Raw genomic sequence first — 60948 nt, forward strand, 5'->3', positions numbered from 1 at the left:
GTTATATGTGTCCTGTCATTAAACCATAGCTATTACCATACCTATAGCTATTATCACAGATATGGTCAAAATTCTTGGTAAAATTCAGATGCCTCATGATTTCTTAAATCTATATTAACAGATAAAATAGAGACAGGGGAGAGGGATGCATGGGCAGAGCACAGAGGATTTCTAGGGCAGTATGGTACCATAATGGTGGGTGCCTGTCATTAGACATTTGTCCAAACCCAGAGAATGTGCAACGCCAAGAGTGAACTGTAATGCCAGCTATGGGCTCTGGGTGGTGATGATGTGCATGAGCCAATGTAGGTTCATCCATTGTAAAAATGTGCCATCTGGTGGGAATGTTGATAGTGGGGGAAGCTGCACTTGTGTGGGAGCAGAGATACGTGGAAAATCTCTATACCATCCTCTCAATTTTGCTATAACTCTCAAACTGCTCCTAAAAAGAGAGTCTTATTTTTTTTAAAAAGCAACATCACTATGAGAGGGAACTAAATCCCAGAATATCTCACTTTTGGCAATGATGTGGTATGAAAGTGCAAAGGGAAAAAGTGAAAATGTTTTACAGTGTGAATAATCTATAGCTATCTATAAAATTATCTAATAAAGTGTTTCTTTCTACAGGAAAAAAGAAATAGGGTAGAACTCTCTAGTTTGAAAGAATTACTTCAGCCAAATTTCTTCAAAGTCAATCAGAACCTCTTTTTAATGTCCACCTTTTCTTTCTCTAGACAATTTTTGTGTTTGCAAGATGACTGTCTCTGTAAGCATTGCTGGCTGTCCCCTGCCACACATGGCCTGGACTGCCAAGCCCACTCATACAAACGGACAGACAAGCCAGCAGCAGGCTGTCTGTAGTACTGCAGGGCCACGCCTGAAGGTTCATACTATAACGGTACTTAATTGATGTTATCTAAAAAGCCATGGAATAAAAGGGCAGTGTACTTTAATCCACCAGAGCCTGTATTTTTTACTGGACATCATTTCTGAGTCTGTGGATAGTGAGGAAAATTGGTACAGTGAGCATATACTGGATGGGTAATAAAAATTAATCAATCAGCTCATGTTAATTATGTAAGAACCATTATTCTTTCATAGTTTCCATCATTTCAAGTTCTGTGTCTCTACAGTAGGCAGCCTTTTAGAAAGAGTTTATTTCATTGAGTTTGCTGGAATGCCTTTGGCCTGTTTCTGTTTACTTCATGGCCAGGTGGGCTTTGTGTTTTTTTCTTCTTTTTTCCTCCTTTTTTCTTACTTTATCTTGAATAGACCCTATGCTTTTTTTCTTTCTTATTAAATTTACCTTTTAATAAAAGACCAGCTATTTACACAAGATGCAAATGATACCAGGCCACAGTTTTCCCCTGGTTCAAAATGAAGCTCCTTGTGGCTCAGCTCTGTGCATGTACACATACGTGTGTGAGCGTTTGTGTGTGCACACGAGTTGTGTGTGCATTACTTCTCCCCAACTAACAGAAAATGACAGTTGTGGGCTGCGCAGAGTCTGAAGTCTTTGACCCCCTTGCTTCACTACAAAGGTCACTTGTCAAAGTCACGTCTAAAGTGCTAGCGTCATGTCTGACATGGGGTGAATTCTCAGAGAGTGCAGTTACTGCTTTTTCTCTGTGCAATATCTCCTGCTCCTGGGTGCTGCCAGGGGGAACCTCTGCAGCCTCTTTACAGCAGATGCTGCTCTTCCTAACAGAGACCGCGTCTTCAGTCCTGATTGCTGTTATCAGCATCACGTGAGAAAACTCATGGGCTGCTGGCTCCCTGGGGCCTCGATAGGGGGCACCTGCTCTCTGGCCATCAGCACCCCCATAGGTCTCCCTGCGTTTGGCACCCACGCACACGCTCCCTGGCTCACCGCTGCTCTGTGAGCTTCAGGGAAGATCGAGTTTGCCATCTGGATTTGTTCTTCTTTTTCTCTGGGGATGACATTGTGAAGGAGAAAAAAACACAGATGTCTCTGCTCGGCTAGTTTAAAGTGGAGGCAGCGTCTCGTTTTGTTTTTTGTTTTCAACAGACAAAAAAAGACCAGTTATTATAGAACATTAATTTATTCATATATCATGCAACAAAACTTGATTTTGTGTTTATGTCAGTAACGTCGCTCAGTGTTAGGCATATGAAAATAAAGACTCCACAGAATCAAAAGCAGGAATGTGAGTAAATAGTCTAGCTTCAGGGATCTGGCCGAGTTCACAGAGAGAGGCCAGCAAAGAGAAGTGAACATCTTGGTTCAAATTGTGAAAAAAGAAGCAATCAAATTTCCAATTATAATGAGGATGATTGAATAAATTATGATCCCAAAGAAAAAAAAGCAGGAACTTGAACAGATAGTTGCCTACCCTGTTCAAAGCAGCATTTTTCACAATAGCAAAAATGTGGAAACAGTTCGAGTTGTCTATTCCAGATGGATGAGTAAACAAAATGTATAAACACATGATGGAATATTATTCAGTCTTAAAAAGAAGAAGGGAACTGTAACATATGTTACAACACCGATGAACCTGGAGGACATTATGCTGAGCGAAATAAGCCCGCACAAAAGGACAAATATTATATGATCCCACTCACGTGAGGTCCCCAGAGGACTCACACCCGCAGAGAGCGTGGAATGACAGCTGCCACTGCCAGGAGCTGGGAGCTGGGGAGAACGAGGAGCTGTTGTTTACTGGGCGCAGAGTTTCAGTTCGAGAGGGTGCAAATGTTCTGGAAGTGGACGGTGGTGATGGCACACTGAAATATGCTGAAGATGGTAAATTTTATGTTATGGGTATTACCAGTGTTGAAATAAGTAAATGAAAATAAGTAAATAAGATGCAGTCGCAGCTCACTGGGAGGAGGCTTCTGCTCCCGAGCTGCTTGTGTAGTTTGGAGATGCCCCTCGCCCTCCGGGGCCCCAGGCGCTCCATCACGGAAACAAAGGGAGGAGCCGCATCCCCAGGCTCTCTGACATTGTGTGATGTCATGACCTTCCTTATACTGCACCCGGAGAAAGGCTGTAAATATAACAAAGTTGTTACTATGAAACCCAGGATTCCCCACAGGCAGGTCCCCAGCAAGTGTGGACAGACCTGTGGACACAGATGCCAACGGAGAGGGAAGGTGAAGGGGTTTGGAAATCTATGTGGCAAGAGGGCCAGAGGCATCATCACTGCCTGGCTGCCCAGGGACCAGCCCCCTGGCCCCAGGGACCTCAGCAGTCACAGGGCCCTGCCATCTACGTTTTGAACAAGGGGGCCCACATCTTGATGTTGCCAGCTCTGGGCAGGCCTGGCAGCACACAGTGGTGAGGGCCACGTTAGAGTTCCATTTTCAGAGAAATCTAGCCCTTTGCTTTGCTGTGAGGACCGCTGAGCAGGGCTGTGAAATACCCCAAGGGCAGCGCCCCGGGAACCCATAAACATGTCAGCAGGAGACAGCTGAAACCCTGCTTTATGATGCTAGAACCCGCAGCCCAGGCCCGGAATGAAGGATGAGTCTGGGAGTTGGTTTAAAATGACCAAACTCAGCCTAATTTACATCACTTTTTGGCCTACAGTCTTGGCTCTTCATTAGATTTTGATTCTGTCGCACTTACCCCTCCCCAAAAGGCTCTTCTCTCTGATCACAAACAGGCTTTTACAAGCATTTTTGAGAAGAAAAAGGAGGAAAGGAGAGAGGTTAGGGTGGCCCACATTGGTTTGGCTCTGCTTGAGATGGCCATGACTCACTGAAATTTAAAATATAGTTAATCATCTGGAAAGTGAAGAAAATAAAAAGCACAGCACTGATTCAGTATCCCTCAGATGTCAACTCGGGGCCATGCGTGCTCTGGGGAGCCCCTTCATAACACGAGAGTTGTGACGTGCAGGACTGAAAGGTTGGGGCAGCAGAGACACCCCCCAGCCCAGCCATCTCCCACCTCCCAGACACGAGGCCCACCAGAGTTCAGATCCTCCTCTGTCTGTTTCCCACTCTACCTTGAACAAGCTGAATGGATGTGAGGTGTCTAAGATTCTCACAGCCTCAGTTTCCCCAGTTGTAAAGTGGGAATCACTCACAGATACCACCCTATGTGCAGGTTGAATGGAGTAACACAGAAAAGAACCCAGAAAGACCATACATGCCATACTCGACAAGACACGTGAGGGGCACTAGAGTTTTTCATTAAGATAAAGCATAGTTGTCATCCAGGAGGCACATGTTCACAGAATTCCTGCATCAAACTTCTCAACTAGCCTTCAAGACTTACAATCTGGCCTCAACTTACCTTCTCAACCTCTTCTCCTACACCTTGGCCATCGCAGAATATTCACCTCTGTGGAGACCTGTGCCTTTTCATGCCACTCTCTATGCCTAGAACTCCCTCCCTCTGACTTCCCCATTACCTTCTAACACCTCAAAGGCCTGCACATTTGCTTTGTGTGGCCGCAAACTTAGTGACTTAAATCAAGGCCTCTTGACTAGCTCTTGTTCTCAAGCCAGAAGTCCAGGTGGGCTTGGCTGGTTCTTTGCTTAGGGACTCCCACAGCCAAAGTCAAAGTATCAGCTGGGCTTTGGAAAGAATCCATTCTCAAACACAGTGGTTGCGGATTGTGATGGTTAATTTCATCTGTGAACTTCGCCGGGCCACAGTGTCAGGTATCTGGTCAAACATTGTTCCGAGTGTTTCTGTGAAGGTGTTTTGGGATGAGTTTAACATTTAAATTGGTGGACTACAAATAAAGCATATTATTATCCCTAATGGGGTTGGACCTAGTCCAATCAGCCGAAGGCTTGAAGAGAACAGAGAGACCTTCCTCAGCAAAAGGGAAGCCTGCACCAGATGCTTTTAGACTCAAACTGCACCATCGACTATCCTGGGTCTGTGGCCTGCCGGCCCACCCTGAGATTTTGGACTTACCATACTCCAGAACTGCACAAGCCAATTCTTTATCCAAACCCCTTCTATACACATGCACACATCTTGTTGGCTGTTGCTCTGTAGAACTCTGCCCAGAGAGCTTCCTTGCCCTTCCACCATATGAGGTTACAGCAAGAAGACACCGTCCATGAATCAGAAAGCAGGCTTCCACCAGGCACCTAGTCTGCTGGCACCTTGATCTTGGACTTCCAACTTCCGAAACCATGAGAATAAATGCCTACTGTTTATAAGCCCCTAGTTTGTAGTGCTCTATTATAGCAGCCCAAACCAACTAAGACATGGGTTACACGTGTATTAAAAGGCCATGAATAAGAATGTCATGACTCTATGACAGAAAGCAATGGCAGGGGTGGAGGGGATGCTCTCAACAGTTCTGCAAATTCATGGAACTCAAAGACACTATTAATTGGCGGCATGGTACACAAATAGGCATTTAAACATTTATTATTTTTTTTATCTTATTGAAGAAATAGTGTTCCCAGTTTTATTCTAATATGCCAGAGTCATATCTAGGTGTCTTTGGACCATAGTGTGGGGCTCCAGAGTATGTTTTAATAAAGGTTTAACCACTGCACAAATTTGTGGGGCCGGGGTGTGTACCACTCTTCAAAAGCAAAGCTAAGGATATTTTTTTCTTTAGTGTTTAAGGCAAGCATTAACTACAAGTTAATGGGACCCAAAATATCTCTATTCTATGTTATTAAAGGTAATCTTCTCTAATTAACACAATCAGAGGAAAATAATATATTTTGGAGGCAAAAAAAGTGGCATATCTTAGATCAAAAGTTTTTTCCCTGGTGACTCTGTTTGATTATTTTTTAAAAACATGTGTCATTGCCCTAGCTGGTATGGCTCAGTGGATTGAGTGCCGGCTTGCAAATCAAAGGGTCACTGGTTCAATTCCCAGTCAGGGCACATGCCTGGGTTGTAGGCCAGGTCCTTAGTTGGGGGTACGCCAGAGGCAACCACACACTAATGTTTCTCTCCCTTGTTTTCTCCGTCCTTTCCCTGCCCCCCAAGAAAAAAAAAACAGGCATCATAGAAGTTTCTAGAATATAGCCATTTGATTTTTTGCTTTATTTACCTTATGTAATACTTATTGTAACTGTTAAACCATGAAACAATTGGGGCTTCTTTTTATAATGTTTATAATATTGGCAATCCAGAGGGGGGATGCGCTATGTAGACTGAGTATTTTCTTAGTGTTTTATGAATGGAATTATTTACAGAATGGTAACTACTTGTCTATGTAAAGCTTCATTGAGAACAGAGCTCTGCACCCACCATGGTGCTCACATATATGTGTGCCTTGGAGGACGGGAATCCTGGATGTAGAGGTCACTTCGCATGTCACGTGGAAGATCTGTTGAGTGAGGCCTCTGCATCATCTCCACAGCCATTCAGAGAGCCTGAACTGCCCTTGCTGGACCTCATTTCTGTGAAGGATAGTGGGTATGAAGAACACCCTTGTTGAAATAAATGTCATCATGTACTTGGTGTGGGCCCCACCTGCAGAGCACCCAGTAGATAACAATATCAAGACCACAGCTGAATGAAAGCTCACATTGCCATGGATGGATGTCTCAGAGTAGCCACAAGAGAACAGAGCTTGGTCAAAGTGGTACAGTGGGGTCAGGAGTGCCTGTGGGCCTGGGCGTGGCCAGATGGGTACCTCAGAGGAGGATAGGATGTTTGAAGGGTGCGGTCACCTAGGGGATAAACAAATTGATTAGTAAATTCATGGAGGTTGTCTTATAACCTACTAGCACTTTAGGGCAACGGTATTATTTCTAAAAGAAAATGTTCAGGACCTCAAGGAACCTTTAGGTTTAACCTTGTATTCAACCAGGTCGACACATTGCAGAGGCCTCATTCATGGCTTTATTGTGTTTTGCTGACCGACCTGGCTTGATGGGGCCATATGGAAGGCTTTTTCAGAACATAGAGACCCGATCTTAACTTGAGAATTTAGTCCCAGTAACTGGGGCACTATGAACACTGAAGAGATGAAAACTAATTTAGCGAAGGCCTATTTTGCACTGGAAATGTTGGACACACCACAGTGCACCTGCAGGACAGTGCTAGGGCCAGCCTGCACACCACCAGAGACCTCACGATGCTGCTGCTTCTCTATGCACACTTACTGAACTTGTGAAAAAGGCAAGGTCTGGGCAAAATTATAATGGGGGAACCTTGCCTTCAGAAGCTATGCTTAACCTTGACTGTGAAGCCTGGCAGTGTTTTCTGTTGCAGGCTGACTTAACAGCTACGTTTTATGAACCCTGAAGCTGAATGGTGCCTGCAGGGCAAACAAAGTCAACCATGTGGTGGATGTAAAGCATCATAAGGCCGAAGTGTAAGACAGAGCAATGTACCTTCTTGCTCTCACACAAGACCAGGTGTTGCTGTCTGGAGAATTGCAGGTGCTCCTGCACCACCCCAACCCAGGACAGGTAGAGCAGACCTGCAGGAGTGAGTGGCCAAGGGGAGAGTGGGAATTCCACACCAGCCTGGGAAGATAAGTGATGGGAAAGCATTTGAATGAAAGCTCTGACTTGGCCAGAGTATAAATTGGGTAAAGGAGGGAACTTTGGATTTAAAAGGCAATTGAAGGAATGCCTTCTTTGCCGTAGGTGAAAATGGTGAAATTCGTTATCACAGATATCCTGCAAGCTAAAAAGACAAATGTTCTGGAAGTGTGTTTGTGTAAGATAATGAAAGGTTGCTCCACAGCAGTCTGTTATATTGCAGTGGGGATTTGGGGATGGAAGGAGAAAGGAATCCCTGAGGACACTGGGCTGGGTCCTCCATTGATCTGTTGCCATGGTACTCCTCATGCTCCTTCAGATCACAGCAAACCCCTTTCAATGGAGCCATGTCACGAGATGTGGCCAACGTGTTCAAAGCAAAAAGCACAGTGTGTGACCTGCATACTCCCACATACTGCACGGGACGTGAAGAACCGGCTTCCAGAGCCATGTCTGATTCGTATGGCAGTCACATCGATGTGGCTTCCTGATTGATTTGGAATTTATTAAACACTTCTTCTTTCAATACCCTCATTTAGCTTCAGCTTGGATATGCCTGTTGTCTTTCAAAGGAGTTCTAACATGCCCTCTACCATTTTCATAATATTTTTATTAGACATGCTCCCAGATTCGAAAGCACTGAAGAGCTGATCAACATCTGTCTTTGGGAGGAATGCCTGAGGACCTCCCTGCACTGGGATTTCCAGGGAAGGGGTCCACTGGGAGAATATGCTCATCCGCTTTAGCTGTGGAAGTGCCCTGGTCCTTGGGACAGCTTCTTCACACCCTCTCCAGCAGGGCAGCAAGGTTTCCAGGCCAGGGGAATAGTTCTAACGGAACACCTGTTAGAACACCGTGCTGGGACTTCAGCAACCAGAGGCTAACACGCCTCTCAGCTGCTGCCCTTCTAGTCGTCTTCGCTAGGTTATCCTGGTGAGTCATTAGAGCACTGATTTTTTATAACAGAAACTGTGATTAAAGCTGTTTGACCCTCTTCTTAGAAAAAGGTAGATTTAGACACATGCAAAAATAAATTGCAGCTAATTGTATGAAGTTCAAAGTCCACTGAAACTTGAATAATTTTTGAGATTTCCACATAGAAATAAATTGAGTAAATAAGTTTCAAACCCCTACAAAACTTTAGGAAAATGTTTTGCTAAATAGTACTTTGTGGACTAACAGTGGATTACAATAGATTGTTAGCTGCTTGCTACCCACTAATTAACCCTCATTTCCACCATTGCCTGGGAGGTCTTAGAACCACCCGCTGTCAAGAACTATGGCGGTGGGCATGCACGGTTATCGGAATATTGACCGTGGCTGCTGGAGTGTGCGCACTCTGCTGATGCATTTATTGCTTGTGGGAGCAGGCTGGCATCTCAGCGAAAGTGCCGAGAAGGCCACCAGCTACTGCACAGTTCCCGTCTGAGTGTACAGGAATCCTGGACAATTTTGTTTTACTTTCTGATGCCAGATCTTCTCCGTGACCACAGAGTTTTAGGCCTTCTGTGTCTGTCCTTAAGGTACCCTCAGGTTGGGGAGACAAAAGATTAAGGATCATTAACTAGCTGAGGTTCGAGACATTTTCTAACCAAAGAAGGAAGCTATAAATAAAATTCTAGTACATTACTCACTTATGTAATTGGATCTTTATAATGATAGGACTGTGCATGTTTTTAAGAAAAGTATTTAAGACTGCGGCTTCAGTTAACAAAACATTTGTTTTTAATAAAACTCAACAAACTACACCTATTTCAGCATCTCCCTAAATTATTATTTCGTGTTTTGCTGCCTTTGGTTCCTTCATGCTCTTTTCGTGGACTGGAGGGACAGGCAAAGTAATCTATTAGCAGAGAGAGAATTGGACAGGTGATTAGCCGACTTCTTGGAGGTTTTGTCAACAGACTGGCCTGGTCTTTGAGGATGGCCTTCTTCAGGTTGTGCTTATTTCTTTCAGTTATGCTACGTTGATCATGCCCGATTTTCACCCCTGTGGCTACAACGCTCGGGGTTTGTACTGATGTCAGAGGTCCCCAGATGTCCCACTGTCATCACCTGAGGGGAACATTCTCATTCTCATACCTAACTTGGGGCACCGAAGAATGAAATTTTCCCAAAAGGAAGAAATCTAGGATATATTCAGCTCTTTTGTCTTTTTGTTTCGCTAACATTTTAGTGGCTATTCCATGAACTGAAGTCTACACAGATGGCAGGAATTCAAGAAAGAAAGAAAACAACCTTCTGAGAAGCAGGTAAACATAGTCTTTGGGAACAGAGAGCGTGGCTGAACCAAAGCTCCGAACATGTGACACCCTCTCCCACCAGGGACGCGCTGCTCCGGCCGGTATCCAGAGCGTCGCTGGGATTGTTTACCTGAACTGTCTGAAGACCAAAGCATAACTGCGCTTCAGATATCATGGCAAACATTTTCAAAAATGATATGTAGGCTCCCCTGTGCTTCCATACCAGATATTTTATCCACACATTGGCTTGAAAGCTTGTCATCCCACAGCCGAGTCAGGTCTACGCTAAGGCATGTGTTCAGGCACCTGTGCAGCACAGGGAAGGCAACGCACGGCACAGTCACCGCTCTGGTGTTGTCTGCATGGGAGGTCGCCTGTGGTTCTTGGTGTGGGACAGGATCGCCGTGGCTGGCTGTGCCAGGGCAGCTAGCTGGTGCCATCACCGCTGGGATGTAGTAATCAGCATGACTTGGAAGTTCATTGTCATTGATGTTTTTTGCAGGAGTCTCAGTCCTTGAGACTTTTTCTAAGTAAATGACAACTTTCTCTGAACTCCCAAAGCATTTCACACATATCTCTAATATGTTCTCAGTGAGATTCTCAATTATCATCTCATTTTACAAAGCACTACCCCCATCCCCACCCCCACCCCCCACACTGGGATGCAAGCTGCTGCAGACCAGGAACTAGCTTATTTATGCCTGTATGTTCTACAAGTGTTTCTGTTCTAATCTCCTCATATAAGGACACCAGTGCTACGGGATCAGGGCCCTTCCTAACCCCTCATTTTACCTTAGTTGCTTTCAAAGGCCCCATCTCTAAATACAGCCACATTGGGGGTTAGGGCTTCAACATATGAACGGGGTGTTGCAATTCAGCCCATAACAGTTTCTTCGCTTGTATCCCTCCCAAATCCATGCACTGAATCTCAGAACTGCACATTGATGGTGTCAGGAGGTGGGGTCTTTGGGAGCTGATGAGGTTCTTAAGGTGGGGCTGCCCCCATAATGGGGTCAGTGCCCTTATAAAAAGAGACACCCATCTCTCTTCTCTTCCAGGTGAGGACACAGCGAGAAGGCTGCCATTGGCAAGCCGAGAAATGGGTCCTCAAGAGTCTGACCCTGCTGGCACCTTGATCCTGGACTAGATTGCAGCCTCCAGAGCTGCTGGAAATAAATATCCGTTGTTTAAGTCCAGCCTGGGAGTGTTTTGTCAGAGCAGCCTAAGCCGGCTAAGACTATAACCACTCATAAGTAATGATTTCCATGATGAAACCAGTGCTTCTCAGAGCCCAGCTCGGCCTTCAGCACATTTCTTCTGAAGAACTGGTTAGTCCACTCCCAGGGAGCCGAAAGTCAACTGTGCTTTAGCTCATGCTTATGTGCCAAAGAATAAATACGGAAATGAAATAGCAGATGAAGAGACAAGAAAAACAAAGAAAACTGCATAGGCGCAGACAACAGCATGGTGGTTAGCAGAGGGAAGGGCTGTGGGGAGGGTAGAAAAGGGTGGAGGGGGTAAGATACATGGTGAGGGAAGAAGGTTTGACTTGGAGAGGTGGGCACCCAATACAGTATACAGACCATGTATCACAGAAATGTACACTTGAAACCTATATGACTTATTAACCAGTGTCACCACATGAACTTAATTTTTAAATAATAATAAAAAGAAAATAAAGTTTGAATTATAGGGATAGCCAACAAATACCCAATTGGCTGGATTTTCACTTTATCAGATAAACATTTGGCTGCACATGCACAGGCGGTGAGGGGAGAACTGCAGCCCCGAGTATCCTGGAGAACTGCAAACACCTGGGGACAACTTTGTGTGTCCTCCAACCAGCACTCAGTTTAAAGTCTGTGCCACATAATCAAACGATTGACTGGCCAGTCCTGGTGACAGAAGAATGGGCTCATTCCTAAGGCCCTTCTGTCCTCAGTTCCTATCTCCAGTGACCCCAAACACAGACCTTTCTCCCTAATAAGCCTCCTCGTTAGTCAGTGTGACACAACTCTATCACCAAAGAGGAGAACGCCTCTTAAATCACTTCGCTTTTGAGAAGGGGAAATTCTGAGCCACAGTTGCCCCAAGGGTTAACAAAGGGTTAACCTTTGTTTTGAGGAAGGAGCCAGAACAAGCAGTCTTTTAGACCACAAAAGTCCCTTCTGAGATTTTCTCTGGTACCTACCTGCCTTCACACCAGCCAGTGACCAGTTAACTGGGCCTCTGCTGCCACCTAGTGTCCTTTTGCTGGAAGGTCTAGGCAGGCGTGTCCAAATTTTTGACATCTCTGGGCCACACTGGAAAAAGAGTTGTCTTGGGCCACACATTAAATACATTGTGACACGTAATCACAAAAAAATCTCATAATGTTTTAAGTAAACTTAAAAATGAAACTTAAATGTGTGGCCGCAGGTTGGGAACCCCTAGTAAAGACACCTGTTGAGGCTGCAAGACCTGGGCTTGGGCTGCAAGACCTGGTCAGAGCTGCTCGATTCTCCAGAGAAACATGCTGGGGTGTCCCCAGAAGGCATGGACTAAAACAGACCCCTGTGCCTTCAACCCCTGGTTCTCCCTTCTCCCATACTTTTCTTTTTTAGTGAAACCCACATGAAATGAACAACAAAAACAGGCAGAACAGGGCAGGGATATCTCCAGGTTGGCTGAGGATGGCATTGCAGGTCAGTGGAGTCCTGAACAAAGTGAAAAAGTAAGGCACAGCTGTCTGGGGAAAGATTATCCTGGGCCAAGGGAACAGCAAGCTTAAAGCCCTGGGTGGTGGGGGTGGGGGGAGTGCTTGGCGATGATGTTGATTGACCTATACAGGTATTTTGAAGATTCTATTCTTTCACCAAGAATTCAGAACTCTGATGATGGCTTTCAGGTGTCCATAAGATGACCCAAATCAACAGCTAATCTGATAAAGATGTGAGGCCCCAGAAAATAAGCTCCACCACAGGCGAAGGCATGTTCTCAACCTCTCCACTCTCATTTCTCTTTACTTCCCTCCATGTTTTGCGGGACATGGAGCAGTCAGGGTGATGAGAGGGAGCACTGCACATACACACCTTGGTCAGACTGCACCCAGGGAATGGAGGCAGACACGCTCGCCCCCGAGATGCTGGTGAAGCTGATTCCATGAATATCCTAAGAAGGTGTCACCCAACAATTTGGTTCCCCGTTACGTTACCCAGGATGCACCAGGGACCTTGGAAACACAAGGGAGTGGAGGACAAGGAGAGGTGGCATTGTTCAAAATCACAACAAGAAAGTAGTCAGAAAATCAACTAATGGATTTTTATTTTGAATCTCCAGGAGTTTGGGTTGCCATTAAAAGAAATTGGCTTAAAATGGTAAAACTGTAAAAACCATGAATGGAGGTTGCTCAGGCCCAGCTCAGTGCAAGAGAGTAAAGAATGTCAGAGCAGCTTGACTGAGGGAGCCTGAGGCTGTCCTCTTCACCCAAGTAAAGAATGGAATGCTTTCTTTACAGTCCTCCGAAACAGTGCCAGAAGAATGAGTCTACTGACTTGGCTTGAGTTGTTTGTTGATTCCTTTCGCAATTCCTGCAGCAGGAGGGGCGGCCTGCTCTGGCCAGCCAGGCCTAGGGCGTGGGGATGGACAACTTCCATCTGCATCGTAACAGGTGTGCATCCTGAGAGGGACTGAAGCAGGTTCTTCCTGCAGACCTCAGGTCTAGGCTTTTCCATTGTGAAACACAACATTTATTTACTATTGGAGAAGATCAAATAGCAAAGCCCAACACAAGTTCCTGGCTGTTCGCAAGCTCCCTGTCACTTTTATCTGCAGGGACCACTGCTTTGTTTCACTCCCCCTTTTTAAAAGGCCAACCAAGCAGCATGACATAGTTGTAAATCTGAATTGCTATCACAAAAGCAGTTTCTGTAAAAATAAATAAACCACGTAAAGGACAGATTTACTCAAAAGCAGAATCTTTGCCAAGGACGTTGTGGACGTCAAAGGGAAAAGCACCATCTAGTGGCTGCATCCATTGTGGCTGAAAATCAAATCAGAGGATTTGGGAATTCAGCTCTGTGCTGGGGAGGGGGGGGGGGGGGGGGGGGGGGGGGGGGGGGGGGGATCATTGTTATCAGTGAAAGGAATAAAATGACTAAAGAATACACATTATTTTGCTCTTTATTTCAATCTGAGATGTAACTGAGAACAATGAGAAAATTCACTGATGTGATAGTTATACAGAAACTATTTTCATGTCATTTCATTGTGTCTATGATAAAGTAAACGCAGTCCCTGGCTTACTACCAGAGGCTGAAATTTCCATTATGACTGGGCAGGTCTCCAACAACTACATTTAACTGATTCTAATAGGTGTGTTTCTCATTCACATTTATTTGACCCAAAAATGCCACCACTGGTTTGACTTTGACGGCCAATAAAGTGAAAAGGTCTCAGTAATATAATATTAAAAGGAGAGGGCAATTTCCCAAAATTTATCTACCATGTGATACAATTTTAAGTGATATCATCATAAAAAATAAAGTTAAAATCAACCAAAATAAGAAAGATACACATTTCAAAATGTCATATAGATGTAATAAATCTATTAAATTTACATTGCACTTGTAATTTTACAAAAAGTAAAGCAAGGGAATCGTTTTCTTGGGCTAGGCTGTGAGGGAATATTGTAAGGGAAGAATTATTATTGTCAGGATTTTAAAATAATACAAAATAAATATGAATGTATGACATGTATTTGTACAACAGAAATCTATCCTTCAAGTCCATTTCTCAGCAGAATTTGTGTTGTGTCTGATGTTAAAACAGATGAAAGCTGCTTCAGGAGAGATTGTGGAGGTCATGTCCTGCTAGGTGTTTCAAAGATAAAAGTGGTGCTTGTTTATATGTTGGGGCTCTCCCCCAGCCTAATCACAGCTGCCCAATGAATTCTTAGAATAACAGAATGTTAAAACAGAAAGGGACCTTTCTGCATGATTCTCTTTATTTTGCAGAAAAGGAACTGAAACCCAGAGAGGGCATGTGCACTAGCCAAAGCCACACAGGATTTGAACCAGGAGCCCAGTGCTTGTAGAAGCATTCTGTGCTGCCCCCTACCAACCACAGTTCAATGTCGGAATTCTGTCCATGACCTTGTTTTGCGTGGCCTTGTGACTTGTGACACTTAGAAAGTGACCGCCAAAAATCTGGGAGAGAAGAGTTACCCGTGAAACAGCAAATGGCACAAACACTATTCACAAAATGGCTTTACTTCTTTAGGGAAGGAAATGGAATTTATGGTTCACAAACAGAGGGGAACTTTTCTGTATGAAAAGTTTTGTTAAAATATTTCAAATTTCACATCTATTGGTGTTAGATTTTTTTAAAAGATTTTATTTATTTATTTTTAGAGAGGGAAGGGAGGGAGAAAGAGAGAGAGAGAGAAACATCAATGTGCAGTTGCTAGGGTTCATGGCCTGCAACCCAGGCATGTGCCCTGACTGGGAATCGAACCTGCGACACTTTGGTTCTCAGCCCGCGCTCAATCCACTGAGCTATGCCAGTCAGGGCTGGTGTTAGATTTTTATATGAACTATTGTTTTCAAACTTATCCCATGGTATGTGTAAATATTCATCATTGAAACATACAAAGAATTCCTTCAGAAAAGAGAGCAAACAGCCTGGTATAAACAATATTAGTGGAAAATAAAATGAAGTGATACCGAACATAAGGAACCAGGTAACATATGATCACCATCCATATAGACCTGCCATCTACGACTTTATAAAATGGGCTAAACATGTTGTGATTGAAGGCATACATAAATTTCATAATAGAGAATGAATTAATTGCCTTTTGATTTGCAATGATTTGCATTGCCTTTATTTAAAAAAAATGAGGATAGCTCCTTATGTCCTTGACTGACTCAGTGTTGACCTTTGACAAAGTCTCCTGCTGGATCATCACTGAGCATGTGTGAGAGGCAATAAAGAAATAGAATCTCAGAGATGTATTTTAAAAGTCATAGCAGGGCCAGAGTATATGGAAGCCAACTGTGTCAGAGTTCAAGGAGGGACTCTGGGCCTCCACTCTGTATTAACAGAATTCAGCTCCTCTGTGTATTCTAACATGCTTTTTCTTACTTCCTACTGGCTTACTCTTCAGTTTTCAGTGTAGTTATTGAGAAAGGGCTTCTGTGAGGCTGAGTTAATAACTGCCAATTAATAACCTTTGGGGAGAGTCATTAGCATGAAATCCTGTCACCGGCCTGAGGTGAGCCTGTGAAGAGACAGCCATTGACTCAGGGGCCCATTTCTGTATCAGAGACCAGACCTATTGGTTGAAAATAAGTCAAAATTTTGAAACCCAGTCTCACTTCACATAACTGATTGATCATGGACAAGCAATGAAATCCTAATCAGGCTTTCCCATGAAATAAATTGATCTATAAACCTACCACATACTGATTTAAAGGCTGCCTTTATAATGTAATCAAGAAATGGTTAGAATTCATTTAGAAGATCCTAAAGCAACTGATTCATTTGCAATTAGTTGGTCCAAATCACTTATAATGGCAACCAGGATAGCTCAACAGGTTCGCCAATAACACATACTTCCTCTGAATATTAGATTTCATATTCTTCTTTATAATATTCTAAGAATTTGGATATTCAAATGTCTTTTAAAAGTCAGACTCTGTGTTTAAATAGTTTATATACAATTTATACTGAAAAAGAGAAAAACTTGAGGTGAATCAAGGCAGTGTCTAGATTATCTAACACAGATGAGTAAACAAATACACAACAGTGATCGTGGTGACTCACACAGTGGTTAGTGGAGATGCGTACACAGGGTTGCAGATGTATCCCAGTGGGAAACAATGTATTGAATCCTGGTGATTTTCTAAATACACCCTTCTGTGAGCTAACGTCATAACTAGTGTCAGAGAGTAGTTTCAGCCTTGGTAAAGGCACTCATGGAGTGGAAACCCTCTAGGGAAGCTAAAACATTAGAAGACAGGATGATTACAAAAGACTCTGACAAGGTAACAAATAAAACATTATTACAAGGGCTATTTGTGGGGCGCTGTGGCTAGTGTTTCAGATCCATAGTCCTCCTTCCATTTTAGCAAAACGTGGTGAGATGAGTTCTATGATGGTGAGCCCTATTTTATTTTACAAAGGAGAGTAGTTTTGTGTAATGGGGTTTAAAGGGTTAACTAGATCCTGAAAAGGCTATAGTAACCTATTTCTTTGGGTAATTGAAAATACTTCTAAAATATAAATTTCAAATTCAAATCTTTCCAAAGGAAGAAAACTTTTTATCATTTATCAAAATTATGAAGAAACAACCAATTATAAGCAGTTGTGTTCCATTTATATGAATTTAAATTTTTTTCAATCTTCACCTGAGGATATATTTTTTCATCACTTTTTTTAGAGAGAGAGGATGAGAGAGAAACATCCATGCAAGGGAGAAGCATCGATTGGCAGCCTCCTGTATGTGCCCAAATGGGGGATTGCACACATGTGATGACCCCCAATCAGGTATGTGCCCTGACCAGGAATCGAACCTGCAATCTCTTGGCTACCGAACAATGTGCCAACCAACTAAACCACACTGCCCAGGGTGTTTATATGTATTTATATGTATATATATATGTTTATGTGTGTGTATACATATATATGTATGTGTACATACATATACATAGTGATTTCTTTACTAAGTGGTAGAGCCAGTGAGAAATCTGTTTGGAATAAATTAGATTATTAGAAGGACAATTATCACCATAATGGTAGTAACTGGTAATATGGACTTTAAAGCTTTTTTTTATTTATTTTTTTAAAGATTTTATTTATTTATTTTTAGAGAGGAAAGGGAGAGGGAAAGAGAGAGAAACATCAATGTGTGGTTGCTGGGGGTCATGGCCTGCAACCCAGGCATGTACCTTGACTGGGAATCGAACCTGCAACACTTTGGTTCACAGCCCGCGCTCAATCCACTGAGCTATGCCAGCCAGGGCTGGCTTTAAAGCTTTTAAAGTACCATTTATTCAGTTTTTGCTATCTAAAAGACACTATGCTAATTTTCTATCAATATTATTGATAAGGGAGTAATTTTAATGATTAGTATGTTGAGAGGTTATTGAAATAAATCTGCTTTAATAATATGTTCTATGAGTTCTAAAAATAATCAACTGAGAAGTAACAAAAATAGCTTTCCCCATGGAGATTTATGCCATATGAGGATGCTGTTGCTTCTGGTTTGTGTCAACTAATGACATCTCACTAATGAATATTTATTTCACCGCGAGAAACAATAATGCATAATAATGCCGTACAATGTCATCATGGGTATTTTTTCCTTTCTTCTGTCCTCTAATCTGTACCCATTTATTTTTCCTCTAACTGACAGGTATTTGTTTTAAAGCCCCAAAAAGTGATGTCTGAAAAAACCAGTTGTATATTCATTTCTTTTTGTTGCTGTCATGTTAAAATTTCTCCTCATACAAATAAACTAGAATATTGTAGAATTTTTTGCCAAAAACACCAACTGGCAATAAAACTTCACATTTATTCTGTGAAATAGTGATTTTGACCAGTAAATGAAACTCAAGAAAGAAGCCTAGGGAAAAAGCTAGAAAATATATGTATATGAGAGAATGCAATAGACAATAAACCTGACAAATTTTTAAGAGATTGTATTTATTTACTTTTAGATAGAGGGGGAAGGGAAGGAGAAAAAGAGGGAGAGAAGCATCAATGTGTGGTTGCCTCTCCTGTGCCCCCAAATGGGGACCTGGCCCACAGCCCAGGCATGTGCCCTGACTGGGAATTGAACTGGCCACCTTTCAGTTTACAGGCTGGCACTCAGTCCACTGAGACACAACAGCCAGGGCTGACAATTTTGTGCTAAATATCAACAACAGATTAGCAAGACATTAATTTTATTAAGTAAATATTTTATTTTTAAAGACTCTACTGGGATTCCATAATGCAGGAAGATTTAATTTAACATTATGGTAGACAGCATAATGATCCCCCAAATATGTCCACATCTCAATCCCTGGAACCTAGGATTATGTTATGTTACAAGACACAGACTAATTAAGGCAGCAGATGGAATTAAGGCTGCCAATCAGGTGCCTTTAAATTAGGGGATTATCTTGAATTATCTGGGTGGGGCTATTGTATTTATAAGGATCATTAAATAGGGAAGCAGGAGGTCCAGAAATATGGCCTCAGCAGAAAGCCAGCCGGATGGAGGAGGAAGGAAAGACAGATAAAGGGGACACTGGCCAAGGAATGCGTGCAGCCTCTGGAAGCTGGAAAAGGAGAGAGAACAGAATCTCCCAAAGCTTCCAGAGGAACTGCACTCCTGCTGACTGCCTTAATTCTAGCCCAGTGAGCCCTGTAAAGGGCTTTTGACCTCCAGAACGGTAAGAAAATGAACCTGTGTTATTTAAAGCAATGACATTGACGGTAACTTTTTCTAGCATCAGCAGGAAATGACTACAGACGTGGAGCACTATTACTAATTCACGGTTTGGAGGGCCGTCTCCTTTGACTCCTTCTCCAGGAAGTCTTCGCTGAGCCACCCTTTTGGGGCAGGATCTTTGCCGCAGTGCTCCCCTAGAGCACTGCACTAGATGGCTCGGTATTTTCCATTTAGTTTTCTATAACCTGTGCTGTAGCAAGGGTTCCATAAACGTCGGGACTGTGTCTTTATCTCTGCCTGAAGAGATTAACTTCCAAACTTTTAGGCAAAACCGAGCAGCAGCAAAAAGTGTAGCCAGCCCTGGAAGCTCAATACTTATTTATCCAAGAAAAGGATGATTCTGAACACATTGCAGTCCTACCTTGGAAACCAATGACAAAAGAATAAACTATTACGATTGTTAGAAAATGACTCGTCACGTGAATGCTGTGTTCCATGACTACAGAGCAAATACAAGGTCAAATGCAATAGCTGTGTGTTGTAACCACCTGAAGGAGCGGTGGGTTAGTGATACCAACTATTGAGTCATTCACAAGGAAGCTGCAGCGTTTGAGTTGCTGTTAAAAATGTTTGAACCACACAAAATGTTTAGAATTTGAGTAATGGCTGGCCTTAGAAAAGAAATATTTGAAGCAAATAAATATTGTCCTTGGATGTTTCCAGGTTTTGTTTTTCCTCTTCATTTTATCACTTCCAGATGGTGATGACACCCTTTGCCCATATCCTGTGATACTTGCTATCCTTTTCCTGTTAATAATTTTCCTTACAACGTTATTCAGTTCACTGCTCAACATAAATTTACAACATAAGTATTTGCATTTCAAGCATTTTGCTCACTTTGGAGCAGAACTCTGTCTCCTACTAGAGTATTTCAGGCATCAGCAAATACATGCCACAGGTGATATGTGGGTGCAGGTCCCTTCTCTGCTTCGACTCCAACCCTCAAGTTGTGCCATGAGTGGTGGTAGGGGGGGGTCCAAGTTAATGAGTTATTCTGAGGTCATTTTAACCTTGAGGATTTTCTACTACAGGAAGCAGAAACAAATTCAAGTCATATGCAAAAAGCACAAGTCAGGAAAGTAAAACTTTCAAGCCCATAGAAGAAACATAACTTCACTATGGCTCGGGGTAGGAGCAGACTGATTTGAACTAGCCATTCAATTTGTTCCCCACACAATTACAAGAATTATTGACTGCCCTATGTCTGTCTAGGTGTCTGTTCTTGGCTTTCTCTGCACTCGTTTAGCCTCTTTACCTCTCTCTGTGCTAATGCACACTGTCTTATTTGTTGTAGTTTTAACACTTAATAAGTCCAAAAGTCCTGAATAATAAGACTTGTCTTCATTTCTGCTAAAATAAGTTTTCCACATTGTCCTTGTTCAAAACTGTTTTGCCTGTTTTTGACTCGTTTCTGAATCATCTGTGTTGTAGGACCACTTTGTGCTTCTAATTGGTTTGGTATTTTTGTTGGAAATGCATTGCATTTTTTTTTTAGCAGCAAATGATATCTTTATCATACTGGGTTTCCTATCTATGAACATAGAATGTCTTGCCATTTATTTAGATCTTCCTGAATGTCTCTCATTAAAGCTGCTATATTAGGTTCATAATTAAAATCTCATTTTGGTTCATTCCACTCAAATGGGAGTATATTTTCCCCACTCAAGTGAGAGCTTCAGCTTGCATCTGGTTTCCTTTCCCTTCACTAATTTGTGATGTGTGTGTGTGTGTGTGTGTGTGTGTGTATCACTATCTTTTTAATGTCTGAATAGTATTTAGTTATATGACAGTGTTATATTTTATTTTTTATCCTCACCTGAGGACATTTTTTCATTGTTCTTAGAGAGGGGGGAAGTGGGGAGAGAGTGTGAGAAACAGATGTGAGGGAGAAATACTGACTGGTTGCCTCTTGTAGGCTCCCCTATCGGGGATCAAACCCACTACCTAGACATGTGCCCTGACCAGGAATTGAACCCCACAACCTTTCAGTGTATGGGACAACAGTTTAAGCAACTGAGCCACACTGGCCCAGCTGAACATGTTATTTCTTTTTAAAGAAATCTCCTTGGTAGACTTTTAGGTTGTTCAGTATTTCTTGTAATAAAAATTGCAGTAGGAACATCTTTATACATCACTGTGCTCTTGTGAGAATGTAACTGCAGGGTAATTTTCATGAAGGGAAATTTCTGGTGAAAGAGTACATGCATTTAAACTTTGCATTAAAAAGCCACATCTTTGTATAAATAAGTACTGCAGACCAAATGGCTTAGAACAATATAACTTTTGAGGCCAGAAGTTCAAGATGAAGGTGTTTCAGATTGGTTCTGTCTGAGACTGGGGAGAATGTGTTCATGCCTCTCCTCCAGCTTCCTTTGTTGCCAGCAATCCGAGGTGTACTTAGGTGTGTAGGCAAATCACCCCCATCTTTGTCTTCATGTTCAATGTGTCCAAATAGCCTTTTCATAGATACACCAGCCATATTGAATTAGGGTCCATCCCAATGACCTCATTTTAACTCGATGACCTCTGTATAAGCCCTATTTCCAAATGAGGACCTATTTGGAGGTTGTGGGGATTAGGACTCCAACATACCTTTTAGGAGAGACATAATTCAACCCACAAGACTCCAATATTCGCTTGATTGCCCAAGTCCCAGTCACAATCTATTCTGACCAGTGCATACTTGCTAATCTTCCTGAAGCAATGAGTTCTATTATAACACAGGATATGTTTTTGTAATGTAAGATATTGCAGAGACAATTTTTTATTTCACATTGCAATTATTTGTGTTAATATAAATGGACATGATATGGGGTGGTAAAATGCTGGGTGTTCCTCAAAATGATTATAAATTTTTATTTAGTAGGTATGTGCATGCATGAGTGCGTGTTTCTGCATAGGTCAGCCAGCCATCAGTGAGATTGTATCCTGTGGGAACATACTAGTAAGTGGCAATTACTGGATTTACCAGCATCTATTCTTCAGAGAGATCAAAACAGTCTAACCTCCCACCTAGTACCTCAGTTTCCTGCACAGTCGCGGTAGGGTTAATAACACCCAGCTGTCTCCCCCAAGATTACAGAGCTGCTGTGATGAATCAGACACAATTATCACCCAAATTCTCACTAAAATGAAGGTTTATGCAAGGAGTGTGTTTGTACCTGTAGCTTCTCATCATCACTGTTGTTTGTTCTGGTTCTGTTGGGTTGTCCTCTGACTAAAGAGGCACTTGGTTAACTGCAGAACCTGCTGAACTGTGGACAAATTCTGGAAGACTTGTTGTGGCTTTCCATCAGGGGATGGACCTCTGCATTGCTGCCAGTGTTTATATGTTCAAACTGATCACACCTGGATGCTTAGCCTTCTTTCATTTTTAAAAAAATAGTTTACTTTTATTGTAATTTTTTTCCATTATTATTCATCCCTCTTATACCCTCTTCCACCTCCACTCACCCCCTCTCCCCTGGCAATCCCCACACTGTTGTCTACAAGTCCTTTTGCCTTTATGTTTAATCCCTCCAACCCCCAATCCTCTCCCCTGCACCCACTGCCAGCACCGTCAGCCTGCGCTATACGAATCTGTCTCTTTTTTCTTGTTCAGTTTGTTCATTAGACTTCACATATGAGTGAAATCATTTGGTGTTTGTCTTTCTCTGATTGGCTAATTTCACTTGGTATAAAATTCTCCACGTCCATCCATGGTGTCACAAAGGATAAAGTTTTCTTCATTTTTAAGGCTGAGTAGTATTCCATTGTATAAATGTCTCATAGTTGTTTTATCCACTCATCTACTGATGGATACTTGGGCTGCTTCCAAACCTTGGCTATTGTAAATAATGTTGCAATGAACATAAGTGTGCTTATATTCTTTCAAATTTGTGTTTCAGGTTTCTTCAGATAAATTCCCAGAAGTAGAATAGTTATGTCATAAGGTAGTTGCATTTTTAATTTTGGGAGGTAGCTCCTTACTGCTTCCCACAGTGGCTGCACCAGTCTGCATTCCCACCAACAGTACAAAAGGGTTCCCCTTTCTGCCCATCCTCACCAACACTTTCTGTTTGTTGATTTGTTGATGATAGCCATTCTAAAAGGTGTGACGTGATATCTCATTGTGGTTTTAATTTGCATTTCTCTGATGATTAGTGATGTTAAACATCTTTTCATATGTCTATTGGCCACCCGTATGTCCTCTTTGGAGAAGTGTCTATTTAGTTCCTTTGCCCATTTTGTAATTGGGTATTTTGTTTATTTGGTGTTGAATTTTATAAGTTCTTTATAAATTTTGGATATTAACCCCTTATCAGATGTATCAGTGAATATGTTCTCCCATTCTGTGGGTTATAGCATACTATAGAATATCCAAAAATTAGTTGCATTTTATGTGCCAATAATGAACTATCAGAAAGGGAAATTTAAAAAGCAATCCCATTCACAAATGCTTCAAAAAGAATAAAATACCTAGGAATAACTCTAACCAAGAATGTAAAATATCTGTACTTGGAAAAATTATAAGACACCAAAGAAATAAACTGAGGAAGATAAAAGTAGGTAGAAGCACATACTGTGCACAGGTAGGACAAATTAACATTATTAAAACACCCATACTACCCAAAGCAATCTATAGATTCAATGCAATTCCTATTAAGATACCAATATGTATTTCACAGAACTAGAACAAATATTCCAAAAATTTGTATGGAACCGCAAAAGACCCTGAATAGCAGAAATCTTGAGAAAGAACAACAAAGTTGGAGGAATCACGCTACCTAACATCAAACTATACTATAAGGTCACAGTAATCAAACCAGCATGGTACAAGCATAAAACTAGACACGTGTATCAGTGGAACAGAAGAAAGAGCCCAGAAAAAAAAACCCCACACCTATTATCAACTATAATCAGCTATAAGTTTATTAATATCTGACACAGGAGGTAAGCATATACAATGGACTAAAGATAGTTTATTCAATAAATGGTATTGGGAAAATTAGACAAATATGTGCAGAAAAATGAAACTAGACCACCTTCTTAGGCAACACACAAGAATAAAGTCAAAATGGATTAAAGATTTAAATGTTAGACTCCAAACCACAGAACCACTCCTACAAGAAAACATAGGCAGTAAAATCTTAAACATTGCTCTTAGCAATATTTTTTTCTGATATTTCTCAGGCAAGGGAAACAAAAGAAAAAATATATGGAGCTACATCAAACTAAAAAGTTTGTGCACAGCAAAGGAAACCATCAACAAAATAAATAGCCGCCTTTCTTTACAGCCTTGAAAAAGGTGTAGGAAGATTTTAGTCCATTTATAGTCGTAGGTCAGGAGAAGAAATGAGGGAGACAGGGAGAGGAGGCCAAAGCTCTGAGCTGAAGTCAGAACTGGGTGCCGCCTTCTGACAAGTGACCCCCACAGCAGTGCCCAAGTGTGGTTAATCCCTGATGCCCCTCCCAACCCACAGCACAGTGCAAGCCCACCTAGTCATTCTCTGCCTTCCTTAAGCTGTCTTTGTCTCTGCAGGGTTTGAGGAGGACTCGTGGGTATTTTGAAAATCTTAGAAATCATGTCGTGTTGTCTCATCAGAGCAATGCAGGTGGGGGGAGGAGTGGGTTAATATCCCTGACCTAAGCAACTCCAGTTCCTTTTCTACGCAACCCTTTCCCCCATCCACATAGGCCGCCCGCCCTCATAGCACAGGCCCGCCCCTCATTCACACAGGACCGCCCCTCCAGCCGCCCCGCCTCTTTCATGCCAGCCTGTTCGAGAGGGCGTCGCTCCCAAGTGCCAACCAATGAGATCGCGGGCGGCTCCGTGCGTCGGGATAAATTGGTCGTAGCGCTGGCCTAACACGCTAGTCACACGCCATGTGGCGTTGCAGCGGGCAAATACCGGCTGCTTTGCGGCGGCTGAACTGCGGGTGAGATGTGGGCTAAAGGAAAGAAGGCGAGGAGGTGGAGAAGAGGGGCTGGGCACTGGGAAGCTGGAAGGCCGCGGACGATAGCGTGGCGGCGGGGAAAGGGCGGGAGGCTTCAGGGTCAGGTTCGGGCAGGAGGTGTTGCATCACAGCTTTCTGCTCTGGGGACTCGCTCACCCTTGTACCCTCGCCTGGGACTTTTGTACCCCGAGACCCCTCTTCTGGGGCTGCTGTATTCTGAGATCCCTTGCTTGGGGCTCGAGGACTCCTAGATCCTGCCTCTTGGGGCTTCCATACCCCGAGACCTTGCGCCTGGGGCTTCTGTATCCCGGGACCCTTTGCGTGGGCTCTGGTACCCTGAAGCCCCTCTCCTGGGGCTCCCGTTTCTTGAGACTCCTCTTCTGTGGCTCTCACATCCCAAGACCCCTCTTTTGGGAACCCTAACCCCGAGACTACTTTCCCGGGGTTCTAGTGCCCTGAGACCCCTCACCGGGGGCTCCTGCACATTTAGACCTCTCTCCCGGGGCTCCCTCCTGGACTTCTAGACTCCTGGACTGGCTGGGGCTCTTGTACCCCGAAGCTTCTTGCTGTGGGGGCCATTACCCCTAGACCTCTCATCTGGGGGTCCTGGACTCTAAGAGACTGAAAACCGTTTCACGGCCTGGGTGGCAGATCCTCTTAGCCTCTCCTGATGGGAGTGCAGCCCTCTCCAATGGCCTCCCTTGCCCAGTGCCCCCCCCCCCCCCCCACCCCCAAAGGGATCTTGTCCAGGAACCAGGGTTAGGGGTCATGCAGCCAGCGAGATAAGTGGTGGAGTAAAGCAGGGCCAAGGCCCATGGAGCTATCCTGTGACCTCCTTTCTCTCTGGGAATTCAGAGTGAGATTGTCATTGATGTGGCTTTTAATACATGTGATAAAAGTAACTGATAGTTTATGGGTCTCATTAATATGTTTGCTTCCCTTTTTTGTGGGTGGAGAGTCCTTAAGAGAACTGAGGTTTCCACGAAGTACTTGAATTTAAGCTGCTATGTGTTTATAAAATTGTAGCCTCCAGGATTTGAACTTTTCAAAGTGACCGTATTTGTGGGGAAAGATTACATTTAGTTTTCAACTGTGAATGAGTATCATGCCATATGTGTTTGTAAAGTGTAACATTTTACTTATTTAAAAAGCCTAAGTTGCATGTTAATTCACAAAACCTTGTTTAATTTATGGTGTTGTTAGGCTAAGAAGGGAATGTGTGTTGGGGTACCCTCATGGTGTTGGGGCATTGTTCATCTGTGTAGCCAGTTACCAGAAAGTGGTATGGGGGAGAGCCCATGTTGCCCCTGACCGTTCATACACTAGCTGTTCATACACGTGGCTGTTTTGCTTTTCATGGTTGGGTTCTTTTTTAAAAAAAAATATGTTTTATTGATTATGCTCTCACAGTTGTCCCATGCCCCCCCCCTTTATTCCCCTCTGTCCTGCACCCTCCGACCAGTATTCCCCCATACCTTAGTTCATGTGTATGGGTCATACATATGAGTTCTTTAGCTTCTACATTTCTCATACTATTCTTACCCTCCCCGTCTATTTTCTACCTACCATCTATGCTTCTTATTCCCTGTACCTTTTCCCTGTTCTCCCCCCTCCACCTCCCTGCTGATAACCCTCTCCTGGTTGGGCTCTTGATGACAAGTAACTTCTTAAAATATCCCACAGTTCTAGAATTTGCTTAATCAGTAAGGAAAATGTTGGTTGATTATAGCAATCTCCATAGTATTGCCTGAGTGTTTCTTTTCTGTGCATATCTTTAAAAAATATTTTTGAGAGACATGTTAATGTAGAAAATTCTATAAAACATGTAATACAGCTGAGAGAAATTTTATTTAAAAATAAGTTGTATCACCATTACCCAGTTTAAGATTACCCCTAATTGGTCATAATATTCCTTACCTCTTAGATGTAATCTCTCCCCTGGGTTACAGAACTTACCTCCTTACTTTCCTTATAGTTTTACCATCTGTATACATGCCTACAATACAGTGGTATCTGTTTGAAATAATACTGTTTATCATTTGTATCCTTTATTAATTTATTCATTTATTTTTTGCTTCAGCATTGCCTTACCCACATCTTTGTTACACATAGTTGTAGTCCCTTTATTCTTATAGCAGAGTTTATTGATGGAATAGTGTCTATTGGTGGACTCTGAGGAACGGTACCAGCTTTGTGTATGTGTGCTGTTGCTCTGGTACTGGTTTCCAGGACATTTACAGGTTTCCCCTGTGGTCCCAAATTAGAACATTCCCATGAAACCATTCCTAAGCCAAAATGGCATAAAACAAAAAGCAATCTTTTTAGCAGTCCAAAACCCTCAAAATAACCTATCAAATTATACCAGTTAAGGCATAAAGCCCAAAATAACACTAACATATAGTAAAAGCCAGAAGGCACAGAATAAGTTGAGGCACAGTATAGATGCTCACAGACCCAGCGCAGAGCTCGGGTAGCTTGCTGCTGAGATGCTGAGTGTGGTTCCCCAGGAAGGAGCTTGGTGGAGCCACTCTCCCTGCTCTCTGGGTGCATGCTGCCTCTGTAATGGCTCCCGAGAAACAAATGCAGGATGCTGTTTCTGATTTTAACCTTAAAAAAAAAAATGGAAATCCCTTTGAGATTTCTTTTGGTTGGTGAAACAGATCCTAATGTAGGTCTCTCCTAAAGTGAAGTTACAAGATCCTTCTGCTAGAAGGTGGATTTTGAAAAGCATGGGATTACCTGTATGTCAGGGTGAGTGAACTGCCGTCCAAGTAATGCCAAATGCTGTTCCACAGTCACTGTTCCAGTTTTCACTCCCAGGAGCAGTGTGTGAGTTTCTGGTAATCCTCAACTTCTTAATTTTCACCACTTATTAGGTGTATAGTGGGACTTCACTGTAATATGAATTTACTGAGATACTGTGATGGAAAAAACCATTTTGACATGAGTTTTTAAAATACAGCTAAGGGAAATTGGTGTCATAATTGTATGATAGTTATTTATGAACCTGTACAAATAAAGGTTTTCAATGTTTAATCATTAGTTGATGCTATAAAGCTTAAGCTGAGTTGAAATAAAAGGTCATTCACATTGCAAAACTTTGGTAGAAATTAGTTTTCTGGAATGTCGTTGGAAGATGAGAGCTTAATTGGAATTATCGCTATTATGTGACAGTATTTTTCTTATGTTGCTGAACTACGTGAGCTGAATGTCCTGCAAACCCTCTAACTTTGATGACTTTCTGTGGCTGCAGCAGTACCAACGGCAGAGCATGGAGGCATGGAAGCACCAAAGCCTGTGAGCGGGCGCTGCAGCACAGGGTCGGAGAGAAGATCCACGGATTCACCGTGAGCCAGGTAAGGTCTGTCCTGACATCTTCAGTGAGAGACTGTGAGGACCTTTGGAGTGGATCCCTGCTCTCTTTTATCTTTGTACTCTGGGCCCTGATGTCCTTCTGCTTCATAGTAGCTGCTAAAGTGCATGGAGTTAGCAAGTGAAAGGACTTTCTCAGTACAGCTTCCCAGTCCTTCCTCGGAACTCCTTCAGATTTTAGAGTCAATCAAACTCCTTAGTGTTTCTGCACCCTGACACCTGACAGTCCACAATGAGTGTGACGCATAAAGACTCTGGATGTCCCACACCCATTCAGGTGAGGTTTTACCATCAAATGAGTTTGCTGCAAACTTAGCAAAATCTTTCTGGTTTTGAGCCATTTGGGCTTCTGAATTATGGAAAAGAGAGTGTGGTCCTACATTTACTTTAGTCTTTGTTAAAATGGATTTTAGTTTTGTTTTTGTCTTGCTTAAACTTTCACATTGTTTTTTCTTTAATGCAATTAATTGAGAAATCTGTGCTGCCCATAATTGCCTGGCTGTTGGCTTCCTGCTGTGCTTGACGTGCTGACACGTATGGAGCCAAGCAGCTCTCACTCCAGAGGACTCCTGCTGTCAGAATACAGGAATAGTGTGAGGAACTTCACGGCAGAAGTGCAGGGGGAGCAAAAGGAAGACAGGAGGAGAGGGTGGCTACTCTGTGGCAGGATAGGGGAGGTTCCTGGAGAAGGAGGTGTTATAGAGAAGGTGGCAGTGAAATTCAGGATAGTCACCACCTCTCTCCAAGGCAACGTAGCAGTGCTGGGGGCTGCTTCAAGGCAGGGGCCTAGAACAGTGGGTCAAGACAGGGTGAGCCCCAAAGGCTGTGCAAAGGGATGAGGATCTCTAATACAGTATGGTAATGAGCGCCTTATTCAGAGGAGTGGATTCTTTTATTTTTCAAGGGGTCTTCCCCAGTTTTATTGAGAAATAATTAACATCTGACACTGTATAAGTTTAAGGCATACAGCATGGTGGTTTGTTTGATTTACATGTGCTGTGAAATCATTGTAACGATAGGTTCAACTAATGCCTATCTTCTATTATTCAAGTTTTATGGAAACTAGGATAAACCGTGATCATCTTTGTTTGAGAAATAGTTACCATGAAAGTCGTGATGAGGCAGACATCTCTCTGTAGTACTGATTTTAACACATTGATCATCTTTTATAAAGTGTAATAAGTTCGGAGATGTAAGCAATCTAATAGCTGTAAATTACAGCTCAGCACTAAGGTGGATCCTGGCCAGCAGGATCTGTGTATGTTGTGGCTGCTGGAGAACAAATACACACGGACAACAGAAGTCCTGGTGAGAAAAAGGGACGGCATGGCCACTCTCTAAGAGAGAGAGGGTGAGAAGGCCCCAGCCTCTGCTACACAAGCTTTTATTGCTTCCCTGGGTACATTACACAGAAGGTAGTCCTCATTTACTATGCACAGAGTCACTGCAGGGGACTACCTTTTACAGATAACAAAAGAAAGAATGTTGCTAATTCAAAGAGAAGAATGTTGCAGACCAAGGGAAAAGTGGTTGAACTGGTCACACTCCATACTTGGGAGGTTTAGCTCAGATTTTAGGAAGTTGCAGTAAGCACTTGTTGCCTCAATTCAGGGTGAGGGAGTTTTAGCAAAAGCGGGCCTCATAGCAGGCTAGGTACAATGCAGGCCTGATTCCCCACGGGAAAACCTCTCCGCGGGTATGGTCCTGTGTGCCACTTGCTTTCCACTGGTTTTTCCATGTGAGTGCTGAGCTACATTTCCATGCCACTTGAAGTGGTTCTGTACACAGCACCCCCTTCCCCCGGTTCTAAACTCTGCCCTCCCAATAACTTGCTGTAGTCAGTGTGGACAAGCCACTTCCATGGCCTCTGAAAAGCGAATAGCAGTCTGGTGGTCACAGTGACACGGTGGGTATTGTGATTGAAGGGGAGAGGCCCTGGCAAAGTTGGGCAAGAAACCAACTCCTTCAGTACTGAGCCTGTGGAGATTTCATGAAGGCTGATGCAGAAAGAGATGGCCACCTTCAGGGAGGGTGTGTTCCTTTTCATTGTGTCACAGGTGGGCACAGGTAACCAGGTTCTTAGTGATCGGGACAAAGAATTGAACCGAACACCCAGAGTTTATAGAAGAGAACATGGGAGCAGGCCACCTCCAAGCAGAGATTGATCTCATGGGCTGGAGGGACTTTATTCTTACAGGGCAGATCCTTCCTGGCTAGTTTTAGTGGGCTTTTACTGAGTATATACAAGTAGTTGCATTACTTTAAAGCTACTGTGCATGTGGTTTTCCATGATCCTCCCCGATTGGCCACCAGGGAAGAGGGTCCCACAATGCTACGGAATTGACCCCCATTTCTCCTGGGGTCCCCCTGTACTAGGTTTACTTTTCCCTAAGCCAGAGAATTATAGCTTTCCATGTTAGAGATTGGTGAAAAGGAAAGGAATTATTTATTCAAATTATACGGACTAAAAGTAATGACTTAATGTTTTTGTCAAAATCCCAAAGTCCCTTAAAACACCCAGAAACACACACAGTCCTTCCTTCCCCTCTTTGCCCAGTCTGGGATACCTATCTTAGGGAAAGAAATAGAAGTCTGTGGCTTAGGCAGTTATCAGTTCTTCCTAGTAATTTGTGCTCAGCTGGCAGTATTACAGAACAAACAAGGGGGGCCTGGGACGATATACTATTATTGAAAGAAAGGCCCCGGGTCCGTTATGTCTGCCACCCTAGGAAAGACGTCTCTCAATGCCACAGATTTGTGAAAAGGAAAGGAAATGTTTATTTAAATGCTATACAAACTTAAAGTAGTGACCTAATTAAATTCTAAAATCCCTTAAAAAACCCACAAACAGACACAGTCCTTCCTTCCTTCCCCCTTTGCCCAGTCCAGAGTACCGTGTCTCAGGAAAGGAAATAGAAGTCCGTGGCTCAGGCAGTCCTCTGGTTCTTCCCAGTTAGTACTCCATCTCGACTGGGAGACCTCCTTGGGTTCCCGGCACCCTCAGCTGAGTCGCCGGGATCTCTGCTAAAACCAGGTGGTGGTTCCCCTTCTAAAGCTACAGGAGTCCCCACTCTGGCAAAGGCATGTGGTCCTCTCTCAGGGCTGCAGGAAGGGAGAGTCCCCACTCTGGCAAGGCCGCGTGGTTCTCTCCCTCAATGGCTGCCGTGTCTGGGTTTAAATCCCCTGCGCCAATCTTCTTCTGCAGCCCCATTTCCGACTCCTCCTACACGTGGGCACACTTGCCCTCAATCTGCTGTCTTCTCCAGCTTTTGTGGTCGCCATCGTGGGTCTGGGCAGGTGTCACCCCATGTCGTGGAGCCAGTCTTCTCCCAGCTCCCACACAGGTGCTGTAACTCAGGGGACCTGCCTCCCAGGTCCCATTTGGGGGGGAGGTCCCTTTCCATCCCCCTGGCCTTGAGCATGGCCATATCTATTTAGCATATCTAAGTGACCAGCCAAAGGCTACAGGTATGCTAAATGACCATGCCATGGATTAGCTGCAAAGCTGCCCTGCATGTTCTTGCTCTGTGTGCCCCTTCCCCCAACTCACACCTGTGGGGGAAAGGGTGAAGACACCTTAAAATCTCCTGGATACCTTGAGTTCTGGACCCCATTTCAAATGCCTATTTGGGGTCCCCCTTCTTGGCTGCACCCTGTAACATTAATGCCACCCTAGGAAGCTTGTGTACAGGTCCAACCTTGATCACCTGGGCACGTGCCTCAGCAGTTTAAGCAGACAGTTAGAAGGGAGATAAAATCGGCTGCCTCTGAGATCTGAGTAGGAAGTGGAGGGATGATGACATATTTGTGGTCAGCTTATCCCAGATTACTTCTGACCCCCTGACTTTAACTTGGCTTCCCGGCCACCGGGTATATTCTACTCTTGGACCCAGTCCCTGTGCCAGTCATTCTGACATCCCGAGGGAAGCCCTCATTCCTCGGGGGCTCTGGTGCCACAGAATGGGTGTGAAGGAGCTACAGGAGAGGAGCTCTTGCTCCGAGCCTCAGTGTTCTCATCTTTAACAGGGGCGAGGACACCTCCTCACTGGGTAACCATGAACTGTTTAGAAAATGTCTGGCAAATAGTAAGCATTCTGAAAAGGGAAGGAGTGTATTATTGTCAGCATAGCTCTTATTTTCCTCGTTTGTAAGATTCAGGTTTGGACAAGGTGGTTCCTGATGTGCCTTCAGCACCCACGTGCCAATGTTCCGAAATCGCCCTACTTTAAGGCAGACCAGCCAAGTCCCTCAGTGGATTTAACGTAACCATTCTGAATGCCTTTCCCATTGAGTTTAGCCTCATGCTCCTGTTGTTGATTCAGGTAACATCTGTCCCTGAACTGTTCCTGACTGCTGTGAAGCTCAGCCATGACAACACAGGAGCAAAATATTTGCACCTGGCTCGAGAAGACACGAATAACCTGTTCAGGTGAGCAGACACCATGCAAGCACATCCTTGCATGTTTCTCCTTAGAGCGAGGGTGTCAAACTCATTTTCACCAGGGGCCACATCAGCCTCATGGTTGCCTTCAAAGGGCCGAAAGCAATGTCAATTCCTTAACAGTTAAGGAGTAATTACATTTACACAGTCCTAAAATTATTTCGGCCCTTTGAAGGAACTGCGAGGCTGATGTGGCCCCTGGTGACAATGAGTTTCACACCCCTGCCTTAGAGCATTGCCATAGTTTAAAGTAATGGTACTGACACTGCCCTGAAAAGACAAGGAAAAGATTAAGTGAGTTTAAGTTCTCAGGGACATAAAGTTTACAGTTGCAGTCAGTGATTCTACACACTGCAGTTGACAAACATTTCCATGAGGGATACTGTGTTAAAATGATGAATTCCGAGGTGGCGGCACAGTCGGCGGCTGTCGGACGGTGTGCGCTCACATGCCCTGCCCTGTCGTGGCTCTCTTCTGCCCGCAGCGTGCAGTTTCGCACCACCCCCACGGACAGCACCGGGGTCCCACACGTCCTCGAGCACACGGTCCTGTGTGGCTCACAGAAATACCCATGCAGAGACCCCTTCTTCAAAATGCTGAACAGGTCGCTGTCCACCTTTATGAACGCCTTCACAGGTAAGACCAACATTCTGGCCCGAAACTGTGGTTGGGTCCATTTCTAAGATGAGGGGGGGAGTCAGGCCCTGGAGGTGACAATAGATATTGTGCTCAGTTCTAGCTGAAGCGTGTCAGAAATTTAATCCTTTAGGAGAGCAGTATTGTGATTGGATTATAAAAATGGGAATTTTAGGAAAAAGGCATCTGAGGTTTTTCTGGAAAAGGTTAGAACAGGGTTTTTTTTTTTTTTTTTTGTGGAACGTAGCTGTAAACTTCAGCCTTTGTGGCGTTATGTCATGTTGATGGCTGTGGTGTTGAGTTTTCATTTTGGGGAACAGAGTGAATAGGCTGATGGTGTGCACAGAAGTGCTGTTACAAGTGCAGTTAAAGAGCAAGTTCAGTGGGCGTCCTCACAGACAAGCTGCCGTTCTAGGCCTGTGAGGTGGTATTTGGTGCTGGACCATGGTTCCCATGAAAATCTGATGTATTACAACCCTCCCTTTCGTTTGCACTTAGCTAGTGACTATACCATGTACCCGTTTTCCACACAAAACCCCAAGGACTTCCAGAACCTCCTCTCTGTGTATTTGGATGCGGCCTTTTTCCCGTGCTTGCGAGAACTTGACTTCTGGTACGTAATGACTGATTGATTGTAGACTTCAGTATCAGGGGCACTATCATCGTGAAATTAATTGTTCACCATTTTTTAGGCAGGAGGGCTGGCGACTGGAACACGAGAATCCCCATGACCCGCAGACAGCCTTGGTCTTCAAAGGGGTTGTCTTCAATGAGATGAAAGGAGCATTTGTGAGTTTTTTCCTTCTTATGTTAAAATTATCGTACTCTGTAAAAAACATTGCAATATAAGTAGGTTTGGAAGGTGGTTGACATTCTGTTATGTCGCTTAATATTCTCATTGTGTGGGATTTATTAAATTATGTGGGAGCCCAGCTCCCATTCATTCTAGACCCCACTCTTGCAGAGCAGTTCTGTGTGCTGGGGACCCTGAGTGTGGTCTGCCGGGGGTCTGTGAGAGAAGAACCCTTTTCACAGCAGCACTAAGACGTCCACCCTCATTCCTACTGAGCATGCAGTGGGCTTTCCCAAGGCCGTATTACATGGTGTGTGATGTCAGCACAGAAGCAGACATAGAAGCCAGCTCTCTCCTATGAAGCCATATGTTAAAGAGAATTGTAAAATATCTAAAAGTGTCGATTTTCTCAATAACTTTTTTTTATGAAAAGTATTTTTAAGAACATACTGGTTAACATGTAATGATGGCTTAAGTTAGTGAATGAATAAGTTTTACGAGTTTTCAGTTTTCATTTCTAATATAGAAAAGTTATACACACACTCCCCTACGTGATCAAGAAATGCACATCACCAGAGGCTCTTTGGGAGCTCGTGAATGTTTGTTTGGGAGCATGAGGGGTCAGAGGCCAGACAGTTTGAGAGCCCCTGTCCTGGGCCTTGTCCTCCCAGCCCCCTGACTTTGGAGCCCTTCCCCCTTGCCGGCCGCTCCTGCAGCTGGCAGCTGTTTCTCATCTGCAGTCCTCGGTTTGGGCATTGTTTCCTCTGAGCACCTTAAAATTCAAGTTAGTGTAACCACTTTGCCTCTGGATGCCCATGGGACTGCACCTCCCACACAGCTCGTGGGCAGAGGGAGCTTAGGACATCTGTCCCTCAGCCCTGTTCGTCACCCAGTGCACATGGCAACGTGGATGAGCCTCCTCTTCTGAGAGAGCTGGTCCCTCGGTCCTGTGCACAGGTCATGAGCGGACTGAGTGCTTTGTTAAGCAATGTCAGTGTGGGTGCCCTTGTCTACCATTGGGAAAGTTTTACTCGCAAGGTGTTAGAGGTATATGCTCCCAGAATGTGATTAACTTGCTGTGTTGTAATAATGTGTGTTATGTTACGTATATGTATATTTTTTTAACTTGAAGACAGACACCGAGAGGCTATACGCACAGCACCTTCAGAACCGACTCCTTCCTGACCACACGTACGCCGTGATCTCTGGTGGTGATCCGTTGTGCATCCCAGACCTCACGTGGGAGCAGCTGAAACAGTTCCATGCTACACATTATCACCCCAGCAATGCCAGGTGAGGTTTTGTCTTTAAAGTTTGGTGGTGGCTTGGTTAGGAGTTGGCTTATTTGTATATTCTTACACTAAATGATAAGCTTTTCTCACATTTAGCAAGGAGATGTTTGCTTAAGAACCATTTGAATTTAGACAGGCTCCTTCCCGTCATAGATTGCCTGCCTTTTACTTGGATGCTCAGTCTGAGAGTCAGTAGCAGTCACTCTTCCCTGCCAGCACAGTGGTGACAGCACACCCTGGAGGAGGGCCTGGGTCCCACAGTGCTCTGAGAATGGTGGCTGCAGGTGTATTAAACCTTGGGTACTTGTTGGTTGATAAATTGCTTGTTTCAGAGAACACTACAAAGAAAACACTAATGTAAAGCCAGTTTGCAAGATTAAGTATAAAAACATTTAAATTTTAATTATGAAAATTTTTGTGCATACAAAAAAATAGAGACTGTAATAATGATTTTTTCATGCACTTATCACATGGGTATTTTCTTTACCAACTTAATTTTAAGGAAATTACAGACATGAGGGTTTACCCCCAATACATGTATGTATGACCCTAAAATATAAGGATGTTTTCTTACATAAGATAATACCATTTTCATATTTAAGGAAATAAAAAGGCTTGCTTAAAGCCCCCTACCAGTTACCCCAAATCAGACTTTCCAGTTGTCCCCGAAATTTGTGGCCTGTGTGAGGCGCACAAATTGCCTTTTGTTAGTGTGGCTCTTAAGTGCCCTTTAGTGGAGGACAGTGTCCTGACTCGTTTTCATAGAAGTTGAAGAGAGTAGGCAGATTGCCTCTGGATTTTGTCACCTTCTGGGATGCATGATTGCCACCCTGTGCCACTGGTGGACATATTCCTGTGTTTCCTGAGAGCTGGACTTGGCTACAAGGACTGGGTTCACCTCACAGGTGGTGCCTGCATGCATACCTGCCACATCAGACGTCTCGGACCTGCTTACCCCGTGGGGAGGCTGCACATCAAAGCTGGTTTGCAGGCTCCCACAGTGATGGCGACCCCTCCACCGTAAAGCTGTGTACTGACAGACACGGTGTCAGGGCAGTAATCTGGCACCTTGTGGACACTGAGTTCCTTTTCACCCGTTCGTTGTTCTACTACTAGTGGGTGACTGTTGCCTGGAGCACTTCCTTCAGCAGAGGTAGTGAAGGTTGCTAACGAGCTCTTCTATGTGAACTAGCTGGGCTCCTGTGAAGAAGAGCTTTCCCCACCCGCAGGGCCGGGGGCCGCCCTGAGGACAGGATTCCGTGGGAAAGGCAGGGTATCTGCTTCCCTTGGCTGCCCAGTTTTGGGGGAACACGGTGGCAGTCGCTCCTCCAATGAAAATATGCTTTTCTTTTTAGCTTTGTTTGGTTTGTTTTATTTTTTAAAACCATATAGCCTCATACACATTTTTTAACTTGTATATATTGATATATGTATCTGAGATGAGAGACCAAATGGATTTTTTAAATTTTTTTTATGCTCATTTTGTGCCAACTATGGCCAAGGGAGCTCCCTCGGGCTTATTCTGTCTTTTGGACAAACTTTAGTCTTTGGTAGTTTCTTTGTTTTCTGTCCCCCCACTCAAAATCCAGATTCCCACTGCTCCAGGTGAGCAGGTGGTCATTTCCCAAGGTGCTCTGTGACTAACGGGGACACGCAGTGACAGGCCTGTGTCTGCACGGCCCCAGGGTGCCCACTGCTCCTGGGCATCGCTTTCTTAACCTTCTAGCAGACATTGTTTAGGGATGCTGAAGACACTCCTTCTTAAGCTTTTAGCCATAGCTCAGAGAACATTATGTTAGAGAAGATCAACTCTGTCATTGTCACTCTTCTCCCCCGGCTAAAAAATGTGTTGGTTTCAAAACACGTGTAACCTGAAATTTATAACCTAAAATAGAACTTCATGAGATTCTTTGTCTTTCAGTCTTAGATGGATTATTGTGTCACTGTGGCCAAGGTCACAGAGCAGCTTAACATGTAGTTTATTTGTGTCTCATTGCACCTTCATAACAGATTTAAAATAAAGAGAAACTATTGCCAAATTCACACTTAATTAATTCAGTCTGTACAACTTGTGTTTGTTTGAACCACCTATCTTATAAAAAGAGCAAAAGCTTCTGTTTGGTGTTTATAGTTAAACTAAGTGAAAAAAAATGTATTCCTATGAAGTTCATTTCCACTTGGAGGCTGGCCTGTCATCAGCTGCTACATATATGCATTCACTCTGCTTATACAAAAAGCCATCTGTATTGATTTCTAATTTTTAAAACTAAAAGAGAATAATCTATCCTGTCAAATTTTTAGGTTCTTCACTTATGGCAATTTTCCACTAGAACAGCATCTGAAACAAATTCAAGAAGAAGCTCTGAGTAAATTTCAGAAAATTGAGCCAAGCACTGCAGTGCCAGCTCAGAAGCCTTGGGATAAGCCGGTGAGTGCCGTGCAGAGGATAATCAGTGTTTTACCAACCCGTTAATATGTGTGTTAATAAGAGGATTTTAAAAGTGGTTGTGAGCTCTGCTATATGTGTAAGATTTTCTCAAGCCTAAAGATGGTTATTTGTTTGAAAAGAAAGTTATTTTAGTGAAAAGCTTTTCTTGGACCATTTTATTTGTGTAGATAATCTGTACTGGTTTAAACCCCTTCATTCATATGCTGTGCCTGCTTCACACATCACGTGGTTTTACAGAGGGAGTTTCAGATCACCTGCGCCCCCGACTCACTGGCCGCAAATGCCTCTAAACAAACGACCGTCAGTGTCAGCTTCCTCTTACCAGAGTAAGTGTCCGTGTGAAGGTGGGGAAATGCAGGCAAGCAGGGTGTGGTGATCTCTCCAGTCGGGTGTGAGTGGGCACGTGGTTAGGATTCAGTATTGCAGCAGGTGTTGGATGTCTGCAGAGTTTTTAACATCTGGGATAGTATGAGGGGAAATCACTCTGGGTAGCCATTCAGAAGAAAAGTAACTTATTCCTCCCTGCATTTTAAAGCTCGTTCCTAGAGAAAAAACTGTGTTAGAGCAGTAGGTGTTACCACTGGGGTCACGGGTGCCTCTAAGTATGAGCACAGCACTGTGAGCACTGCCTCAGAAAAACATGTGGCCCACATAGCTCCATGTAATTGTCGAGAGCTGGACACCTGGAGGGCGTGTGGGTAGGAAGGAACCCTGGCACACTGCATCCCTGAGGGCTATCTGCCCTCAGAAGCTGCACGGCTGACGGTGCCCCATCTCCTCACTGCTTCTTGTCTGCTGCGTTGAGTGACAGTGTGGTTAGAACTGAAGTCCTATGTCGGAGTGCTTGGCACTCTCTCCTGTGATAGCATTTGATGTGCAGCTAAGCTGACTCTATGGTCTGGGACTCCCAGAAAAGCCCCAGTGTAGAAGAACTTTCCAAATAAAATTAAAAAAAAAAACTCTTTTGCTGATATAACTATTAAAATAGAGGTTGAAATGCAAGAATTTCTAGTAGAACTTCAGCTTCTTTGGAAATAAGTGTCAATGGATTAGTGATTTTAATGGTTTTGAGAACATTTATAAGGGACACTGGTTTCCGCTTTTTCTTGCACCCCTCAACCAATCTCCTTTAAATGAAGCATCACCAACACATTTGAAGCCTTCACATTAAGCCTTCTGTCTTCACTCTTGATCGGCGGGCCCAACTCCCCCTTCTACAAAGCCCTGATTGAATCTGGACTTGGCACAGACTTTTCTCCTGATGTTGGGTAAGTGTTATTGTCGGATCAGATCAGTTGTTCACCATTGGGGGCAGTTCTGATGTTTCACAGTGTCTGGACACATTTTTTTTTTAAAGATTTTATTCATCCATTTTTAGGGAGGGAAGGGAGGGGGAGAGAGAGAGAGAGAGAGAGAGAGAGAGAGAGAGAGAGAGAGAGGAGAGATCAATGTTGCTGGGGGTTATGGCCTGCAAGCCAGGAATGTACCCTGGCTGGGAATCGAACCTGGGACACTTTAGTTCCCAGCCCGCGCTCAATCCACTGAGCTACGCCAGCCAGGTGGACACATTTTTTTGTCATGACTAGGGAGGGAGGGTTACTGCCATCTGGTGGGTGGGGCCCGGGCAGTAGGATGCCTCACATCACACAGTGACAGGGTGGCCCCTTCCTGCCCCGGCATAGAACTGTGCGTTAGAGTATGGTTTCAGGACAAGTTCCTTATGTCCCCTATAGGGGGGATTTGGAGAAAGATGGCTCTCTAAAGATCTCAGAATGGCATACTGCTATCTGTGTTAAAAGTCAGGTCATTAAATATTTGAAATCTTAAGGTTTTGTAAAACTGAGCAGTTCTCTAGTTTTTAGATTTAATTTGCTATAATCCTGAAGTATAAGTTATAGTGATGTTGAGAAATGTTAAATAGATGTGATGTCTCTGTGACCAAGCATGTCTGAGAAGCAGGCATGTGAGGACACTGCTTTCATTGGCTTTGCCTTGGAGGACTTGGGGGTTCAGTGTTCTTAGCTCTGGTCTGCAGTGTATTTGATCTTTAAATGAAGCACATGGCAAGGGAGTGATGGAAGCCACACGGACTCTAATGCATGATCACCTTTCCTGTTCTAGATACAATGGCTGCACGAGGGAGGCCTTCTTCAGTGTGGGCCTGCAGGGGATTGCAGAGAAGGACATTCAGACAGTCCGAGACATTATCGACAGGACGATTGATGATGTCGTCACGTATGTATGGCCCTCTGCACCAGTCCCTTGCCTTCTCAGTTCCTGAATGCTTTATAGCAAGGGGCCAGCCAGGTCTCCTCCGTTGTTTGGCCATCTCTACATAATAAAACATATTTCTTCACATTTAGTTGCTTAAATATTGTCTCTGATCCCTTGCTGCAAAAACACTTATTTTAGGACTTCAGTCCTTTTTATTACTAAATAATACTGCATATATGAATATACCACATTGTTTATCCACTCATCACTTGATAGATGTTTGCATTGTTTCCAGTATTTTTGGAGGCAAGGATGAATACTGCTGCTATAAACATTTACATACAAGTGTTTGTGTGGATACATGTTCTCTTTTCTTTTGGCTAAACAACCCAGAGTAGAATTTCTGGGACAGATGGTAGTGCTTTGTGGGGCTACCCACCCCCCACCCCCACCAAAAAAAAAAAAACAGTTTATTTATAAAAAATTGTGGATTTATTCTTACATGTTTAAACTTTCGTCACCTTCAAAGTACTCTCCATTTGATGCACTGCACCTATCAAGATGTTTTTTCTGCTGCTCAAAACACTTCTTGAATGCATCAATTTTGATGCTAAAAGGCTTATGCTATTTTTTGTTTCACCTCTTCCACATCAGCAAAACATTTCCCTTTAAGGACTTTTTAATCTGGGGAAACAAAAAAAGTTGCTCAGGGTGAGATCAGGTGAATAGGGAGGGTGCGGCATGGGGTCATGCCGTTTTTGGTCAGAAACTGCTGGACACTCAGGCAAATGCATTGGAAGTCTTCAGAAACATTCACTGAAGCTGAACACAGCTTCTCACAACAACACCAGCTGGCACACTGAAACAGATGGGTTTCTAGAACACTAACCTAGTGGGGAAAGCCTGTACTACAGGGGGCCTGTTTTCCAGAAGATAATTCCATTTTCAGGAGGTCTCCTGTTGTATTTAATTTTTTGAAGAATTTTCAAATCAAATTGTTTTGCAAAGTGACTAAGCCATTTTAAATCCCACCCAAAATGTATGAAAACTCCAAATTATCTAATCTTTAGGACAGTCAGGTCCTCACAAATCTAACTTTTTGTTTATAATTATAGACATTCTGGCAGACTTGAAGTTGTCTTGGTTTGCATTTACCCAGTGGTTAGTGCTGTTGAGCAATGCTGCTTGTGCTTATTGGCCACTGCATGTCTTCTTTGGAATAATGTTTATGCAGATTCCTGATCAGTTCTTTAATTGGGTTGTGTGGCTTTTTATTCTAAAATTGGGTTATAATATATCTGTATATTCTGCCCTCAGCACCCAAAGTTTAGTCTCCTCTCATCGCCATATTTAACCCCATTTACCCTTTTCATCCTCCCTTCCACCCACCTTCCCCTCTGGTAACCCTCACACTGTTACCTGTGTCTGTAAGTTTGTTCCTTTGTTGTTTTCTGTTTTATATCTCACATGTGAGTGAAATCATGTGGTTCTCGTCCTTTTCCATCTGACTTATTCTGCTTAGCAATATATGCTTCAAGATCCATCCACGTCACAAATGGCAACATTTCATCCTTTCTTATGGCTGAGTAGTATTCCATTGTATGTATGGACCACATCTTCTCTATCCAGTCAACCATAGAAGGGCACTTTGGTTGTTTCCATGCCTTGGTTATTGTGAATAATGCTGCAGTGAACATAGAGGTGCATATATCCTTATGAATAAATGTTTTCACGTTTTTCAGGTAGGCACCCAGAAGAGGGATTGCTCATATGGTAGCTCTATTCTTAAATTTTTGAGCAACCTCCAAACTGTTTTCCTGTGGCTATACCAGTTTACATTTCTTGCAACAGTGCACAAAGGTTCCCTTCTCTCCACATCCTTTCTAACACTTGTTATTCCTTATCTTGGTGCTGACAGCCATTCTGACAGGTATAAGGTGGTACCTCGATGTGGTTTTGGTTTGTATTTCCTTTATAGCTAGTGAAGTTGGCCATCTTTTCATATGTCGGTTGGTTGTTTGTTTGTCTTCTTAGGAAAAGTGTCTAATCAGGTCCTCTGCCCATTTCTTAGATTGTTTGGGTTTTTTGTGTATGTAATTGTAGAGTTGTATGAGTTGTATGGAGTTCTTTATATATTTTGGGTATTAGCCCTATATTGAAGGTTTGCAAATATCTTCTCCTATTTGGTTGGATACATTTTTTAAATTTTTTTAAATATATTTTTTAAAGATTTATTTATTTTTAGACAGAGGGGAAGGGAAAGAGAAAGAGAGAAAAGTCAATGTGTGAATATGTGGTTGCCCCTCACACTCCCCCCATCAGGGACCATGCCTGCACCCCAGGCATGCACCCTGACTGGGAACCGAACCCGTGACACCTTGGTTCGCAGGCCAGTGCTCAATCCACTGAGCCACACCAGCCAGGGCGATTGGATACATGTTTGATTCACTGACAGTTTCTTGATGTACAGAAGCTTTTTAGTTCGATGTAGTTTATTATTTTATTTTTGCTTTTCCATTCCCTTGCCATTGGTGTCAAGTTCATAAAATTTGCTCTAGACCAAGGTGCATAAGTTTAGTACCTGTGTTTTCTTCTATATATTTTATTGTTTCAGGTCTTATCTTTAGGTCTTTAATCCACGTTCAGTTAATTTTTATGTATGGTGTCACATAGCACTCTAGTTTCATCGTTTTGCATGCGGCAGTCCAGTTTTCCCAACACCATTTATTGAAGAGGCTTTTCTTTCTCTGTTATGTGTTTGGCTTCTTGGTCAAAATCAGTTGCCTGTATACGTGTGGGTTTATTTCTGGGCTCTCAATTCTGTTCCATTGGGCTGTATGTCTGTATTTCTGCCCATACCATATTGTTTTGATTATTGCAGCTTTGTAGTAAAAAACATTTATTTCTTTTAATGTCTTTGTTTTTAATATTTCTTTAGGAAAGGATTTGAAGATGATCAAATTGAAGCTTTACTTCATAAAATTGAAATACAAATGAAGCATCAGTCTGTCAGCTTTGGACTCGCCCTGACATCTGTGTGTAATTTCTCAGCCATCTTCTTTCTTTTTTTGGTTACCTTTGGAATTAGTGGTTCTTAAAAGTAGAGGGTGGGGCAAAAGTAGGTTTACAGTTATGAGTGCATGTACACAGAGTTTATACTTGTATTATTATTTACTGTACTATTTTCCATACAAACAACTATAAACCTACTTTTGCCCCACCCAATACCTTGAAAGTGATGTTGTTTTGCATCTGATACAAATTCACTTTTAATTTATTTTATAATATTTTGTCTTTTTACTGGGTTGCTTCATTGGCTTTTTGGTATCTTACGTCTGTATGTAAATTAGATTTATACAGAACGCTTTAAATGGGTAGGGACTTATATAATAACTGTTGGTTTGTTGGTAATTATATGTTCTAAAAGTAATTTTCAAACCTGTGCTTTTTTAATATTTTTAGGAACAAAAAGTTTTAAATGAGTTTAGTTTTTCTTCTTTTTAATCAAAGAATGATTTAATTTTCATTATTATTAGCTATCTGTGGTATTCTTAAACACAGAAGCAGATTCTAATAAATGCCGCCGTTGGTGTTTAGTGAGCTGATGTGGAGTCGGTCGTGTAATGTGCTTTGTGGCTTTGAAATTCTCTGCTGCAGTACATAGCTTCCTGCTGGAATCACGACGGGGACCCTGTGGAGCTCCTGCAGCTGGGAAGTCATGTGGCTCGGTTCAGGCAGTGCCTTAAGGAAAATCCACAGTTTTTGCAAGAAAAAGTAAAACAATATTTTAAGGTAAGAAAATTGGAGAAGTTACATCTATAATTTTGAAGTTGAATTTTATAATGAGAGGAACATTAGGAATATAGTGTTATATATGTAAATCAATTTCTGTTAATGAATAGGTGACATGATTTCTTAATTATTAAAGATGTAAATGCTCGTATTAACTTAAACATTTGGTTTTCCAGGTTCAGGTGTGAGTTAGCTTTATTTCATGACTATATGTGTGTTATTTTTTATGTATGAGTATTTGCCTCTGTGTGTATTAACAAAACACCTGCATATATTTTTGTGCTCCTTTGTTAATGGAACATATAGAATATGAGAACAAGTCACCTACATGTGTGAATATTCTGGTTATTTTTATAAGGATATTTTGATGCTTGTTCCTTGTTTCTGTAGATTTCTAGGCACTTGTACTTGGTATGTACTTGTATGTCCCCTGGTAGATAGTCGTCAATATGGTAGAACTCCTATTAAGACCTGACCATGGCAGGGGGTGTGGGGGTAGGACTGCTACCTCTTGTGAAGGGTGATTGTTATGCCGAGGCCATTGTTTTGGACATCGGGCATGATTTGATCACTTGAACTGTGATCTCTCCAAGCTATTGTAAGCTGTTTTGCATAAAGTTTTTGTTTTACTAACTCTCCCACTTCTCTGTGGAATTACACATGAGCGTTCTGCACGAGAGTGTTTTTAGTTGTGAAATAAATAAAGGCAGCACATTAAGTCACCTAATAAGTGTGTTAGTCTGCATCTATTTTGTCCTGATAATTTGTAGTATACCAAGTGAAGATTGAGCCTTTGAGAGATAGTGTAATGAAGACTAGATAAAAATTAAATTGTTTTCTGTATTGTCTGTAATTTAGACTGAAATCAAAAATTTGTATTAATAAGTATAGTTTCCTTGTACAACTAAGGTGTAAAGAAAATGTTGCATATTGATACACTTATGGTTACAACATCATCATAATCATGCTAATAACAGTAATAACAGCCGATATGAATCACGCCATTTCTGCCTAGCAAGTATGACTGTAAGCATTTTGTCTGCCTCACGTGCTTTCTGCAGGGCAGCCTTTGGGGTGAGTTCTGCTGTGGCCACTGTTTGAAGTAGAAGGTGGGTCTCAGGACTAAGGGCACACAGGCAGAGAAAGGCCAGCCAGCGCCTCAGCCTTTAGTAACATCTTACTGTAATTTGGCTTTTTTGTTGTTGTCGTTGTTGCAGAATAATCAGCATAAATTGACTTTGTCAATGAAACCAGATGACAAGTATTCCGAGAAACAAGCACAAATGGAAAATGAAAAACTGAGGCAAAAGGTCAGCGCTCTTTCCCCGGAGGACAAGCAGCAGATCTATGACAAAGGTCAGGTGCTCAGCTTTGCTCCCAGTCATTCTCTATACTTTGCCCAACCCCAGTGAACTTCTTACTGACGAAGCAGTTGCAAAAAAGTCTTATTTCAACCAACAAGCATTTGTTGGGCACCTGCCAAGTTCTGTGTTGGGTGTTATGGGTTTAGCCCCAGTAGGATGGACCAGGGTCCATCTCAGAAAACTCACCCTGTAGTTGGGCAGGAAAGGCAGGAGTAGTGGAAATGGGGAAGCTTTAGAAGGTATGTTCACCTTCCAAATTTTAGAAGTACTTCCATATATCAGGTGCTGTGCTGTGCCACTAGCATGTGTGGTGTGTTGCACTGTGTGGTAAACTGCCCCCAGCACTGGGGACAGTGTGAGCTGTGAGAAAGAGGAGGCGGGTCTCGTCTCAGTGCTGGGAGAGGCATGAGCTGTGTTGAAGCCACACTCGGGTCGGCGTGGCGCGGGCACAGTGAAGACAGAAAGTTGTAGAATTTCTTATAGCACTGGACATAAACTTACTTTAAAGCCCAGTAGTCCTACCCTTGTTGACCCAGGAGAAATGAAAGCGTATGTCCATACAGAACTGGAGACAACTCACATCCCTCCAATGTGCTGTGTCCACAAAATTAAATACTCCTTGGCCATAAAGAGGAACAAAATACAGATACAACCATTGTTGATGAATCTCAAAAGCTTTTGTTTGCTGAGGGAAATTGGCCAGGCACAAAGAATCCCTACTGAGTGAGTCCATTTATGTGAAACCCTGCAAATGGCAAAGGGACAGCGACAGAAGGCAGGTGGAGCCCAAGTGGGGACAGGGAGAAGCCTTCAGAGAGCCAAGAAGGGACTTCCTGGGGTGTTGGACAAATGCTATATCATGACGTGGTAGTTCCATTACTTTATATATTTGTCAGAACTCACAGAACTGTATCTTCAAACTTGTGAATTTCAGCATATGAAAATTATGTATCCATAGTATCTTATTAAAATATACATGTAGTACACACACAAATATACCCCTTCCATTTTGACCAAGTTCAGTTTGAGCTGCTTTAATCTAGCAAAGGCAAAATTAGTGCCAATATGCAACCTATTCTTTACCTCTGAATTCTTTAGACATACTGTTATTTTAGATCTGCCCGTAAATTTAACGTGCTAATTGAATTATAAACACAAGCTTTTGTTATGTGAGTAGTAGTTGACAAATTTCCTCTTTCGTTTTTCTGGGGTTTTTTGTTTGTTTTTTTTAATTGAAGTATATTTGACGTACTGCTTTTGGGTGTACACACAATGATTTGCATACATGTATGTTGTGATGATCCCCATGGTGAGTCTAGTCAGCATCTGCCACCACACATGCAATTTTTTTCTTGTGATGAGAAATTTGAAGATTTACTCTCTTAGTAACTTTAAAATGTGCAACATAGTATTATTATTCTTTTATCCTCACCCAAGGACACGTTTACTGATTTTAGAGAGGGGGAAGAGAGGGTGAAGGAGAGGTGGAGAAACACCGATGTGAGTGAGAAACATCGATTAGTTGCTTCTCATACATGCCCCAACCGGGAATCAAACCCACAACCTAGGCGTGTGTGTGACTGGAAATCGGACCCAAAACCTTTCGGTTCACAGGGTCGATGCTCCCACCAAGTGAGCCATGCTGGCCAGGGCTGCCATGTAGTATCATTAACTGTGGTCGCCATGCTATGCCTCACCTCCCCGTGACTGACTGGTTTTATGTGCCCATGACCCCTTGCACCCATACTTTCCATCTCCCACCCCTACCTCTGGAACCACCAGTCTGTTCTCTGTATCTGTGAGCTTGATTTTCTTTGTTTCTTTTGTTTCTGTACTTTGATTTCACATACAAGTGAGATCATATGGTATTTGTTGTTTTCTAACTTACTTCACTTAGAATAATGCCCTCAGTTTATTCATGTTGTCGCTAATGACAAGCAAGTATTTCCTTTTTTATGGGTGAATGATATTCCGTTAGGTATATGTACCACATTTTCATTAATAATTTAACATTTTTTAAATTTATTTTTCAATTATAGCTGGCATACAATACTATATTAGTTTCAGGTGTCCCTCACAATGGTTAGACATTTATTTGCCTTTCAGAGTAACCCCCGATGAGTCAGGTACCCACCGGGCACCATACACAGTTCATACAGTTTTACTGACTGCATTCCCTGCGCCGCACCTCACAGCTAGCTCAGTGACCCTTTTTATCACTGGGTTGGTTCTTCCTAAGCCCTTTCACTTTTTTTTCCAGCCTCTCAACCCGTCACCTTCATCAGGTGACGGTCAGACTTTCTCTGGATCTATGAGTTTGTTTATATTTTATTTGTTTATTTGTTTTGCTCTTTTAGATGCATATATAAGTGAAATGTGGTTTAGTCTCTCCCCGACATATTTCACTTAGCATAATATCCCCTAGATCCATTCATGTTGTCACAAATGATACATTCCATTCTTTTTAAGGCCAAGTAATATTCCATTGTATATATATATATGCACTACATCTTTATCCATTCATCCATTGGTGGGCACTTAGGTTGCTTCTGTATCTGGGCTGTTGTGAATAATGCTGCCATGAACGTAGAGATGCATATATATATTTTCAAGTTAGTGTTTTTATTTTCTTCAGATGAATATCCAGAAGTAGAATTGCTAGATTATGTTATAGTTTTGTTTTTAATTTTTGAGGAATCTCCATACTGTTTTCCACAGCAGCTGCACCAATTTACAGTCCCGTCCATAGTGCACGAGACATCCTCACCACTGTTTTCTGGGGGTCTTTGATAGTATCTGTCCTGATGGGTGTGGTGTGGTATCTCACTGGTTGGATTTGTAGTTCGCTGATGATTAGTGGTCCTGTGAATCTTTTCATGTCTCTGATGGCCAGTCTGTATGTCCTCTGGAAAAATGTCTATCCAGTGCTCTGGCCACTTTTTAATTGGATTTTTTTGCTCTTGAGTTACGTGAATTCTTTCTATTTTTGCATGTAAAACTCTTTAACAGACATATGATTTACAAATATTGTACCCCATTCTATAGGCTGCTTTTTCGTTTAGTGGATGGTTTTTCTTGCTGTGCAGGGTTTTAGTTTGATGGAGTCTCACCCGTCTTGCATTGTTTTTGTTTTTGTTTTTTTTTTTAATTTTGCTATTGCTGTAGAAGATTTTTTAAAAATTGCATTTATTGTGGTATCATTGGTTAATAACATAAATTCCAGGTGTGCACCATTACAATATTCAGCACCTGCGTACTCTATTTGTGCTCACCACCAAATGTCTGGTTTCCATTCATTACCATAAATGGGGCGGGCAAAAGTTCATGTGGAAAAAGACATGTAGGTTATGATCTAATAATAACACAGGAGCAAACTGTCTTGTGCACTCATAGTTGTAAACCTGCTTTCGCCCCCACCCCGCCCCCCGTGTATGACCCTTTACCCACTTCGTCCTGCCAACATCCCGTCTCCCTTTCCCCTGGTACCATCATTCTGTTGTCTGTCTGTGAGTGTCCTTCTGTTCTTTGTTAGTTTGTTGCTTTCTTGTTTTATATTCCACATATGAGTGAGATCATTCCCTGTCTAACTTATTTTGCTTAGCATAATGCTCTCCATCCATGTTGTGGCAAATGGCAATTAAATTGGTGCAGCCATTATGGAAAACAGTATGAATTTTCCTTAAAAGATTAAGAATACATCTGTCATGTGATTCGGCAGTTCATCTTCTGGATATTTACCCAAAGAAAGAGGAAACACTGGTTTGTAAAGGCATGTGCACCCTGTGTTGATGACAGCAGCATTTACAACAGCCAAGACTCAGAAACAACCATCTTCCATTCTTGCGTGAAGCCATTTGTGGAGGAGATAATCCCACACCTAGGCCACAGGGCAGAGCTCCCTTGGAGGGGTGTGCTGTTTTAAGGAAACAGTTACTCTAGTCCACACCCATGTGTGAATGAATGGAAGCTCATATTACAAAAGTGTGCTTTTATTTTATAGATCACTGCAGAGTTTGTTAAGTAGGACTCAGTGCTAGTACATTTAGTGGCTGCTTCAGCTCATTCAGTCTTACATGTGTACTCCAGTGTGAGGAACCAAGTCCAATCTACAGATAAGCACCAAGGGAAAAATGGGAATGGGAAGTTATTTAATTAATTAAAAATCCTAAATAACCTGGCCTAGAGTTTTTGGGGTGTCTATATGTAATGGGTTAAGTACAATGAAGGGAGTTCACCTGATGAGAGGATGAGATGGTGCCAGAGGTCACTCAGTATTCAGAAAAGAGCAGCGGGTATTTCAGAGGACGAAGGAGGTGAGCCCTTGAACTGTTGCCAGAATTAGACTGGCAAAGAGGCAAGAGACCTCAGCTTTTGCAGGCCAAATGCACAGAATCACAGAATCAGTCTGAGGGGCAAGGGGTCGGAAGACCTGGCTTATCAGGGTGGGTGCCCACCAGGTGAGGAGGGCCTTGAATGTCCAGGAGGACTGTGTAAGGTGCATGGAGCCCTGTCCCCTGTGTGCCATGGGACGAGCTGGGATGGAGCCTCGGAGGGAGGTGTGGGCCAGCCTGTGCTCAGACCCCAGGCCCCACCTCGGCAGGACCTGTAATGAGCTGCCCCAAAACCCACCTCCATCTGAGGAGCCGGTTTTGCGGTCACTGGCTCTAAGGGAACTTCAGGGAAGCAGACACTGGGGGATCAGTTATCTTGTGAAATGATGCACGTTTTGTGTTTGAATTATGCGGTCTGATCACACATGCACCACTCAGCTCTACCCTTGGCCACCCACGATACTGTTTGGGTCCTTCCCCTGACGGTCGGGTGGTTCTGTGCAGACTCCGAGAAAGAGCCTCTCCCCTCGGATCAGATCAGTGCAAGAGCAGGCCCAGAATATGTGTTTTTAAGCATGTTTCTAATTTGAGCGGTGTATGTGATGGTACAAACATTTTGCTAAGGTGATATGAAATAAGAATAAAGTACAAACGTTACTAAATTTCAGTCCAGCAGCAAATAGTTTGAAAGCTCTAAAAATGAGTTTTATCAGTCTTGTCTAGTATAAAACCTGGGAGGCCGAAACCCACCTGAGCAAGTCCAGCTCCCGCCCGCACAGCTGAGACTGAGGATTAGGAAGGAGCCACCTGCTGGGCAGTGCACTTATTGTGTTCCTGTGTCTGCTTGCTTGGGGTGGTGGTGCCCATGGCCCCAGCAGTGGGTGCCACTGAGTGACAGAGGAGATGAACTGTGTAACACCTTTCAGTTATTATCCTAATATTCACCCTGCCCCTTTTTTCCCTAGGTTTGGAGTTACAGACTCAGCAAAGCAAAGCTCAGGATGCGTCTTGTCTGCCGGCGCTGAAGGTGTCAGACATTGAGCCCAGAATTCCATTCACTGAGCTGGCGGTGGCCCTGGCAGGTCAGTGTGAGCTCTGGCAGGCATAGTGCCTGGGCCCCTGGGTAAAGTCGCAGGAATAGAGTTGGGTGTGCTTCTTTGTCATAAACCATGGGAGCACCCCTGTAACTTTCTAGCCCTGTTCTTGATGTTTCCTTATTAGTGTTACCACTCAGTGACAATAGACTTCTCTACTCAGGAGGGGCCTGTCCTTTCCTCCCAGTGGGTGTGGCAGGCTCTTTCACCCCTGCTTCTGGAGTCACGAGTCAGAGTGGTGCTGCGGCTGCTTTAGATGCAGCTCTTAAAGGACACAGGTGCCCTTTGAGCCCCTGCCGCTCACACTGTCCAGCTCAGCCAGCAGTCTAGGAGAGGAGACAGCATGTGGATGGACCGGAAGTGCGCACGGTGCCTTGTATTGAGGCGTGGGGAGCCCCAGGGAGGTGCAGGCCAGTGGCATCTCTGGTTCGTCCCAGAGTTTCCCCCTCGTCTGTCCCTCTGGCTTCTGGCCGCAAGCACAGGAGGCCCCTCTGCAACAGTGCCCCTTATCAGGGTGGATGTTTAACTTCCCCATGGCGTGACTTGAATTAATTGCTCTATCCTGAGGCACTTCTGACAGCAGCCTTGCACTTTGACTTGTCTCCTCCAGGAGTGTAGAGCAAATCTGAGCATCACGTGGACTTCTGTGAAGCATCTATCACTTGCCTTCTGTTTGTCACAGGGCCTGTCCTGACTGTGTCTGAGTTTACATGCCTGGGGTGCACACACAGGGGAGGGCCTGTCCTCTGGAGAGCGGGGTTAATGTCTCACTGCTCTTCTAACCACCCACAGCTTGGGTTTATCTGTGAAGGTCATTAAGTGATTATCGTAAAATTAGGGAGGACAAGTTGGTCATCACAGAGTACCTTAGTTCCTTTGCTGGGTTAGGGCTCTGTGCTAGGGATGTAAAAATAGAACACAGTACATTCCCTTGGGGCATTCGGGACCATGGGAGTCATGGGTGCCAAGAGCTCACAGACACTCTGTGGCAGGGGCTTCACGGTGGGCATCAGGGTCCTGAGGAGGGAGTGTTTGGGAGGGTGAGTGGCATTGGGCTGGGTGAAGAGTGTTGCAGGAGTGACAGAATCCAGTCTGAAGAAAGGTTTGAGGTGCACAGACTCCAGCAGGGACCGCCTTGACTTCCAGGCAGTGATAAAACCCGAGGCACAGCGTTACTGTCTCCTAACTCTTCAGGTAGCCCAGGCGCTTTAGTATTGAGGACACTGAGGACTGCTTAAATTTTTGCCATAATAAAAGTACAGTAGGGAATGTGTCTAAATTGCAGCAAATGAATTGCAGCAAATTTCTCTACCAACATAAATCTTAAACCTTCGTCCTTGAACAGCATTACCATTTAAAAAATATTAAACAGTGGTCACATGATTAAAATTGTACTGGTAGAAAAATGAAAGGTAAACGCCTCTGTTGGTGCAGCTGGAGACGTCCCCGTCCAGTACTGCGCCCAGCCCACCAACGGCATGGTCTACTTCAGAGCCTTCTCCAGCCTGAACACCCTGCCCGAGGAGCTGCGGCCCTACGTGCCGCTCTTCTGCAGCGTCCTCACCAAGTAAGACGCGCGTGTGTGCCGCTCTGCACACACTTGTACGTTTTATCGGTGGATATTCTCTGTGTGTATCTGTTTTGTTTTAATGACTCTATAATCACTTTTCAGTGAATCACTTGTACAAAATCCATAGCATTGTTACAGTATATAAAGGCTACTATATTTTCTTTCCAAAATATAGTACATTAAATATTTATAAACCTTGGGTATAAACAATAAGTTCTTTATGGTTGTCAAAGGAATGATGGCTTTACATCAGAAAATTTAATTAAATCTGACACTTGGGCCTGGGGTGGCCTTGAGAGGCCATGTCGTGTGCCCTCGTCGGCCTAGCTGGTTCTGTGATCCCGTCATCCTGGGTGAGCAGATGTGGCCTGCAGTGCGCATCTGAGGTGGAAGAGGTTTGTGCAGGCTGTGTACTGCTTGACTGAGTTAAGCTCATGATTCAGGATGATGGGGCAGAGATCGAGTTTCTGATTTGGGAGCTCTCTGTGCTATTCGCAGGCTGGGCTGCGGCGCCCTCAACTACAGGGAGCAGGCTCAGCAGATAGAACTGAAAACGGGTGGGATGAGCGTGTCTCCCCACGTGCTCCCCGACGACTCGCATCTGGACACCTACGAACAGGTAGTGGTTGTTTCTTCGTCACAGGGTGCTCGAAGCTTGGTTTCTCTGGTGTCTGTTTCTTTCTTTTAAATTATGTCATAATTATTTGTTCTCTTTTCTTTCCTGATTTAGGGTGTGCTGTTTTCATCTTTCTGCCTCGATAGAAACCTACCAGACATGATGCACCTGTGGAGTGAGATGTTTAACAGGTAGCTTGATTTGCAGAGGTGTTAGTCCCGGGGGCATATCACAGATCTGGTCTGCAGTGTGCTCAAGGCAGGAGGCTTCCCTCTCTGCTGGGCTTATTTCAGAGCCTGATATTACTTACAATTCCCACAGACTTGTAAAGTTTCTGCAGATGTCTACATGTCTGAAAACTTATACTTGATACGTTCTCCGGGCTATTGAAGAGGGCCTGATGCGGCTCCAGGAACTTAGTATACTTTCCTTTGTCTGTAGCCCGTGCTTCGAAGAAGAAGAACACTTCAGAGTGTTGGTTAAGATGACCGCTCAAGAGCTGTCCAACGGAATCCCAGACTCTGGGCACCTCTACGCATCCATCAGGGCGAGCAGGACCCTGACGCCCGCGGGAGACCTGCAGGAGACCTTCAGTGGGATGGATCAGGTGACAGGCTGAGGGGGCATTGCGTATTCTGGGTTAGCCAGGTCTTGCACAGTTGCTAATTTCTCTGGCACTAAATTGTTTATATCTCAGAAAAGCTAACTCTAACTGACCAGATTTCATGGGGAACTACTCTCGTCCTTCTTCCCCCCACCTCCCACAGTGCCACCCTCCCCAAGGCAGGCAGGTGCCTCGAACACGCAAGCACAGAGTCATGGTTCCCATTGTCCGGGGTGTCTGGTTTCCAGACTGGGGAGGAGTCTCTGGTCCCTGCTCCGCCCCAGGGGCTCCCCGCTCTGCCTGGGGTGTCTGGCCCTATGTGCGGGTCCCTTTGCTTTAGGTGAGGCTGATGAAGAGAATCGCAGAAATGACAGACGTCAGACCCATCCTGAGAAAGCTCCCGCGTATCAAGAAGTATTTGTTAAACTGCGACAGTATGAGGTAGGGGTTTGTGGTTTGTTTCTGAGCAAAGATCTTACGGTTTATCCCATTTCATTAAGTGTAGTGTGGAGATGCTCTTCATGTGCAGTTGTGTTTACTACACTACAGACTTAACTACAACACAGAAAGAAAGCTTGATGTAGGTTACAGAATTGATTGTAGACTAAAGAACTTCTAATTAAGAAATCATTTCATATAGGAAAAAAGGAATAATATTTTAAGTTCAACAAATGTTGAGGGAGATGGAGAAGGCAAGCTAATCTCATCCTAAAACTGTGAGGTAGATTGACTGCAAATATTCAGGTGTTGCTCCTGAAAGTGAACAGCAGATCTTCTGTAAATGAGCCATCGGTGAGACCCAGCACAGGTTAGCTTGCTCAAGACCAGAGTGAAAAAGAAAAGTTCTTGTAAGAATAATTATTATATGATAGTTTAGGAAGACACCTAGCAGCTCAGCCATTCACAGAGAGTTGGCCTGACCACCTCAAGTTTGTGAGTGTGAACAGAGTGTAAAAATGATTGAGGGTTGTTGTGTCGTCAGTGGCCTGGATTTAAATAGCTTGTAGCTCTCCGTGGAGAACTGTAGCTCTGCCTTGTCCGTCAGTTCCTAGGAATCACTGGCAGCTTCCCCCAGACCACCTGGATGGCAGGAGGGGAGCCCTGCAGCTGAAGCTGGGCCTTGCCCCGGGAAGGACTGACTGCCAGTTTTGGGCCAGCACTGACACTGGGACCGGACACATAGTGTCTTAGGCATCTTAAGGACTGGAACCACCTGTTTCCTCCTCCATAAAACACTGCTTTGCAGAGGCAGGTTTATGGCAAAGAAGAGAAGACTAAATGCCATGCAGTTGGTATAGAGCCTGGAATGGTACTTAATATTAATTTCACTGAAGTAAAGTTAGGATTTAGGACCAAAGGAAGAAAAATGCACTGTCAATTTACTGTATAATTCAAGTAACTATTATAGTGTTATCTGTGATTCTGTAGAATTTGGAAGACTTATGTAAAAATATTTTTTTTTATTTTGGGGGGACAACTTATAATTTCCTACTTTAATGAGCAGTTTTCATCTTCACACTGTTGATTTCTCTGCTAGACGGGAATTGCAGTTTTCAGTCTATGACTGTGTAAGTCTGAAGGTGCTGGCAGACATATTCTCTGTGCATCTACAGAAATACAAAACTTAGGGTCAGAAATGCTGTCTTTTTGTCTTGACAGCTGTTTATTAGCTGTAACCCAGTGAAAGGCAGGATAGGCTTTCTGTTAACTGGAAACCACTGTGGTGAAGTGTCGGCTATGTTATTTCCATATTTGGCTGCTGTTTATTTTTAATATTTTTGAGCATTATTTTATACAAAAACAACATTATCCCCTTTAAATTTTGTTATTTATACAAGATGTAGTAAGGGTTTTCTGTGCGTATGTGATTTTTTAATCAGGTGTGCAGTGAACGCAACCCCGCAGCAGCTGTTTCAGACGGAACGAGCCGTGGGAGACTTCCTGAGAAGCCTTGGGCGAAGTAAGAAGGAGCGGAAGCCGGTGCGCCCCCACGTGGTGGAGGTGAGAGCCCGTCCATGAGGGCGGGCCCCAGACCATCCTGTGTGTGGGTGCCTGTCCCTGTCTCTGACAAGAAGACCAGGTGGCGGAGTGGATTCAGTCCAGCCCCTCGCTGACCCAAGTAGAAGTGAATCCAAACCCTGTAGTTTGGACTTTGATCTGTGCTCCTGCTGTTACTGGAGCCTGCAGTGCAGCATGTCCTGATGAGGAAGGACACCGGGGGCTGGGATTCACAACAGCCCAAAGCAGTGACCTGGGAGGTGGGTCTCCCTGTTGTCAGGGAGGCTTTCGCCTGACTCAGTAACACATGGTGTGTTTCTAGAGTAATCACATCTAGGAAGTTCTAGTCAGAGTGGGTTTAATCGACCTCATCAAGGTCAGTAGAGAAGCCTTACCTCCCACACCGAAGGTCGACAGTTTGTACATTCTGTGGAGGACTGACTTCCACTCTCTCCTTCTTGAGATCTATGCGCCCCTTATCCCTGACCGGACCTGCGTCCCTGCGTCCCTGCCTGTGACCGAGGAACCACGTGGAAGGGGCGTGGTGCCTCGGCTCCAAGGCCGTCTGAGAGCCCATACGGAAATTTTATGTGTAGTCAAAACAGTATTACTTAAAACACTTAAGCAATTGTGTCCTAACACTTACTAGTTCTATGAATTTTCCGGAATGTATCTTCTGAGCTGTTTCAACTGAGTTTAAGATTTTTCTTGTTTCTCTTGGAAACATTTTTAGAAACCTGTACCTAATGGACCCGGGGGAAGCCCACACGTTAGTGGCTGCCAAGTCATCAGGAAGCTGGTCACGGTAAGTAAGCACGGCCGTGGTTCTGTCCTTTCAGAACCAGCTGTTCCCGGCTAGACTGTGACCTACTGGGTGGCTGGTGGCCTGTCCTGGGTTGCCAGTCAGCTGCCTCACTCTGCCAGAGTGCAGGGCCAAGGGGTCCCGTCTCTTGTCCTGGTGCCCACAAAGACCTTTGTTCCTCACATGGTCTTCTCATCAGTGTGTCTCAGTGTTAATGTAACTGCCGAATCAGTATCAATTCCCCTCCAGTTGGGCAGTGTCATCCTTTCCACCCCCTCAGCTTGGGTGCTCTGGGCATTCGCTTTGGTTCATCACAGAGAAGGCAATGGACTATGTTCTTGGAGAAAAATGGGAAGAAGAAGAAACCTTGCACAGTCAGTGAGAAAAATGGGAATGACTCAGGTGAAGATTGCATTGTACTCGTGTGGGGTGACATAATCACCTGTGCCTTGCTCTCAGATAGATACGAGACCATGGCTGGTGCGGCCCACAGGAAGCGGGGCATTCCGCAGCCCAGGTGGCCCCCCCACGGGTAGTACCTGTGGGCCACCTCACCACAGGGTAGCCTCACTGGACATTCCCTCCGCAGGAGCCCACTTTCAAGCCGTGCCAGGTGAAGACGCACTTCCTGCTTCCATTCCCCGTGAACTACGTCAGCGAGTGTGTCAGAACTGCCCCCTACACAGACCCCGACCATGCCAGGTATGCATGAGGCAAGCATGAAAACCACAGCCAAGGAGGGGATGGGTGGCCAGGGGGAGAGGTCAGGGAGGGAGAGGTCGTGGGTCCACAGAAGCTCAAAAACCCAAGGCTGCCACTGGGTTCCAGAAAAAGCTTATGTAGAAAATGTAATCACAGTGTGTTGATCAGGGTTTTCATTGGTTTATTTCCCTGTTTGTAGGAAAAAGACACACTCTCTATGCTAGGCTATCAGAATAGGGATTGTATTTCTACTATAAATAGAAAAATGTAGAGTTAAACCATGAAAATATTACAAAAGGTATCCCAGGGTAGTATGATTATTGATATTTTTGCCCCATTTTGTATTTTGTCATTTTCCAACAGTGAATGTTCATTAGGTAACATAGAAGTAATAGAAATTTCTAAAGAAAAACACATGGAGGATAGACCTCAGTCCCTGCAGGGCAAGCAGAGCCCGCCTGCCTCGGACCCTGGGCTGGGGCTCCCCCGGTGAGGACCACACAGCCACCTCACTGCCGTCTTTAAGACCATGCGTCTCGTTCCTCCCTTTAGCTTCTCATCTGTCTTGTGTCACCTGCTCAGGAGCAAGTGCTGGGCTGAGTGCTCACACAGAGCTGAGCAGGCCTGTGCCTCCTGCGATGGCAGCCTCACTGAGGTGTGGCCCTGCTCACTCTGTCCTGGCAAGGTGCTTTCTAGAACCTTCCTTTTCCCTTCCTTTTCCCTTCCCGGGCATCACCTGTTAGCATTCATGATGGAAGTTAGTGGGAATGTAGGAAACATGCATTCCAACGGAATGAACCCTTAGGGAAGATGCCTGTGGAAAGCTAGTCAAGAGCTCTCCATGTGCAAATACACACAGCAGTTAAGAGGAAGGTGGAAGCGAGTGAGGGAAGGTGTCCCCTTCCCCTGTCATCCAAGCCATTGCTGCTTCATTTGTGTTTGCACTTAATTACACACTTGACAGTCTTTTAGATTACTGCTTTTTATTATATACTTCCCTGCTGGCCATGATTTTAACTTGTACTTTTTACTCATTTATTTCAGTCTTAAGATCCTGGCACGTTTGATGACTGCTAAGTTCTTGCACACAGAAATTCGAGAAAAAGGCGGTGCTTATGGTGGCGGCGCCAAGCTCAGCCGTAATGGAATATTCACTTTTTACTCGTATAGGTGGGTTTCTCTCTGACCGTATTGTGCATGTGGACACAGCATCACGTCCCGGACAGTCGCTGGCTCTGTTCAGGCACCAGTGTCGTCCTTTCATACATTGGAGTGAACTGGAGGAAAACTGTTACCATTTTTTCCCGCCTCTTCGGCACTTAACCATACCCAGCACTATCCTTTTGGTTTTAGGGACAACAACAGCAGGAGAGATGAAGAAACATTTTGCCTTAAATGAGTCCTGACATTTGGTGACAAGTGTATTTTAGTAAAAGGCGGCTGAGCTGCCCGGCTGGCGTAGTTGCAGAGCTGGGCTCCTGGGCTGCGCAGGCTGCTTTCGCCCTTTCCATGTGCCGTGGCCCTCTGCCTGAGGACATGCACTCCAGTGGTCCAGGGAAAGGACAAATTGTTGGTGCCTCTGAGGCTCTCTTTGTGCCCTGGATGGCTGCGAACTCTGAGCACTTCCCGGTGTGGGTGCTGGGAGCTGTGGGAGGACAAAACTGCCCCTGAGCCCCACCCTCCATATCTGCCACACCATGGAGTGCTGGGTCTGTCGTATGAGCAAAGGCCTCTGCAGCTCTCCCCAGTCAGACAGGGAAGGCTCTCAGAAGTTGGCCCAGATGTGGGTGGCTATTCAGCTATTCTGAGTGCATCCTTTGGAAGTGAGAGTTTTCACTGAACCCATCTTGGCGTTTCTCCACAAGTCTTCCTCCATTCAGTCTGACTTCCTTCATCCACCTGCTTCCGCTCCCCAGGGAACCTGGTGGTGAGGCTGGGTGAACGGCCACGTCTCCAAGGGGAATGAGACGGTCAGGTGGCCTGCGCGGCCAGGTACAGATTTCCAGAGCATTGATGTTTGGACTGTGCATTAAAGTAGAGCCATTTACAACTATAAAGTGTTGAAGTTGTAATGTCAGCACACGACTGCTGCTTGTTTTTCCGATGGTAAATGCATGGGTGGCTGACTTTTTGGGTCTCCTAGGGATCCACATTCAACAGAAACACTCCAGTCATTTGCGAAGGCCATCGAGTGGGCCAAGTCGGGGAGTTTCTCACAGCAGGACATCGATGAGGCCAAGCTCTCCGTGTTCTCTGCCGTGGACGCTCCCCTGGCTCCTTCAGACAAAGGTATGTGGAGTGAAAAACAATCACCCTGATGTGTGGCGTGACCAGGCACTCCCAGGTGGAGTTCCTGGGTTGTGTGCCCATCTCACCCCACTCCCGCCGCCACCTCCTTGCTGATGCACAAATACTCACCTCGAGAGTGAGCATCTCAGTGTTTGCCACTTGAAAGGGGTCCCATTCCATCACCTCACAGCTTCAGTGGGCTGTGAGGGCCCAGGCAGTGTGACCGGAGTGGGGCGGAGACCGTCCTGACTTGGCCCTCACTCCTCTCCATCTTCTCCGAAGGGGAGTGGGTCAGCGTCAGCACCCAAGGAACGGGCCACCGCATGCTGTCACCCCTCAGTCACCTGTGTTCCCTTCAGGGCTGGACCACTTCCTGTACGGCCTCTCGGATGAGCTGAAGCAGGCACACAGGGAGCAGCTCTTCGCCGTCCACCGCGAAGGTCTCATTGACGTGAGCAACAAGTGAGTTCAGCCATGTGGCCCAAAGTGTTCAAAGATTTCCTTTGACTCCGACTGGCCCCTGACATGGAAACAGCCCTAACTCCCCCTACCTGCCTTTGTAGGTACCTTGGCGTCGGGAGGAGCACTCACGGGCTGGCTCTGCTGGGACCAGAGAACTCCAAAGTCGCCAAGGACCCGTCCTGGATCATCAGATGACGAGCAGCTCCGCTGCGCACAGGCACTCAGCTAGTGCAGGCTCACGGGCCCCTGAGCAGTAAGCCGGGGCCAAGTTGAATTTGAAAGGTTAGAGCAGTGATAGTTTTCTCCAAATATCTTGATCATTTATCACTGTGCACTTGCCAAAGGCATGTACTTGCCTGGCAAGTGAGACTCTCCTATCTTAAAGGAAATGGGCAATCATGAAGAAATTAATTGCATAATTATGCATTAAGTGCCATAATTATGCATTAAGTGCCAGAGATGAACATATTATTAAGACTTTTTAATGATGGTAGAAATGCTTATTTCACCTTATTAACCCTAGAATATTTATTTAAATATTTAAAGATAAAAGGCAACTCTGACCTACCTGTGCATTAGTCATTTGTAAATGACATTTTCTAAGGAGTTCTTAGGACCTTTACTAAAGTATGAGTGAAATGAACGAAGGTATTCCAGCATGTGCCTTGATTTATAAAAAAGTGTGGTCACACCAAGGACCTGGAAAGTCTAAACAAATGGACCCCAAGCAGGGCAGCCTGGCGGATCCCCTTCCAAGACCTGGTGCGTGTGGAGTTCTAAAACGTTAATTTGTCCCAGTATCATCTTGACTGAAAGGCTCTGGCTCATCCGTTACTCACTTTATGTTTTTTAGACAGAAAGTAAACTTCTCAGCGCTAGTCCTGCCTTTATCGTTTGATCCTCAATTCCTGAGCACACCCCACAGGCAGGCCTGGCTCTGCTGGGTCCTGCAGGTGCTCCTGTCTTAGGGGGTGGAGGTCACTCTGTGGTCGAGCATGTCTGTTAGTGCCAGTTTTCAATGGTCTCG

General features: G+C 44.1%; 1 protein-coding gene across 2 annotated transcripts; it reads left to right on the forward strand.

The window, feature by feature from the left end:
• Nucleotides 1-24971: 24971 nt before the first annotated feature.
• PITRM1 (pitrilysin metallopeptidase 1) lies at nt 24972-60488 on the forward strand. Of its 2 annotated transcripts, none has more exons than XM_028506736.2 (27): nt 24972-25082; nt 28354-28456; nt 32795-32901; nt 33398-33549; nt 34048-34162; nt 34242-34338; nt 35475-35635; nt 37936-38062; nt 38321-38409; nt 39223-39351; nt 40205-40318; nt 43236-43332; nt 43955-44089; nt 45307-45445; nt 50750-50866; nt 52313-52445; nt 52947-53067; nt 53179-53255; nt 53506-53671; nt 54009-54109; nt 55549-55669; nt 56400-56471; nt 57058-57170; nt 58215-58340; nt 59314-59459; nt 59819-59921; nt 60023-60488. In XM_028506736.2, exons 1-27 carry the CDS (start codon nt 25030-25032, stop codon nt 60114-60116), a joined length of 3108 nt encoding a protein of 1035 aa, XP_028362537.1. In that variant the 5' UTR covers nt 24972-25029; the 3' UTR covers nt 60117-60488. The 2 variants fall into 2 exon arrangements, with proteins under 2 accessions (XP_028362537.1, XP_035880960.1); XM_036025067.1 differs by having other exon boundaries at nt 24981-25082; nt 59819-59918; nt 60020-60488.
• Nucleotides 60489-60948: the final 460 nt, after the last annotated feature.

Source organism: Phyllostomus discolor, chromosome 1 (assembly GCF_004126475.2).
Source record: "Phyllostomus discolor isolate MPI-MPIP mPhyDis1 chromosome 1, mPhyDis1.pri.v3, whole genome shotgun sequence".
Lineage (NCBI taxonomy): Eukaryota > Metazoa > Chordata > Mammalia > Chiroptera > Phyllostomidae > Phyllostomus > Phyllostomus discolor.

Bases quoted from the DNA above. Each gene is read 5' to 3' on its own strand.
- PITRM1 (XM_028506736.2), top strand. From the start codon at position 25,030: ATGTGGCGTTGCAGCGGGCAAATACCGGCTGCTTTGCGGCGGCTGAAC. The intron at 45,446-50,749 runs GTCAGGTGCTCA...TTTTTTCCCTAG, and splicing joins GCAGCAGATCTATGACAAAG to GTTTGGAGTTACAGACTCAG. The intron at 56,472-57,057 runs GTAAGTAAGCAC...TTCCCTCCGCAG, and splicing joins TCATCAGGAAGCTGGTCACG to GAGCCCACTTTCAAGCCGTG.